A 70,827-nucleotide genomic window follows, 5' to 3' on the forward strand; every position below is an offset into this window, starting at 1 on the left:
AATCAAACAGAATGAAATGCTGCATTCCCTCAGCTGCAGGGGAGCAGGGTGATGCCTCTCTTCCCTTCAGGAGCATCCTGTTCCCAGCAGGAATTTGCTGGGCCAGCAGAGGAAGCAGGTTTGCTGGGCAGCGTGCCCAGAGCGAGGGCAGCTCCCCGGCTCAGTGGCACTTCGTGGCAGCTCTGCTGCAGCCTGGAAAACATTTGGAAGTGGTTTGGAGCACATTGTTGAAATGTTTTTGCCCTTCTGTCACTGGCAGAGGCCTTTGCCGGGAATAGGAGGCTCCAAGTGCAGGTTTTCCAGGCTTGCATCCCTGTTTGCTGCAGCCTGAATGAGCCCTGAGTGGGGTTCCCTCACCAAAACTCCCTCCCCATCCCAAAGGAGCTGGAGCCCCCCAGGAGTGCCCAACCTTCTGTGCCCCACCTTTCCTGGCAATCCTGGGAATATTTCTCATCCCACGACAGATCCATGGACAGAAATGTCCATTTTGTGCAACTCTTAGCTCATCTTTAGCCGAGTTTCCAACCCAAAAAAGCTCTGTCAGCACTTCCTCCCTTCCATTTCATGAGCACACCCTGCTTAAGTCACTCATTCCCAACTTCTGCCCATTTTTTCCTCCCAGCTGTTTTCCTTCTCCTCGTGTGGGGCTGTCCTGGCCAAGGGACCTGGCAACTGCTGTCCCTGACTGAGATGTCACCTGAATGTCCTGCAATCACATGTTAATGGCCATTAAGAACTATTTACACTTTAAAAAAAGGCATTTAGTACATTAATAAAAGGGCAAAGCCATCGATTATTGATCCAGTGGTGATGCTGCAGTGCAGGGACCCCATCCCTGTCCCCATTCCCTGCTCATCCCTCTCCTGGGAGGAAATCCACAGCTCGGGCCACATGAAGTGCTTGCTCAATACCCTGAAACCATTAAAAAAAGTCCCTCTGGAGCACAAAATGTTTATGTTTTATGAGTTCATCCTAAAGCTGAGGTGGTGAAGATACCGAAGGCATGAATAATCCAGGGTGGCTGCAAAAAACACCCCGGGCTGCAGGGAAAGGGAAGGGCAGAGGCTCTGAAAGGCATTTTCCTTCTCCACCTCTGGTTATTTCAAGAGAGGACTCAGGGCAGAGCGCTCAGATCATGTTCTGGGCTCAGGAAATTCAGTTGAAAATGAATTTCAGCTCAAAGATTGTCTGAAATCAGCTGGTGGCTCATGGAGCAGCACAGGGCAGACTCCCACAGTCCTGAAAGGTAGAAAATAAATCATTTTCTGCCCCCAAAAAGGGGATAGTGAGGAAGCAGCACACCCCTGGGGAGGAGTGCTGGGGACAGAGGGGGGCTGGAAATGTGGATCTGGGGATTCAGGAGCCGAATCACCCCAGCTGTGTCCCCCCAGTGGGCAGGAGAAGAGATTGTGATCCTGTCCAGGTGTCCCCAGCCAGGCAGTGCTCGGGCTCCTCTGCTCAGTGATAGAGGAAGGTGATGAGAGGGGAATGCTCCAGCTGCTCCAGGTTGGAAGCACCCACAGAAATATGGGTGTGCAGCGTTCCTCACAGCTGCTTTATCCCTAAAAACCTTGTCCTGGGAGGACCCAGGGTGACAGCAGAGACAGTCACCCACCCACAACTGTCCCCAGCCAAAATGGCTCTGTGTCTACCTTTACCAGGTCTTTTAAGGAAAAATTATCTAATTAAGAAATGACACTTAAATTATTTTTACTTTTAACTTAATAACTAATCACTTATGTCTTGTAATGTGGAATTTTTGGTCTAATTACAGAATAAAACCCAAACTTCTGAAGAAGAAGGACTAGCTACTGCCTTAAAACTTCTATTTTAGTTTTATATATATTATGATATTATGAAACTTTAAACTCTAAGTTTTCTACTATGTGATATTACACACTTCTATTCAAACTACACACTCACAATTTTGGTGTTATCAATCAATTTTGGAAGCTTTCTCTACGGCTTCAGGTTAAATGCAGTGCTCTCTTGAGGGGCTGTGTCTTTCAACACAGAAAATTCTTAGTTACTAAAATTCTTACTGATAAATAATACTTAAATAACACTAAAATTCTCAGTATCCAGGGTTCCAACACCCTCCCACCTTCCCTGCTCCCTCCGCCCAGTCTCAGCTCTGCTTTCAAGGATTTTCACGCCAGACTGGAATATTTTAATGCTTGGATAATTCTGTTTATAACCCATTGCACGGGCTGGTAACACTGAGCTCCCCGTGCTGTGCATCTCACCCAAACTGATTGAGTCCCCAGGCGGGGATGAAACCAAAAATTCTTCTGGGACGTGGCTCTGCAGACAAACACGGGGCTAAAAATATCCCAGCGCAGCTTTCCTCCTCCTCAGACACACTCAGCTACAACTCCTCGGGGCAACCAGACACATTTTTGAAATATCAGCACGCGGGGAGTGGTTCCCGAGCAGGAAAAACTGAATAAATATTGGTTTAGCACCGCTGAATTTGAATAGAAAGGTGAGGGGAACAAAAAGAGCAGCTTTTGGAAGCTGTGGGTGGGTGTGGACACGCGGGTTCTCCTCCATCCGTGGATTTTGGCAGCTCCTCCTCCGTGCCCTGGGCACGGGCAGCCCCAGGAGCTGCAGGTTTTCCTCCTCCCACGTTCTCCCCCGTGGATGTACACCAGAGCATGAGTGGGATCTGACTCTGACAGATAAAAGGGTTTTTTTTTTTCACTTTATTCCCTGAAATGTGCTGAGATTCTGGCTGGATTTTCCTTTTTTTCCTCTCGTTTGCACCCAGGCATGCTCCTGGGGAAAGCTGAGATGTGTGGGAGCCCGGAGCTCGGGCTGGCGTGGCCAGGGCTGAACAAATCCAACATTTTGTGTTTCCAGAGCCTTCCCCAGCCCTTGAGAGCAGCGATTTCCACCCAGCCGACAATCCCACGTGGTGGATATTCCTCTAAAAAAGTTATTTTGGGACAAGCTGTGGCCGTGTGGTTTCTCCAGAGCACTTGAGCTGCGTGCAGAGCAGAGGAAAGGCGATGTTTGCACACGCAGCCAGCTCCGAGTTTCTCATTTTTGCTGGAGTTTTGTGGTTTTTCCATGCAAACCTCCCGGCCCCGCGTTGCTCCTGGTGCATTACGAAACCTGGCCCGGAGCCTGCAGATTTCCGCTGGGGTGCTAATGAGCTGTTCCAAGGAAAAAAAAAGAGTTTCCTGACAAACTCCGGGAGAATTTCACACCGAGGAGATTTTCCCGATGGAAACTCCGAGGAAAATTTCCCGGCCGAGAACAGCCGGAGCTGCGCTGCCCCTAAGGGACATCTCGGTGTCCCCAAGCCCTCGGGGCTGGCCCGGCTGCCACCCAGGAGGAACAAACCTGGGAATTTTTCCCAGCCAGGAGAGAAAGAAAAGGTTCAGGATGTCCCCAAAAGCCCTGAAGCCTGAGGGATGCCGGGCTGGGAAGGTGTGAATGCTCTGGGTGGCTCCAGGGGCATTCCCAGCTCGCTGGTTTTTTGGGGAATGTCCCTGATTTTGGTGATTTATTGGAAGCACTTTCACAACAATTCACATCGGCTTTTAGTTGTGCAAATCACACGTGGAGTGTTTTACACTACGCTTTATAGCTCCTAATAAAGGGAGTTTTATTAGGAACTTCGCATATTTTATAAGTAGGATTGTTCACTCAGAACCTGATTAGTTCTTAACAACACCCTTCACACTACTGGTTAATTAGGATCAACTGTTTCTTTCTATAAATTATTTAATGATTCTAAAATATGATAATGATTATAATTATTGATTATGGGTTTTATTATCGAGCAGGATTATTCCCTCACCTCTGCAGGACAGACAGGCTGGGAATTGTGGTGAGGAACACCTCAGTCCCCAGATGGATCTGTGCAAGCACCAGCAGCGAGGATGTGAGTGACCCACCCCAGGATTCCTTATCCCCCCGGAGCATCCCTGTCCCTGCAGCCCCATCCATGGGGAACCCCCGAGAGCGAGCCAGGATGAAGCTGAGCTCTGCACGCAGGGGGAAGCAGCAATATTTCCCAGCTGGTAGGCGAGGATGGGATTCTTTCCAGGGGAAGAAAAAAAAAAAAAAACCCAAACAAACAGGAGGAAGGTGAGGCACGTGTTTGGGTCAGGTACTCAGTCACGAGCACTTCCTGCCTGGTGACATTCCTGCCACGGCTTCGGGAACTGCCGCTGGGAACTGGCTGGGCTTGAAAAAGAAAGAATAACACTCGAGTATCCCCCACCTTTCGTTTTCTCTTCCTGGCTCGTGTAACCATAGCAAAGGATCCTCGCTGGGAGATGGAGGATTCCTGCCATGCTCGCATTGAACCACTCCAGATTTGGAGCTTTTGGCTGGGCAAACATCAGGGTTCTGCTCCTGGGCAGAGAAGGGGCCACGCTTTGCTCTGGTTGGCTCTTGGAACGCTGGGTGCTGAGAATTTCTGACTTTCTGTGCTTTTTTCACTGACCCCCAGGAGAACACTGCCCTGACCTGAGGCCGTGGAGGAGCTTCCAAAATGGAATGATAACACTGAGATTACAGGTGTGTGGTTTGAATAGAACTGTGTAACATCATAGGGTGGAAAACTCAGGGTTTAAGGGTTTAGAATACAGTAATATCTATAAAGCAAGATGGAGGGTTTAAGGTGGAGGCTGGTCCTTCTTCTTCACCTTCTTCTCCATGGGTTTGGGTGGTTTTGTGTAATTAGATTAAAAAGTCCACATTTAGGAGCACAGGTAGTTAGTTATTAAGTTAAAAATAAAAATAATTGAAGTGTTATTTCTTAATTAAAGAGTTTATCCTTAAAAAGCCTCATAGAAAAAGAAATACGGCTCCATTTTTACCTTGTTAGTAAAGCACTACAGAACCCACAGCTTGCAAGACTATAATATAGATAAAAACTAATAAACATCTGAGTCTGAACAAAAAAATACACCATAAAAAAAATACACAATACATTTAATCCCCACCTTGACCAAAAAAAAAGCAAAAGAATCGACATCAGTGAATGATTCCTGCTCCTGGGTGCAGCTCATTGATGGGAGAGTGGGAATTGCAGCAGAGCCCACGCAGGCAGCTGGCAGAACTGGAGCTTACTATGAGAGCAGCATATGCTGAGCTGAGTTCCGAGACCTTCCAATCACTACGAGTGCTTAAAATATTCCAGGCTTTAATTACCACCCTGTCTGTGCTTTAAATGCATGAATGTGAAATGCAGGCTCGGGCTGTGACAAGGGAAACCTTCTTCGTGTGCAGGAAAAGGCTGGAAGGGAAAATCCTGACAGGACAGGGGATTGGGGTGTGTGGAGCCGCATTGGGAGCAGCCAGGATGTCACCAGGGGTGGTGACATTGGCTCTGCCCCGTGCCAGGGGCTGCTGAGCCAAATAGGGAATGGGGAGGCTGTGAATCATGGGATCCCAGACTGGTTTGGGTTGGGATCTCAAAGCCCATCCTGTTTTACCCCCTGAGTTGGCAGGACCATGTCCCACTTCCCCAGGGTGCTCCAAGCCCTGTCCAGCCTGGCCTGGGACACTGCCAGGGATCCAGGGACAGCCACAGTCTATCCCAAGGCCTCACCATCCTCACATGGATCAATTTTTTTCCTAATCATAATCCACTCTCTTCCAGTCCTAAGCCATTGCCCCTTGTCCTGTCACCCCACCCATATTCTTATATATCTAAATTACCAAAGAATTTGTGTTGAACCCATTAAAAAATGCATTTATTCCTGAAAAAACTTCCACGTACTGAACAAGTCACCCCTTTGCTCTGTCTCCTGTGGTGTTTGTGCCATAAGGGACAAGGGCTCATCCCTGACTAAAAGGGATTTAAATCTTCTCCCAAGTTGAAAGCCTGGGGTATTGTGCCTCCCAAAATGAAGATTCACTTAAAACAATGGGGTTATTAACTTAATGACAGGAAATGTAGGGATGGGAATTAAAGCCCTGGAAGGATCTACATGTCCTGGGTAAGGAAGGGCACTCGTTCCCCAGGGTTTCCTGGCAGGCATCCCACTGGGAATTAGCATTGCAGCTAATTGGGATATGAGATGGGGAACTTGCAGGGGAATCACTGGTTTATAGGAGATGATTATTATTCCTTTAATTAACATAGAGACATCAAACACATTCTGGGCATTTTCCAAGCAAAGAAACAACAGTTTGGTAAAAGGCTTTGATCCCCAAGCAGGGATGCAGGAGTGGGCTGGAAAATTGACCACCAGGAGCCAGAGCATCCTGTGGCAAAACATTCCCATCCACAGAATGAAGGTGGGAAAAGACCTCCAAGATCAAGTCCAGCACCTATGGAGAGGCCAGGGTGAGCCTGAGCAGGAGGCTGAGGGTTTTTAGGGTGCAGAATAAAGCATCATTCAGCATTCCCAGCACAGCTTCCCTGGCACAGACAGCTCCAGGCTGGAAATCATTTAGCTCCAAGTCATGAGGAGGTGACAGCCAGCCCAGAAACGAGGTGAGTGGTGTCACCAGCCCAGAAACCAGGTGAGCAGTGTCACCACGGGGACAGAGCCCACAGAGGTGCCAGGTAACCCCACAGTGACTCACTGCAGCTGCTCAGGATCTTCCTGCAGGGAAAGTTTTCCATGGAAAGCAGTGGCCACTACTGGGTTTGGGCTGTTTTAAGGCTGGAGAGAAGTCAGGGTTACAGCTGAGACAGCTCCTCAGGGTTTTTAGGCACTTCCAAAGCTCTCAGGGCACTCTGTGGTGTCAGGAAATTTTGGGAAGAGATGAGGGGAAATTGCAGGAGTGGGGCTGTGTCCCTCTTGGGTGTCACCTGAATGTGGAAGTCAAACTTGGTGGCACCGAGTGGCTAAGAAAACCCTGTGGGCAATCAGGTCCTTGAAGCAGACATGGGGCTGCAACAGGAATTTGGGGTTGAAAGGGGTATTTGGGGACTAAATGGGTATTTGGGGCTGAAACAGGAATTTGGGGCTGAAATAGGCATTTGGGGCTGTAACAGGGATTTGGGGCTGTAATGGGGATTTGGGGCTGTAACCGGGATTTGGGGTTGAAATAGCCATTTGGGGATGAAACCGAAATTTAGGGCTGAAACAGGCATTTGGGAATGAAACAGGAATTTTGGGATGAAACAGGGATTTGGGGCTGTACCCCCATGTCCTGCCCATGGTCATGATTCCATGATTCTGGCCAGAGGCTGGGCTCTGCTGCTGGATGTCAGCAGTGCTTCCAAAACACCAGGCCCTTCCTAAGGAGGAGGGACTCAGCCTGACTAACAACTGCTTTAATTAAATCCAGCAATATCATTAACCCGCTGGAGATCATCAAATTAGTGTTGCAAATGAAAACTGCATTGGCCTCATTTTCAGGAGGCTGTTCCAAGGGGGAAAACAGCAGTTTGCTCCCGAATAGGGTGTTTGGTTTGCTGATAAAACAAAACCTTTTCTTGCCCCCCTGGAGCTTTAGCTCCATTTAGTTCTCAACAAAATACTTGGTTTGGCCTTCCCATGGTTTTTTTGGGTGCCCAGAGTGAAGGTATTGACACCACAGGGAGAACGTGGAGACAGGGAGGAATGGAGGACTTTAAAAAGGACTTTGAGAGGAGGAGGAGGAGGTGTTGGGATCCTTCCTTGAGCACATAAATCATTTGTGGAGTTCAAAATAAGCCAGCATCTGTGCAGGCTGGAGGGCTGCCAGTCATTTCCTTATCTCTGCTTTGCTCAGGGTGACTCAGTACAAAGCTCCCGAGGTGCCCACGGGAGCCAAGGGAATGTGCCCATGCCAAGGGCTCCAGGGCTGGGAGGGGGATTCCCACCTGCTGGAGAGGAAGAAGAGGAGGGATTGGGATCCCCCCACCAGCACCCTGGCTCTCAGCCCAGGCCACTTTCCTGGCTGTGCTTGGGGGAGAGGCTCTTTAATAAATGCTTTTGGACACAAGGTCTGGTGTCCTGCTGGCACAGGGACAGGGGGATGTCCCTCTGCCCAGGCTTGTCACAGCTGACTGAAAGCTGGGATTTTCCTGGGCAAAAATCTCCTTTTATCCATGGCTCATCCCCAGGCCTTTGGGTTTATACCCCCTGTGAGCAGCGTGGATTGAAATCTTCCCCCAAGTTGAAAGCCTGGGGCATTGTGCCCCCAGACATGAAGCTGCAGGGATGTGGTGCATGGGGATCCTGAGGATTTCTGAGGATGAAATGCCTGGATTGTGTTATACCCACCAGGCTGAGAGGATGGGAGGTGTTCAGCTTGGGTGCCACATCCCTGTTAATCACCCCCCTCATCCCCTGTGGAAAATTCACAGTGGTTTTGCAAGGCTGAGTAAAATGAAGGACTAAAAACCCCTTCAGGTGGAAAGGTCTCCAAAGGAGATGCTCCTCCATTTTTGGGCATTGCACTAAAACCAGGACCTGAGCTTCTGCTATGAAGGGACTGAGCAGCCAACACTAACCTGGCTCCACCAGCAGCTCCTGGAGGGAATTCTGTGCCTTGGGAAGGGATCCCATGGATCCAGCCAGCCCCACATCGTTGGAACACAGAGGCCTTCACCCCAGAGATGGAGCAGCCTGGTGCCTTTGGGAACACTTGGAACAATTTCCAAGCTGATTTCTCCACTTCTGGCCCTGCTAAGCTCGAGTGGCCTCAGCTGCATCGTGGGGACAGCTCCACCATCTCCTGAGGGCCTTTATCACCTCATGTCCCCTCACATCTGCTGCAGGCACAGGGAGGGTTTAACTCCAGCAAAATCCTCCTGGTTTCCCAATTATTGAAGTGGTTTTGTCCATCAGGACCTGCTGCTGTGCTGCTCAAGGGCTCTGGATGTGGCACTGCCAACCCTGGGGGACATCTGGGTGTCAGTCAGGGAGCTGCCACCCCGGTAAGATGCAGCTCCTTGCTGTCCTCGGTGACCAGCTATTAAATCCCCAAAATCCCCACAGCTGGTAAATCCTCCATTGAGGAAACGGGGAATTCTCCAGGCTGGACTCAGGGCAGCTTTGGGAAGGTCAGGGATGTGAGCTGGCTTGTCTGGGGCAACCACGAGCTCCAGGTGTGGCTAAACTGGCACTGGGGCAGGGATGGCAGCGTGTGAATGGCATCACCCTCCTCGCCCAAGCCCAGGGGCTGCCTGTGCTCACTGCTCCCACCCCCCAGCAGGATCTCAGCCTTTCCCAGCGGGAAAAGCTCTGGAGAATGCCCCAGGCGTTCCTGGAGCTCTGTAGGTTGGCAGCACGACCCTCTGGCCCAGGATTTGCTTCCTGAATGTTCCATCTGGTGCTGGATCAGCTCACTTGGGTTTGGAGTCTCCTGGAGCTGGGAACACCCATGGAATGTGGCAGGCAGCAGGGATGGGATGGGACAGCACCATCTCCTGCCAGGAACACCCAAGGATCCATCAGCAGGAACATTTTCCAGCTGAATCCCAGGCTCCCAGGAGGAACCTTGGGAGGTGCTGGTGACGAATTCACCCTCCTGGTGCCCTTTGGAGCCTGGGAGTTACTGTGAACCTCAGATAAGGAAAGGCATGGAGACATGAACTGGCTTGTCCCACATCCCGCTGGAAAACTGGCAGGAGAACCAGGAACAGAGCAAGGTTCTCTTCTTCTTGCACCAGAAAATTCTAGAAAGCTGAAAATTTAACAATTTATTGTCTAAAATTAGCTTTTAGTTATTGTCAGCCCACTCTGTCATCCTCATTTCCACAGGGGAAAACTGTGGCAGGATCATCCTTCTCACTCCCAAGTGACATAATTCCAAAGCTGAATTCCCAATTCCTTTTATTGGAAAAGATTTCTCCTCCATCCCCTGCTGATTTTCACAAGGCTGGAAATGTGGAGCAGTGCTGTGACCTGAGCACCGTGCAGGGATGGTGGTCTACAGGGGCATCCCATTCCCAGCAGGAATAACCCCTCCAACCCCCTCAGGAGCACATTTGGCTGCTGGATAATCCTCTCTTCCCATCATTATTTATTAGCAGGAGGTCAGAAGAGATTCCTGTGCCAGATTTCCCCCCAGAACTGTGAAAACTCTGGACTACTCCAATTAATTTAGAAAATGCAGCGGGATAAAAGCCATGTAAGCACGGAGAGAGGCAGACCTGGCTTCTGCAGGTATCTCTCTTGATGAGAGGTAATTATATCCTTCTAATTAATTGTTGGCTCATGGCAGTCAAGGTCTGACTTGCAGGGACAAGTCAGAAAGAGGGAAGAAGGCCTGGGATGGGAAGAAGCGACGTGGGAGGACTCAGCATTCTTTTCCCACGTGGAGGAGCAGCAGGACGTGTTAATTCAGCTCTGGAATTTCGCTCCCAACCTTTTATGGTGAAAAAATGAGGCTCTCCTTGGACTTTGCAAATACATGTTCCAGCTGAAATCCAAGTTGTGCGTGAGCTCCCGGCCGGCAGCCGCTCACTGGGATGTGCTGAGCACGGGATATGCAAAAATTTGGGAAGTTCAGCTCGGGCTCCTGAAGGCTCCCAGACAGCCCTGGGTGAGCTGATGTCATGGTTTTATCTGAGGACAACTTCTCATGGCTCTGTCTTGTCTTTCCAACGAAATACCTGAGCAAAGGAATTAATTTTTAATGCATCCAACAAGAGTTTTGGAGAGATTTATTCTCACTCCTGCTGCCAGGTTGTTCCTGAGAGCCCAGAAATCCTGGATCTGGCTGATTTGTGGTGTTTGGAGGTGAAGGGATGGAGCAGCAACTTCCTTCAGGCTCCCTTCAGCCTTTCTTTGACAATGCACATCCCACCAAGCTGGGAATAAAGTGAAGACCTCGTTTTCTGCAGCCTTCCAATAATTCCTTAATTCAGGTGTAGGAAGAAGAGATTTCCAACCTTGAATCATTCCTGTGGAAACACCTGACAACAAGAGCAGAGCTAGAATGTGTTAGAAGACCAGTTGGGCTCTTCTGAGTCATTTAATTAGAGCGAGGAACTTTCCCTGCCTATGGAAATCTCAGGGTGGAAAGGGTGTGAAACCTGCTGCAACCAACACTCGCCTCATTAGCCTGGCTCAGCAGGGAGTCCAGGGCTGTGTGTGACCCAGGGATGTTCACACTTTTCCAGGGAAATCTGCTTTAGGAGCTGCTGAAGTGGGAGATGCTCTCCCCGTGGTGTGGAAGCCCCAAATGGCCACCACCACCACCACCATCCATCCGTCCATACTGGTGCTGTCTGAGCTCCAGCCCCTGGAATTGTCTCATTTTTCCACACTCCACAGCAGCAGCTCAAAGGATGCAGAGAAAAGGAGCAAAGCTCTGCAGTTCATCTTGCTGGCTGCAGGCAGAGCTGCTGAAAATCCAGGCCAGGGCCCTGGTGACCCAGAAATGTCCTGTTTGACCCGGGGCTTGGCTGAAATCTCATTTTTGTGCTGCCTCCCTCCGAGAGCTCTGGAGAGCAGCTCCTCCCGAAGCCAATCCCTTGCCAGGGCCGTGCAGGAGCTGCCTCCACAATTGGAGTTAATTAGAAATCTGGGAATCTGGGAGCGAGGACTTGCTGGAGCAGCTTTTGCTGTTGCAGCCATCGGGAGTTTCCTAAAGTGGAACATTTGCTGTTCTTGTTTCTTAGCTGCCCCATTCCCATGGATCTTCTATTCTCAAATCCCAGAAAAATTATTCTCCCAGAGGATTTCTCCTCTCTGTATTTGCTTTTCAGGCTCTGTCCAATCCTCACTTCTCTGGTCTCTGCTTGGTGCTTTCCCCTCATGGATGCCCATGGCCATCCTGCTTTTCCCCCCTGAAATTCCTGAGGTTTTTCTGCAGCTCAGAGCCTGATTAATCCCAGCCTGGCACCCCTCAAGCAAAAGCTCCCAGCCCAACAAATTTTGAAATGCAGCTCTGAACTCGTCCCCGCAACTTTATGGTGGGAAATGTTGTGCCTGAGGGACAGAAAACAATAAAAATCAACGCCCGAGCGCGTGAAGAGTTTCAAATGGCTCCCAAAAAATTCCTGCAATGTTTCCAAGGGTCTGTGCTGCTGTTACTCATTCACACGGGCAGGAATTACAAATATGTGTGTGCAGCCAGGAAAGCTTTGGATCACCGAATATTTGAGGTGGAATGAAGGGGGTTGGGGGAGGAGAAACGCTCTGAACTTCTTCGGGATAACGAATTCGCCTCGGTGGTGCCGCGGCCAAAAAATGACATTTCTCCTTCGCTGAGTTTTGTGCTCTTCAGCAACAATTCTGAGCTGCTTTGCCTTCAGGGAAGGGGGAGGAACTGGGAGGAATGGGTAAGGACATGCAGTACTGACCTAATCCGGTGCACTTTTCCCTGGAAGCTGCTCCCAGAGTCTGCCCGTGGCCCCCAGCACCCACTGGGATTGGCCAGAGCTGGGTGAGGAGTGGGGATTGCACAATTTCACTCGTTTTTTCCAGCCCCAAACGGGATGCAAGCAAAAGGATTTCAAAATTCCTTGTGAAATGAACTCCATCCTTTGACTAAAAATGTTCCAAGCTTACTCATTTCCTATCCATTGCAGAAACTACATTATAAATAAATCTTGGAATTTAATATCTCGTTATAAAAAGAGGTTAAACCTGAAAGTTGCAACCTTAGCAGAGATCAACTCAGCAAGTTCCTAATACCAAATTCCACTGAAATCCAAGAAGTTCAGCAAAACAAGCTGCCTTCAGCATATCAATATTTCTGATGGAAAACCATCCTGTCAGAAAATTTTTATGCTGCTCCAGGCTAGAATTCCCTAACAAACACTTTTCCTGTCTCCCCAGCAACTGGCACTGCTGATCCTGTGTAAGGAATTTCCATAATTAACCTGCAGGAACGGAGAAGGAAATCTTTTTGTCTGCAGGATATTCTCCAGCAGCATCTAGGAGCCATTTCACTCTGAGCTAAAGCACAAGAAATTCAATGGGATTTCTCCATAAATTTCTATGGATCTTCAGGCCTAGTTCACATCAGAGTTCAGAGCCAGCTCAGTCTAATGCAACTCTGGTGTTCCTTCAAATGCCAACAGGGCTTTGGGAAAAAAAGCCCTCAAAACAATTCTTCCTTGTTGCTGAAATCCAATCCTGTGCTATCATCCAGATGAGGACTCGCAGGCTTTGATCCCTGTGGATGCAAGTCCCTCCCAAGGTGTTTGTGCTGATTTTTTACAGCCAGGAATGCACAACAGCAGCAGGAACTCAGACAAAATCCCAGAGTTTGGTGTTCCTGCTCACTGGAGGCTGCTCCTGCCCCACCATCCCAAGGCAGGGAATGTCCTTGAGCTCCATGTGATTTCATGGATGGCAGAGCACCCCCGACGTGCAATTTGTTCTTCCTGCCAGCGCTAACAAATCATAAATATGGAACAGGAGAGCCGGATCTGCGCGGGATCACTGAGCTGTTTTCCTGCTCTGGATGCATTTCTCCAAAAGGAATCATCCTGCTGCAGGGGAGGTTTGATCTGAGGTGATGCCCCAGCCCCTGGGATAAGGTCAGACAGCCCTAAGGAACAGCGTGTCTGAACTTGACCCCTCACAAGAATCCACTTGTTCCATCCCTGGAATGTCCAAGGCCAGGTTGGGTGGAGCTTGGAACAGCCTGGGATAGTGGAAGGTGTCCCACCCCATGGCAGGGGTGGAATGGGATGAGGTGAGAGGCTCTTTCCAACCCAAACCCTTCCAGAATTCTCTAAGTGGCCCCAAAGCATTTCTCTGGCTCCTAAAAGATGTTTTCTATTCCCAAAACATGAAGCTTTTCCAGAGACAGAATTCAGATATATCTGAATAATCCACATGATTTTGGTGGCTTTTACAGAGCCTCCTTGGCTGAATGGTGTGATGGGGAAGGGAGTGATCACCTCCCACATGTCCTCACTTCACTGGTGCTGCTGTGGACTCCTGGAAAAATAATTTCTCCACAGTATCACCCCTCTGTAAAGGGGAGAGATCCTCACACCTGCCATCCCCCGCGGGGATAAATGCCTTGGGACAGCCTCTGGACACAGCCAGGGAGCTGCAAGCCCTGCAGGACAGATCCCAGGGCTGGCAGCAGAGATGGGATTCCATCCCGACTGTGAATAATGACACCACAGCCAGGTTGGATTTTAAACCACCTCAGCCTCTGTCTTAATGTCCTGCCTCCATTAAGGGCTTTTAAAAACATTTTGGCTTTGGTAAAGCTTTGCCCTCAGCTCCTGAAACTTGGAATAGCTGAGCTTTCATTCTCATCCAAGGCTTAACACCCAAGGACCTGTCAGTCAGGTGAGGGAGACTCACGGGTGTCTCGAGCTGATTTTATGGATTTATGCAGTTCTCTCCCAGCGCTGGAGTCACAGCCGGATTTCTAAATGCCAAAATAGAGATTATAAGAGTGTCAAGCTTCATTTTGTTTTCACTTCACAGCTAATTAGCATTGATTTTCATGCCGTTGCTCCTGCATAGTATTCCACCGACATCACGAAACGGGAGAGGCTCGTTCTCACCCTGCCACCATCAATTTTAAACCCTCCTTGGAACAGAAGGACTTTGGGGTTGGGGTTTGGCAGCCAAAGCTCCGTCCCTTGGCAGGGTCCGAGCCACGCGTGGCAGTCGAGCTCCTTGAAGCCGATTTTTCCCGAAGTGAGAATTCCCTGGGCAGCCAGTGCGGTTTGCCATTTGAAGTCCTAACGGGAAAGTAGCAGGAACTCCTTTTCCAACATCTGCAGAACGTTAAGGGCTGGGAATGATCCCTTAGCGGGAATTAGCGGGTACTTGTGACCTCTGAAACAGGCGGGCTCAGCTCGTGGCATCTCACAAGGCAGCAGGGAGAAATAATCTCTTTTCATCTGTTGGGAAGTCGAGTAGGACATTGATAAGATAACAAATGGGTCTGTGAGACCAGGAGAACAGCGGCCCTAAACGAGGTGGGGATTCCACCAGGCGCAGGGGCTGCTCCTTGGGGGGCCAAAATCACTCCTGGGCTCTGGAAGGAACAAAAAAACCCCACCAAAAATCAAAACCCAACCATCCAAACAACAACAAAACCAAAAAATTCCGATGTGATCATGGACTTCATGCCCATCCTCACGTACTCCCGAGGGAGCCCACGCTTCCCCCACGCAGGAAACACGCATTTCCTAATCCGCCAATGTCCGACCTTAAACCTCGATAATGTTCTTTTAATGTGCGTTTAGCTGCACACCAGCAGCGCGGAGAAGGGGTGGGATGTGTAAAATCCATGTTTTATGTATATTATTCAGTATTTTTCGTGGATGCTTTAGTGGTTGGAATTGCGGGGAGAGAGATCTGGAGAGCAATTTTAGATTTAAATCATCGAGCAGTTATTCTGAAACTAAAAGCACTTGTTCTCGGCTGGTTTATTGCAGTCATAGAAAGTGCTCAGGCAGATTATTTGTGAGGGGAGAAAAATGTATTTTGATATTCCCATGAAATCTTAGATGGGATCAGGAGTCATTACCACGCCAGCCCCAAATTGTGTGTGTGTTATTAATATACACATCATGATTTCTGGGATGGAAAGAGGAGAAACTGTGAAAGGCTCCGATCAGATCTGGAGAAAAATGGGGAATTTGAACGAAGCAAAGCACGAAACTGGGCCCTACAAATCAAAAATCCAGACTGCGTGTGAAAAATCCTGGTGGAAACATCAACCCCCGCTGCCTTATCCCCGTAGTTATCGGGTATGGGAAAAGGCATTCAACTTAAGGGCCTGACATGAATAATGGCTTTATGGGGATTAACGGATCTGGAGCAGCTTCCCCAAGGAATTCCAACAAGCTGGTGGCTTCCAAGGGTTGTCCCCAGTGCCCAAAGCACCCGAAATCCCTGGGGTGGGCTGGGCCATGCTGGCAGCAAACAAATCGGGTGAAGATGATATCACCAGGAGCTGCTGATGGAAGCTCTCTGCTCACGGTGAGTAAGGGTTCCTGTGAGTTAAAGTTTCCACATTCCAGGCATAGCTGGATGCAGGCAGATTTTCCACAGGAGCTCTGTGAGGGAGATGTTTCCTCCAGGACCCTGGAGGAGACTGATTCCTCCTCAGAGGAAGCCAAAGCACCAAGGAAAGGGCAGCACCAGCTCCGGCTTTGGTCCATCTTGTGTCCATCTGTGCGGAGGTGCCCGGTGGATTGATCGGGAGCAGATGTGCACACCCAGCTCCCACTCAGGATCAACAAAGAGCTCTTTCAACCCCGTCTTCTTCTCTCCTTAGATCCAAGATATTTCTTGGCTGGTGCATTGGACTCCCAAAGAACTGGAAGTGAAACTCCAGAGCTCAATCCCACCTTCCTCTGCCGGTGAGACTGCCCCTTTATTAGGTGCTCCAGTGTGGAGCAGAGGGAAAGGCAGAAAAACCAGGATTTTCTGCCCTTTGGAGAACACCTGAGAGCATTTACACAACTTTATTTTTCCAGATTTATCTCCTGTTCCAATGTTGAACAAAACTCAGCTTCCTGTGAGCATTAATTTACATCGCTGCTTATTCCTCCCATTCCACCATTTCTCTAAAGAGCTGGTGGACAGCAGGGGTGGATGGAGACTGCAAAGGAGCAGCTTTTAATTTAAAAACATAAAAAAGAAGTGGAAATCTGTCTGCTCCAGGGCCTTACAAGAAAGGCACACAGAGCAAATTTTAGTGTTTTACACATTGTTTCCAAACAGAAACTGATACTTTGGAAATGAGTAATTTGACCTGCGAAAGATGTGACACGTCACAAACCCCAAAAATATCAGCACTGAATTTTGAAATGTCATGTTTGGGATTCTCTCATGTGAGTCAGGGCAGCATCTCCCCATGGCCAAACAGGCACGAGCCAACAACATCCTTTTATCAGGATGTTGTTTTAAAACTTGATGAATTGCTCACGTTTCAGCCCAGAACTGACACGGGCTGGGTTCATGACCTGGATGACTCAAGAGAAAAGGCCAAGGCTGCACCTTCAGGGTGGCCACCCTGGGGTCTGGCTGAGCCAGGCAAAGCCAGAAATTGAGGTTGGAGGCAGGAGGGGAGGCAGGCTCTGCTCCAGCCCCTTTTCCAGGGATCCAGCTGCCACATGGAGCCATATGGGGAAAAGAGAGGAGCTCTTGAGGGAGATGAGTGCTACGAGCTGCTCACAAACCGTCCCTTGTTCAGGGCTCTCCTTTCAGACACGATGCTCAATCCTCTGCTGAACCCCAGCCAGCTTTGCTTGGGGTTGTGTCCAGGAAGAGAAGGAATAGGAGGATGTTGGTGGTTGGGAGGCACTGATCTCCGCTCCCTATGACAAGGACAGGACTGAGGAAATGGCTGGAGCTGTGTCCAGGCATGTTTAGGGTGGGTGTCAGGGAAAGGCTCTTCCCCAGAGGGTGCTGGCACTGCCCAGGCTCCCCAGAGAATGGCACATTCCCAAGAGCTCCAGGAGTGTTGGGACAGCGCTGCTGGGGATGCCCAGGGTGGGGTTTTGGGGTGTCTGTGCAGGGCCAAGAGCTGGATCCATGATCCTGTGGGTCCCTTCCCACTCGGGGTATTCCATGATTCTGTGTCTTTGTGATATCCCGACATATTCCTTGTGACCATGTTTTGAGGGGAAAGCCCCTTTGCCCACCATCACAAGCACCATCCCTTCTCAGCTCTCCTCATCCCTTCTCAGCTCTCCTCATCCTTCCCCAGGTATCTTCATCCTTTTTCAGCCCTTCCTTCTCATTCCTCCTCATTCCCCTCATTCCCCTCAGCCCCCTGCTCTCCTCAGCTCTCCCCACCATCCCTCATCCCAGCCCGAGGCACTGGGCACCACCTGAGGGACCCCGGACCACCTCTGGAGGCCGCGCAGCCCCAGATGCCGCCGTTCCCTTTCCCACCGCCGACATTTACAGATAAAATCCCTCGATAAACACCACAACCGCCTCCTTTACGGCCCCCATCGCTCTGAGGGCTCCGGGCCCCCCCTCACTGCCCCCCCCGCTCCCGCCGCCCCCCGGCTCCCCTAGGGGGCGCACTGCCCCGGCGGCGCGCGGCGGAGGGGCGTGGCCCGCGCGGCGGCGGGCGGTGATTGGCGGGCGCGAGGCTATAAATAGGGGCGGGCTGAGGGGGGACAAAGCAGTGAGCGCGGGACCGGCGGGCAGGCGGCGGCGCGTCCGCGGCTCTGCCTCCTTCACCGCAGCGGCTTTATTGTGCTTTTCGCATTTTTTTTTTTTTACTTTTTTTCTCGAGGAGCCCGGGTGTGGTTTGGTTTTGTGGCTGGTTTTTTTTTTTTTGTTTTTTTTTTTTTTTTTCCTCTCTTCTGTTGTGGCCGGCCGGAGGGACTTAGGGGAGATCAATGAAGGAAAGAAGAGCGAGCCAGAAGTTATCGAGCAAGGCGGTGATGGATCCCAACCAGAACGTGAAGTGCAAGATCGTGGTGGTGGGGGACAGCCAGTGCGGGAAGACGGCGCTGCTCCACGTCTTTGCCAAGGACTGCTTCCCCGAGGTGCGCGGGACGGGAGCGGGGCTGGGCTGGGCCGGCTCGGGGGTCGGGGCCGGGGCGGCGGCGATGGGCGCGGGCTGACCGTGCGCTGTCTCCCGGCAGAGCTACGTCCCCACCGTGTTCGAGAACTACACGGCCAGCTTCGAGATCGACACGCAGCGCATCGAGCTCAGCCTCTGGGACACCTCGGGTGAGCGCTCCCGTTCGCATCCCGGGAATTCGGGGGGGATCGGGAGCACCGGCGGTCCTGGCGGGGCTGCCGGGCTCCGCACGCGGCTGCTTCTGACGGCTTTTTGACAAAAATCTCAGCTATCCTTTCGGGATCTGCTTGGCTGAGGGTGTGGGCAAGGCTCCGGGAAGCGGTTTGTCGGCATTGCAGGGGGATGTGTTCTCACCTGCCTGGCTGGAAGGAGCTTTCTGGGGAGCTCCGGGGGTACCTGGGCTCCTCTGCTGCCTGCAAACCCCGCTTGGCCTCGCAGGAGAGGGAAAAGCTGTTGATGTGCTAATGGTGAATTATTTCAGCTCGCTTTGGAGCTCCTGGTGGCCTCCTTAATACCCCCTCGGTTTTTTACAAAACATAGCACTTTTCGGTGTCCTAGAGAGTCTCTGAGGCCAGGAACGGCTTTTAGGGCAAACCTCTAGAATGAATGTCTGATTCTCTGGGATGCGGAGGGAACCATCCTTTCCCCCACCAGGCTCTCCATTCTTCCAGTTTTACCTGGAAGGAACCGGCTCAGACGCCTCCCAAGGTTGAGGGGTTTGGTGTTTGGCTGGCTCTGCTCGCATGTTGAGACAGGAGCTCCTCTAGATCCGCCTGTCGTTGATAATTTGGATAATTGGGCTGCACTTACAGCCAGGAGGGTGAGGGAGCACCCCAGGATTGCTGCCTCAGTGCTGGAGAGGAGCGTGGGGAGCCGGTGTGGCTCTGCCTGTGGAGAGCTGAGGATGTCCAGGGGGGAATGACACCAAGGAACCATTACCAGAGGTGTGCATCAACATCATCTGCAGAGCTGATTGGCAAAAAAACCTGCAGGAACTTGGCAGAACACGCAGTCCCTCTCTTTCTCTGTGTAGATGGCTCGTTAATGCTGAATTTGGACCCGGCAGTTCCTCCTCAGTGCGACAGCAGTTCTTTTACCAGGAATGAAAATGTTAACCCCTGTTTAAAAGAGGAGTTTAGGCGGCGGGTTGGCTTCCCTCTTGCTGTTGAGGAAACGATTCCAAATTCTTGCAACACGATTACTGGGAAAAGGCAGCCTCTGCCCACAACCAGTATCAGCTTTGCTCTGAGCTGATTTTTTTTTTTTTTACTTCATCTTATGCCAAGTGAGACTTGCAGATTTCTGGAGTATGTCTGGTTGGAGCTTTCATGCTGATTACTAAGCTGCCTGGAACTATGGAGCAAGGGCTTATTAAAAATTATTAGTTATTTTGGAAAATATTATCTTTATTAACATACAACACACACGCAGGCTGGACGTGGGAAGGTTTGGAATCTGTTTGTCAAAGGCTGGAGACACCCATGGAAGGAAATATTCCCTAGCACTTCAAAAGACAAAATCAGTGGAAGAAAAAACACCTGCCAGCCTTTGTCCTCTGTCCTGGAACTCAGAGCAAATGTGGTTGAGTCAGAAGCTTGAGACCAAGTGGGTGATTTGTCTGACATCCCCAAGTGAAGAGGAAATGCTTGAAAGAGCCAGTGCTTGGTTTTACAGAGTGGTGCTGAGTTCATCCTCTGGCTGTGGGACTCTGGATGAGGAATTCTGGATGATCCGTGAACAGCAGTGCAAAAACCCAACTCTGCCCAAGCCCATTAACCCAGAGCAAAATCTCATCAGCAGATAACAGACAGCAGAAGATAAGGGAGTGCTTTAGCCTTATCTGAGAGTCTTGGTAATTTAATTTTTACAAGTCTTTGTCCTGCTCCTCTGCTGAGTTAGAAGAGATGTCTGAATGGCATTTTTAAAGCAGGACTAAATCTAATTAACTTCAAAAGATGGCTGATCATTGCAACACGGGGGAGGTGATGGCTGCAGGTTTTGTGGTGCTTGAGTATCTCTTGGGAGGGGGGAAAAGATGCTGTTTAATTGAGGTTTTTTTTGGAATATGCTGCAGATACTTCCAAGATGACTCAATCGGTCTTTTGTATTCATCTTCTTTTTTAACTGGGAGCATTTAACAGCCTTGCCAATTGGTCCCTTGAATTAAAGTTGATAATTAGGTTTTGCAGTGAGTCCTTTGGAAGGATGTCCTGCCACCTCCAACTCCTTTTTTGCTCACTGGGAAAATCAGAAGAGCTGTGGCCATTGGTTAAAATAGTTGTGTGAGGGTGAGAGCAGGCCCTGCTGCCACAGTTTTAGTTTGTAATTCTTTATATACCAACGATAACAATGTGTTTTTACCAGAGAACTCCTCGGTGTCGTGCAACTGATAGAAAATTTAAAATTCATTGGGGAGTTGTTGTTGCATCTTGGATTTGCCCATAGGAATATGGGACAAGTAAGAGTGGAATGGAACGGGAGGGTTCATTATTCAAATGTTTGCTGGTGCTGTCTAGTTCTGCAAGTCATTAGAAGGATTTAAATTAGCCACAGCATTAAGGGAAGCACTTGCCAAGTAGAATTTCAATGGGGTTTGGGACTACCAGCCCTCTCTCAAAGCAGGAATGTCTGGTTGCAATCTCACTACACCATAAATTACTCTGCTCTGTGGTAACATGTGGCAGTCTTGAGCTGCTTGGGAGCTCTGCTTCTTGAGTGAGGTGGAATATTAAAAGTTTCTCCAGGTTAAAGCTTCATCTTGTACTTTCAGGGCCACTGTGAAGGAAAAAAGATCTGTATTAGCTGCCTTTATCTACCACTTAATCTGCATTTATCAAGTGTTTTTGGCTCCTTTGATATTTGTATTTCTTGCATGGATAGCAGCAGCTGTGGCTTTAGAAATACCATTAATTAGGTGTACATACCTGTGTGTCCCTAAAATGTGTTTTAGGGGGTTTCTTTATTGCTTGAATCGTGGCTACTCCAGTAAAATAATTCTCAACAGGGCCAGAAATACTTACAACTGCTGGGGATTAGCAAGTAATTAAATCCAGAAGGGCCTTGGAGCTGAGAGTCGAGTTAGGTTTGCTGTGATTTTTGACTCTATACAATGTACTCAGTGTCCGTGTGCAAGCAGAAATTAATTGGAAAGTTTCGTGCTGAAACCTTTCAGGAGAAAGCTGAAACTTGGAGGAATTAAAGTTTCTAATTCCCCAAATTCCCTGGCAGTAGGAACTGCAAAGGAAAAGTCCAATTGCTGTCTTTGCCTCCCAGTTCTCTTGTTGAATTCTGTGATTTTCTGGTTTTAATTGCCCATCTTAGCAGGGTTTTCTTATTACTTTTACAAGGGAATTAATTAGAATTGGTACCTGGGAATGCCAAGTGCCCTCCTAAAGTTTTCCCTTGGAGATGTGATCCTACAAAAACCTGTGAATATTTTGATGTCTCTTTGCTTGGAGATAACCTGCACTGAAAATCCACCTCAGCCATCCCAGGTTTTTGGGGGTTTTTGTTTTAAGGAGGAAAACCATCAGCCCTGAATCAGCTCCTTGGAGCAGGCAGTGTTTGCTGTGTCTTCTGGGATAATTAGTGAGCCCAAGGGTTTGGGAGTGAGAATGCTGCTGTTCATCTGTTGTTCTTTCACTTGACTGGGCTCCAAAAGGCTCCAGAGCCTAATTCCTGGTGGCTGCTTGCTGGTGTGGAAATAGGAAAGTCTTGCCTGTTACTGAGCCCTCCTGGCCTCTGGATGTGCAGCTGAACCCTCCTGGTGCCTTTGCATCTTCCAGCCAAACACCTCTGCCTGATCCAGCACCTTCAAGTGGTGCTAAACCACCCCAAAATTCAATACTCCTCAGCTTTTAATGATGTAACTCTGTTCTTTATTAAGATAGCAATATTTAAAGCTCAGCTTGGCATCCCCTCTAGGCCAAACCCAACCATATTGCTGGGGAGGGGTTTTATTTCAGTCTAAAAGCTGAATTTTTGTTGGGCTCTGCATGAAACATAAGGTTTCAAAAGCAGACCATCCTTAATGTTGCAAGTATTTTTGGCTGAAATTATGGAAGCTGCCAAGCAAATTAAAAAAAAGGAGGATTGCAGCTGGAATAAATGTCCAGCACAAAGGAAAATGAACCACAGCCTTATCAGCAACTCCTTGATAAGACTGAAAAACCACCCATGTTGTCCTTGCCAAAAATGTTTTATTTTGCAGGAACAGAATCCCAAACACAAATAGGCTTTTTTTTTTTTTTTCCTCCTCTCTCTCCCCACAAATACCATGGCTCCAGTTCCACATTCTCCTTCTGTTTTCGAGGGTTGGCACGGCTTCAAATCTGCAGAGGAACATGAAAAAGAGGGAGCAGCCTGGCTGGGCTGTGCTGGAGTTGTCTGTTCAGACTTGAGCGAGCCTCATTCCTGACATTCCTGCCTTCTGAGGGTTTCTCTGGGCAAAGGCATGAAAATGCCAGCTTGAATAGGCCTGCACAGTGAGGGCTGCAGCCCCTCTTTATTTGCACAGGAATAAAGCTTTGCTTATAAATGAGAGCAGGAAATTTCCTTTGTGGATCCTGCAGCTCGAGGAGTTGAAATGGGCTCTGTTTGTTCTGCCACACACCAGCCTGGAGAAAAGCTGGGGAATATCCCTCCTAAGCTTGCTAAAAGTGCTTTTATTCCAGCTCAGCATCTGAAATAGGAGAAATTCAAAAGGGGGAGGAAAAAAAGAAAAAGCTTCCAAGCAAAGCAGGGGTGGGAAGAAGTCTTGGGGCTGGAGGTGGGGACTCTGAGCACAAATCCATCTCCTGGGCATAAATGGGATCCCTGGAGCTGCTGAGTGAGCCCAGAGGTATTTGTGTGAGGAATGAGTTTCTGGGTGAGGCTTTGCTGAGACTCCTTTCTAGCCAGCACCCATTAAGGATTCCCTCAATCCTACCCTTGCTTGCTGGAGCTCGGGGAGACGTGGCAGTGCTTTAATGTCACCCAGGTGGCTCTTAGTGGCACTTGGTGCTGCAGCTCCTCCGTGTCCAGGACAAAGAACCCAGCCTGGGGCTCCAGGGTGAATAACCCAGGCCTGGGGCTGCAGGACAGGGCTGTAATAGCAGTGCTGGAGATTCTGGGCTGTAATTAGCAGTGCACAATGCTCATTGATAGCTGCAGTGAGGAGTTAACTCCGGGTCACCTCGCTGAGATTTGTTCCCAACGTGTCATTTGTGCTGAATTCAGCTGAAGTGGGGTGTGAAGAGCCTTTTCTGACAGCTCTGTCAGATCGACATCATTTGCGGAGATGAGCATTCGAATTAAATCCTTCTCGTTCACCAAATTACCTTCTGCTACCTACTTTGGTAATGCTTCACTCCCCATGTGTTATTCCTCATTTCAAAAACAACATTCCTGGGATTCTTGCCTCCTTTCCCGTGCAGGAGAAGCCTTCCAAGTGAAGTCATCTGCGAGCCCTTCACACCATTCCTTGTGCAACAGCCTGAGCTGTCTGTCAGGGCAAAACCTGGGCAATTCCTCTAATCCAGTTAATAATCAGAGACCTTACAGCCAATTAGTTCTGGAGAGCTGGGAAATCCCTGGGATAATGAGCTGATAACCCCCCAAAATCCTGAGTTCTCGAGGCGGGTGTTCCATGCTATGCTATAGGGGCTGCTGCATTTTAGGATTTACAGAAGTAAGGGTGTATGATGGCTGAGAAAATGAATTTTAAGTTGCCCAAGCCCTTGCTCTGTTGGGCCACTGAACTGGTTTGAATGTCCTTTTAAATGCAATAAGAAATGAGTTTTCCTCGGGAAGTGAAGCTCAGCACAGTTAAGGCCAAACCTAATGGTGGTTGAGCAACTTCTTAGAAAAAAACAAAGTTTCTTTTTCTTTTCTTTCCCTCCCAAACCTGTTGCCAGATTCACCAGATTACTAAATTACAACTTTTAACTCTGGACAGATTTTAACTTTTCACATGATGATTGTTGTTAAGGAAAACAGACAATCCCTCCACAGGCCTGCAAGTAAAACAAGCACAAGGAGCAGCACTGTACCTACATCTGCTCCCCCAGATTACTGAATTAGCTTTGATCTTGTTGATAAAAATCTGGTTTATGGGCTAAACATAAACATTTATTGCGAGCTTTATTGGTTTACAGATTAATGAGGCTTTTTGTGACAAATAACTTGAGTGCCTGCCTACAAGATTGGGATTTTTCCCTGCTGGAAATCTGTTTCCTGCAACAAGTTCTTCAATTTGAAGCAAGAGTTTCTTCTAAACATTGCCAATGTGACAGCTAAAGATGCTTTTTGCACTTGGAGCTATTTGTTTTAAATTAACTGTGGTTAGTTTAAATAACTGGGGTTGGAGGATTTGTTCTGCCCAGGCCTTAAACTCGAGCTGAGTGCATTTCCCTCTCCTTGGGAGCATCCCGAGCCTTTGGTGGGTGATGGATCACTGGGGGGCTGTCTCTGGAAGCCTCTCCAGGCTGTCTGAAGGACTGCAGGAAGAGGAAAGCAGCAATTCATGGAGCTGTTGTTTGTTTGTTTTCCCTGCAGGCTCTCCGTACTACGACAACGTCCGCCCGCTCTCCTACCCCGACTCCGACGCTGTCCTGATCTGCTTTGACATCAGTCGGCCAGAAACCCTGGACAGTGTCCTAAAAAAGGCAAGTGTTTGAGCCAGCCCTGAGCACAGAGCTCTGCTGGACAAGCTCATCTTGAAATCCCTGCGGTGGTGCTCTGGAAACTTCCACTTTGTTTCTTTAAATGGAGCGATGACAGGAGGGTGCTTTAATTTGAGGTCATTTGTTTGAAAGGGGTGGATGTTAATTGAGAACAAAAACTCGCTAATGGACACTTGGAGCTGAAGGAAATTCTCATTCCTCAGCCCTGAGACAGCAAGGAATTGTTGAGAGTGGTGTGAGGTGCTGTAAGAAATTGTATCTCACACGTTCCTGTAACAGGATTGGGAAACTTTGCTGGGTAAAAGTTATCTGCCAAGTGTTTGGACTTCTGCCACGGCCTTACATAATTTGTGAGCCTGACGTGTGAGGGAGCAGTGACAAATGCCTCTGGAAGGCACCAGCAGAGCTTGCAGTGGCACAGAAATGCAGCCCTGCCCCAAGCCCTTCATGAGATCACTGATCCCAGCTGGTGTCATGCTTCCCACGAGCTCAAACACAGAATTTTCGTAGTCAAGCTCTGTGTTTGCAGGGTGGTCCTGGTCCTGTCCTTGGCTGCTGAGCATGACTCAACTTCACAGTGGTGGGTTTGGGGCTCAGTGACCTGAGGTTCCTTTTTTCCTAGGCTGGGGCCAGTGGTTCTTGGCTCACTGGGATAAAGTGCCTTACAATGCTCTGAATAGCCTACAAAAACCACTTCAGAACGACTCTGTCTGTATCAAACAGCGTCCAGAGCTGTGGTTTTTCTGTCCCTCCTAATGCTGGTTACTTAATTCTGCAAGAGATTTTTCTTAAAATGCTTTTAAACCCAAATTACAGCCTTAAATTTTAGGGAGTATCATCAGTTTGGGTTATGATGTGAAGGTTTTGGCTTTGAGTTCTCAACATGACCTTGCAGAAGGGTGAAACCCAATGAATTTATCCCAAGTTCTGCCTGAGGGGCTCCTTGCTGGTTCACCTGGAAGAGATTTGTGTAGTTTAGGGGGTGACAATGCAGCAATAAACCCACATTTAGCCCTGCTGCTGTTGTACAGCTGGAGGTGGGGACACCATTTCTGCACTGGCTGGGGCTGGCTGTGAGAAACAACAGCTCTGCAAACCTTTGCTCATGTGGCTACATAATCTCAACTCATTCCCTCCTGATTAGTAAGCCAGTGGAATTCATGACTGTGTGAGATAGGAAGATTTCATCCTTGACCAAGTTCTGCTGGAGCTGATGCCTTCAACAAATTACCTTGAAGGCAAATCCAGACATTACATAAAAATATTTCAGCCTGGGACGTCAGGACTGATTAAAGTTGTTACCCATTGCTTCTTTGGATTTAAACATTAACTGTTGAGTTTCATCTTTTTATTTTGTTAGGGTCAGGATTAAATGCGTGAGATGGTATTTTTTGTTTGGACTTGAATGTTTACTAGTTTTTATTTATATTACAGTTTTACAAACTGTGAGTTCGTAGAGTATTTTACTTAAACTAGAAATGGAGTTCTGTTTCTTTTTTTACAAGGTTTTTTAAAGGATAAACTAATTAAGAAATTACACTTAAATTATTTTTATTTTTAACTTAATAACTAACTACTCATGGCTTGTAATGTGGATTTTTTATCTAATTACACAATACCACCCAAACTCATGAAGAAGGACTAGCTTTTGTCTTAAAACTTTTATCTTGTTTTATATATATTACTGTAGTCTAAAACTTTAAACTCTAAGTTTTCTACTGTGTGATATTACACACTTCTAATCGAGCTACACACCTGTAATTTTACTTCAATTTCGGGAGCTTTCTTCACAGCCTCAGGCCAAATGCAGTGTTCTCTTGGGGGGTTTAGTGTCTTGACAACACAGAAAGTCTCAAATCCTCAGCAGCCAGGGTTCTAACAATTAACAAAACCTGCAATTTTCCAGTGGAAAGGGGAGATCCAGGAGTTCTGCCCCAACACCAAGATGCTGCTGGTGGGCTGCAAGTCGGACCTGCGCACCGATGTCAGCACGCTGGTGGAGCTCTCCAACCACAGGCAGACCCCCGTGTCCTACGACCAGGTAGGGGCCACCTCCTTTGCTGTCCTTCAGGAGGGAAGAAAAATCCCTTTTGTGTCCCTGGAGCCCTCACTGTGACCAGCTTCTCCCTCGTGATGACACCAAGGCAGCCTTAAAGGCAGATTTGCCTTGGTTTGAAAACTGCTGAGGACTAAAGGAAATCCTGCAGCCCCACAGCACATGATGAAATCGTCCCTTTAAACATCATAAATTGTTGTCTTTTTGGTTGCAAATTGCTTTTTAGGTGAGTTGTTAAAAACTTCCTGCTTCTCTGTGCCTGCACACACCAAAAATGTAGCTAAAAGGTGACACATCCTGTTTATTCACTGACAAATGGGGAAAATTGCTGTCTGCAGACTTCAGATTTGAATGTTGTTTGACTTTGGAATCATGACATTATATTGGAATATAGTCTGTCCCCAATTCCTTAGAAAACCCTTTGTCCCTCCTGCTGAAGGTGCAGCAGCACCAGAAGGCATCTTAATTTTTGATGAGATCTTTGCTCTTGGGGAAGGGAGAAGTCTGGAGGCAGGCATTAGAGGAGAGAAAAGGGAAAGGAATCAGGTCATGGGAGAGAGCAGGATGTAGGGAACGGGGAAACTGCTCTGAGGTGAGCTTCCCTTTATTACTCACATGTGTGTGATCATTCATGGCAGCTGAATCACCCTGTGGGAGGCACAGTGGCACCTCCACGAGTCACCTCAGTGTCTTTAGCAGCCAGTTTGGGATGGTTTCTCCCTCATGTTTTCCAAAGCAGCAGCTCCTGATGTGGGGTTACTAAGGATGCAGCATGTTTACGCTGGAAAATGGCAGGACTTGAGTAAAATCAAGTCTTTCCATGAGAGGGATCAAAACTCTGCTGGCAGGTGGATTTTTTCCCCTGGATTCACAGCTCAGCCTGTACCCCTGAGGAGCAGCAGTCAGCTGAACACAGAGGACACAGCTGCTTCTAAAATTCCCTAGCCTGGAATGCAGTCAGAGCTTTCCCATTCCCCTGACCTCCAGCACTGGGAGGGCAAGGACAGGCTGGTGACACCCTGCTCCAGCCTCCCAGTTCAGCAGCTCCACCTGAGCAAACATTTCTGAGGCTCAGCTGAGCAGGAGCTGAGATGTTTGACTGTGGGGAGGGCTGCTCCCACAAGCTCCTGCTGCCTTATCAAGCCTCTCCCCTCTGCCATTGATAAGGGGCTGCATCACTGCAGGGCAAACAGGAGGCTGGATGCCCAGGGATTGGTGTCATCAGGCTGGCACTGAGCAGCCAGGAGGGGCTGGAGGCAGGCACGGGGGTGGCACCTCAAGGATGTGGTTGGATTTCATAACTCAGTAAAGATTCATCCCTCAGAAATCAAATTTCCCTTGGAACAACTCCCGTTTTTTCACATAATGCTGTATTGTGTTCAGTAGCAAACTCAAGGATGAGGTTGGTTTTTGTAACTTAGTAAAGATTCACCCCTCAGAAATCAAATTCCCTTGGAACAACTCCTGGTTTTTCACATAATGCTGTATTGTGTTCCAGCAGCAAAATCCACCATGGGATCCTGGCTGTTGTCATTTGTCATGTGTTGGGTTGTTTGCCTTGTACTGCTGGAACAAATATCCCTGCTTTGACTTCTTAAAATCACTAAAGAAGAAAGGGCTCCAGTAACCCCTCATGTTCTTTCCCCCTTCTTTTCCCTGTTCCATATCAGGAGGTTGACAGAACTCTCCCAGAACACGTTTCCCCAAGAACTTTTTGCCCTTTTCCTGGAGCTGGAACAGGGGCTCTGCTCCAGCTCAGGGCAGCTGCTTATTCCTTAAGGCACAGAGTTCCTCTTTGGAGATTTCAGCTCAGGAAATTCCCAGATTCAGGTTAAGGTGAAACTGCTGAAAAGGCCTCACTCAGTTGTTTGCAGTCACTGAGCTCCTTTTCTTTCCCAGTTTGTGTTTATCAGCACAGCAGATAATGCCTGGACACTTGTTCAACTCCTCCTGCAGACAAATCTCTGTCTGTTTTCCCGAGTTAGCTTTGGCTTTTCCAGGCAAACAGCGCAGAGCTGGAATTGTGAGGATTGCTCAGGATTTTGCACAATTTGGTATTGATCACATGTTTCTTTTTTCCCCTCAGGGTGCAAATATGGCCAAACAGATTGGAGCAGCCACATACATCGAATGCTCAGCCTTACAGTCAGAAAACAGTGTCAGAGACATTTTTCACGTCGCCACCCTGGCGTGTGTGAACAAAACAAACAAAAATGTGAAACGAAACAAATCTCAGAGGGCCACAAAGCGAATTTCACACATGCCTGGCAGGCCAGAACTGTCCACAGTGGCCACGGACTTGAGAAAGGACAAAGCCAAGAGTTGCACGGTGATGTGAAGGAGCTGGGATTTCCTGGAGGAGGAGGAGGAGGAGGAAGATCCAGGAGGGGTTGGAGCTCAATGAAGTCACAGCCACAGGGTGTTTAATGAGGGCTTTGCCAGTGCTTTCATGGAGGCTTCTCCTGCTGTGTGAGACTGTACTTAAGGACTGAGCAGCAGGAAGAAAAGGCTCTGAGAGAGGTGGCATCAGGAATTTCTGTTGAAGACAATGCCAAAAAAATAATAATAAAAGGGAAAACGTTTGAATGTGCTGAGAGAAGAGAGAATGATTGGGAAAATAACCCTGCAAAGGAGAGATGTCATGGACAGTGCTTGTTTCTTTTAGTAACGCTCTGCTCCTGGATGCTACCACTTTGATTTCATTCAAATAATACTTTAATGGGATATTTTTTTTTAATGAAGACGTTATTAATATGCCCTTCTCATTAAGGAACTATCCCCGTGACCTTAGAGTTGGTTTTCCAAAGGATTTGATCTCGTTTTTTTTAGTAGCTGATTGTGAAAATGGAGAGGAGACCGAGGCCGTGTGTGTCACCTGGAGGAAAATTTTGGAGAGGTCTGGAGTTTTGCCTTGCTGCTCCACGGTGGGGATGAAGACAACTGTTTGAGGATTCCCAGAATTTCCGTGGAAATGAGATGGATCCAGTTGGGGGGGGAGGGGAGTGGGGGCAAAGCAGCCCTGCAGGGCTCTGACTCGGCTGTTCCTCTTTGTGGTTGTGATGTGGAGTGGAGTTGGTGCCCAGTGCTGGTGTTCTGTGTGGCCTCGTTGCTGTAGGTTCAAGTGGGAGGTGCTGAGAGCTGTGATGGCAAATGATTCGTGGTTTTCCAGCCCTGATTGTTCCTTAAGCCTTACTGCCCACCTGGGGAAGCCCCAAAAACCCCCCATGGCTTCTCCCAGGAGCTGGAGAGCCCGTGGATCCCGCAGGAAGCTGCAGACAAATGCTCTTCTGGGATGTGGTTCACTGCAAAATAAAAACAAAAAAAACAAAAATACCCCTCAAAAACCTGCAAATGAGCCAGCAGAGCCTTTTGTGGTGCTCCTCATTTTGGGGAGGAAAAGGGGTCTGAAGAACTGTGAGGCCTTAAGGGGTCCCCAGTGGGAACTGGATACTGCCCTTAGTTTTAGGATTAACACAAAAGTATCCAGCCCCCAGTCCTGAAATGGGGTGAACTGGTTCAGTCCAATCCCTTGTTGCTGTTGTTACACTGAATTAAATCAGCCTTTTCTAATGGTTTGCAACTCTTCCTGACTCACCAAACTTCTCCCAAAGGAAGGAGACAAAGCTCTGAGCAGGCTGGTTTTTGCTTGTGCAGGACAAGCATTTCATCCCCAATGGTGATGCTTCATTTTTGAAGTGTTTAAAAGCTCTGTTCACTCTTGCAAAGGTAAAGATGAACTCATGATTAAATCTCAGTTCTGTGTGTTCCCAGCACTTTGTTTCATCTGAGAAAAGAAGACAAATCTCACTCCCATTCTGGTTATTTCCCACAAAAAAAAAAAAAAAAAAGACATTTTTGACCACCTTAATAAGCTTTTAACTGATGCAACAGTGCTCTTAGGGCAGTATTACAAAATAGCTGGTAAGTGCTTCTTTCTGTATTTAAATATTGTGGAAAAATAAGTTATAAATGTTATAAAGCAGGACATTCATTACTTTTTTTTTTTTAATTGTTGAAGTCACTTTGTATGTTTGGTTAATGTTTCTGCAGTATTTATTAAAATACCATTTTTTTCTTTGAATTAAAAAACAAAAAAACAAATTTTCTTGTAGTGGAAACGGCCTTTGTGTGGTAGTTCATTAATAATTGTGTGTTTTGGTGCATAATTGTGTTGGGGTTTGAATAGGAATCTTTCTCTTGCAACAGCCTTTTGGGCATTAAATTTTCCACTTTGCTGTGGGTTCCTTCCCAGAGTTGTTTCCCAAAAATGCCAGAGGCAGAGGAGCAAAGCAAACATGTGGGGGTTGCTTTGCTTTGCCTCTCAGGCTGAATTTTCACATTTTCAAATTCAGCTTGCAGGTTGTTCTTTGCCAGAAAAACTCATTCCCAGCTGAGGGTTGTTCCTGGTGCTGGCACTGCTGGGAGATCCTTGGAATTCTGAGTTGTCCTGGAATTCCTGTGTCCTGTTGGGACACAGAACCTGCAGCTCATCCTCCCCTCCCAAGGGCTTCTCCTGGTGTCAGTCCAGGCAGAAAAGCTTGGAATTGTCTCCCTGTGGTGCTCTCATCTCAGAATTCCAACTCAGAATTCCCAGCAGTTCATCTCCTGTTCTTTGGGGCTGCCCTGGTGTTCCTGATGACCCAACAGCTCTGTAGGTGCTGTAATTAATGAGTGAGGGGTTAATTAATTGCCCAGACTCTCCTGTCCTTGCCATCTGAAGGTGTCTCTGGTGCTTCCATCTGTTCCTGTTGCTGTCACCACTGGGAGATCCTTGGAATTCTATGCTATCCTGGAATTCCTGTGTCCTCTTGGGACACAGAACCTGCAGCTCATCCTCCCCTCCCAAGGGCTTCTCCTGGTGTCAGTCCAGGCAGAAAAGCTTGGAATTGTCTCCCTGTGGTGCTCTCAGAATTCCCAGCAGTTCATCTCCTGTTCCTTGCAACTGCCCTGGTGTTCCTGATGACCCAGCAGCTCTGTAGGTGCTGTAATTAATGAGTGAGGGGTTAATTAATTACCCAGACTCTCCTGTCCTTGCCATCTGAAGGTGTCTGTGGTGCTTCCATCTGTGCCAGGTTGAGGAGCCCTTGAGTGCTGGATTTGAGCACAGCTCAAATTTTGTGTCACTGACCCAAAATTGAGCCAGCAGGAAAAGCTCCATTCCTGCTTCCTTGGAACCTCTTTCCATAAAGGATTTTCCCCAATTAATTGTTCCTCTTGGAGGGTTTGTGGTGTCTTCATCAGAGCTGCAAACTCTGGAGGAGCAGTTGGGACACTTTTTGGCTTCTCCCCAACCCTTGAGGTCCCACACCAGGCTCCTGCTGCTTTTCCTGGGATTTCACCAGAGCTTGGCAGGGAATTCTGCGTGAGCTGCAGGCTGGGCTTTGTGGCTCCTCTGCTCCCTCTGAGCTGCTCCTCCCTGGCTCCAGGTGGAGAAGAGAAATGTCTCTTCCTGGTGCCTCCAGTTTGGAGGTTGCCCAAATTTTGTAGGAATTTTGGATGTTTCATGGTGCTCCTGGGTCACTCCCCAGTGTGGCGTGGTCACAACCCAAACGGAGTGGATTAGGAAGGTGCTGTTAAAGGACTCTCAAACCATCTCCAGAAAGGAAATAAACCCAGATTTAACATGCTGAAGTTGGGCTGTTTGATGATTATTTAGGGGTTTTTTTTCACCCAGATTGGTGGCTTAAAGCTCCAAGGGTATTTTGGGACTCTCTTGGTGGATTTGGGGTCAGGTGCTGGCATTTCTTTGCCTCATCCTCATGTAGCCTCTCCTAAGAGAGGGATTATTTGCTGAAAATCAAGTAATTATTAATTCTCAGCTCGTTTAGCTTCTTCCTTCCAAACTCCTTTCTTAAAAGATTTATGAACCAATTTTTCCAGGGATTCTCCATCTCATCCTGCTCTTGTGCCAGCCTTCCTGAAAAAGCCATGGAGAGGCTGGAGTTGCAACAGTGCCTGCTGCCAATTTAAAAGCTCAAACAGAATATTGTTCATTTTTTAATTTTTTTTTTTTCCCTGCAGCTCCTTCATCTTCCTAGCAGGTCCTAAAGTGTCCAAAATGACCTTGGATCCTGATCCTCAGGATCTGGCACAAGGAATGTTCTGCCAAGTGTTTTTTGTTTATCCTCCCTAAATGATCTTGGAGGGTGAGGGTTGAGAAATAATCTGAGGAGGAGAGAAAAGATCTCACACAGATTTCCAAAGGATCTGTGAAGAAGGAATTCCAAGTGGGGAAATGGGTTTTTAGCCCTCCACCCACCTCATGGCACAAATTCTGGGATGTGATTCTAAATCTCCTTCCTTTGCAATTTGCTGTGGAGCTTGGCAAGGAATTCCCAGTTTTTCACTCATGGGAAGGGGATGGATCCTTTCAGGAAGGTTCCTGCTCTGCCATGGTCACCTGTCCTGCTCCAGAGGTGGCACCAGCACTGGGATCATTCCCATGGGAATGAGGAAGGGATGAGTCTGTAAACCAGACTTTAATCCCACAGCAAACAGAGACGTTCCCTGGTTAAACCACATTCCTGGGCTCCTTCTCCTGGAACAGCCCCCTTGGAGCCAGTCCAGGTGCCATTTTGGGATAAAAATTACCATTTTACTCATTTTACAGCAAAATATAAAATAAGGGGGCGGGGAGGTAACAGTAACCCCCTGCAGTGTGCATTTCTGAAATAAAGGGGAATTCCAGTGTGTTTGCAATGAAATAATGGTGCTAATATTGAATATTATGAAATATTTACAGATGGGTGGTGAAGTTATGTCCTGTGGACCTGGGCATGCAGCCTCAGCCAGGGCCACCTGGATATTTGAGGGAAAAACCCAAGGAAAAGCTTCACCCCCAGCAGGAGGAGGCTCGACTTGAGCAAACACCCAAACTGAAGGAGCAGAAGGATAAATAAACACAAGGGCTGCAATTCCAGGGCTGGAATCCATGGCAGCCACTGGGACTGCGGGGAGCGCCTTGGGGTGTCCCTGTGGTGGGGGGCAGAGGGTGCTGAGTCAAGCGCTCAGCCACGAGAATGAAAAATCAGCAGTGACACCCTGGTACACCTGCAGGGAGCTGTGGCAGTGCCTGGAGCAGGAAGGGAGAGAGGAGCAGGGAGGTCCTGGGCGCCATTTCGCGGTGGAAGGCGAAACTGGGCTCCGTCCGGCCTAAGATGGCGGCTCCCCTCACGGCTCCCCTCACGGGCCTGCCGCCATCTTGGCTGATTGGGCTGGATGGGGAATTGGGTAAGAGGGCGTAGGAAGGAGGGTTAGCTTAGGGCTCAGGATGGTGTGACCTCGGAGCTGAGGACAAGGTGATAGCAACCCCTGAGGGACTGGGAAAAGGGGATGGAGCCACATGAGATCCTCACCCTTTTTCCAACAACTCTGCACCTCATGGCCTGATCCAGAGCGCTGGGAATGCGGTCCCTTTCCTCAGGAATGTATGCCTGCCTCTTAAATGTGTCTATTTTCCTTGGGAATGTGTCCCTGCCTCGGGAATGTGTCACTCCCTTGGGAATGTGTCCCTTTTCCACGGAAATGTGTCCATTTTCCTCGGGGATGTGTCCCCTTTCATTGGGAACATGTCCCTGCCTCGGGAATGTGTTTCCCCTCCTCGGGAATGTGCTGATGGCATCGGGCTGCCTCATTTTGCAGAGAACAAAAGCAGATCCTGGGGCTGCAGGGCATTTTCTGCCCCCAAAATCCAAAATCGGGACCTCCCAAGTCGGGGGGTTGGAGGTGGCTGTGCCGAGTTTCAGGTTACTCGGAGCAGAGCCATTAACCTCATCCTGGCTGGAGCAGCTGCAGATTGGATGCAGGACTTGCCTTGAAGCAGACGTGAGTCATTTCTTGTCTGGTGTGTAGGGAAATCTGCCAGTGCTGATGGGAGCAGCACATCCGTGACGTGGGAAGGGGCACTGCCCTCTGCCCGGCCCTGTCACCCGCTCCTGCCTGGCACAGCAGCACGGGTTTGCTGAGCTTTGTCTGCTCAGGAGGTGTTTGGTGCCCTCTGTCCTGCTCAGGAGGTGTTTGGTGCCCTCTGTCCTGCTCAGGAGGTGTTTGGTGCCCTCTGTCCTGCTCAGGAGGTGTTTGGCACCTTCTCTCCTGCTCAGGATGAGTTTTGGTGCTCTCTGTCCCACTGAGGAGGTGTTTGGTGTTTTCTGTCCTGCTCAGGAGGTGCTTGATGCCCTCTGTCCTTCTCAGGATGAGTTTTGGTGCTCTCTGCCCTGCTCAGGAGGTGTTTGATGCTCTCTGTCCTGCTCAGGAGGTGTTTTGGTGCTCTCTGTCCTTCTCAGGTGGTGTTTGATGCTCTCTGTCCTGCTCAGGAGGTGTTTGATGCTCTCTGTCCTGCTCAGGAGGTGCTTGATGCCCTCTGTCCTGCTCAGGAGGTGTTTTGGTGCTCTCTGTCCTTCTCAGGTGGTGTTTTGGTGCTCCTTGTCCTGCTCAGGAGGTGTTTGGTACCCTCTGTCCTGCTCAGGATGAATTTTGGTGCTCTCTGTCCTTCTCAGGATGTGTTTGATGGTCTTTGTCCTGCCCGTTTTCCGTGGTCCACAACAAGGGATGGACGGATGGACGGACGGATGGACAGCTCTGCCTCAGGGCTATGAAAACCCCTTCTCCTGCCCAGAGATGCTGTGGCTGGCCCTGGATCCTGGAAGTGTCCCAGGCCAGCTTGGACAGGGCTTGGAGCAGCCTGGGATAGTGGAAGGTGTCCCTGGACGTAGCAAAGGGATGGAATGGGATGAGCTTTAATATTCCATCCCACGGTACCAAAATTCCCTTTCTCCACCCCCATTTTTGCAGTTCTGCCCTTCCCTGAGCAAACAGGAATGTGCTCCTAGGGCTGCACCTGGGCTGGCACTGCCGCTCTGCCCCTCCCCTGTGTGCTCCCAGCCCCAGCTGTGGCACACCCAGCTCCAGGACCCTTCTCTCGGGAGCTGCCAGAGGCAATTCCAGCCCAAACACCACCCCCAGGTGCTGCTGTGCTGTCACAGACATCTTTTCTGAAAAATCCTTTTGCTAGGACCTTTCTCCTGAGAAGCTGAGAAGCTTCAGCTTCTCCATGTTCTGCTACTTTGGAATGGGATTTGGAGAATTGTTTACCCAGCATGTGAAATTGTTTTTACTTGATGACCAATGACAGCCACCTCTGTCGAGGCTGTGAGCAGTCACAAGATTTTATTATCATTCCTTTCCTTTGCTGGCCTTCTGATGTCTCCTTTCTCTCTTCTTTTAGTATAGTCTTAGTATATAATTTTCTTTTAATATTATATATCATAAAATGATAAATCAGAGTGAAAATTCTCATCTCTTCCCTCGTGCTGGGACCCCTGCAAACACCACCACATTTGGTGACCCCAAGTGAGGAACATTCCCACAATGTGCCACTGCCGGGACTCGCCCGTGGCCTTTGTCACCTCGCTCCCTTTGTCACAGAATCACAGAGTGATGAGGTTGGAAGAGACCTCTAAGACCATCGAGTCCAACCTGTGCCCTAACACCTCAACCAGACTGTAGCACCAAGTGCCATGTCCAGTCTAATTTTAAGCACATCCAGAGATGGGGATTCCACCACCTCCCTGGGAAGAGCATTCCAGTACTTTGTTATTCTTTCAGTGAAAAATTTCTTCCTAATTTGCCTGTCCCTTCCCAGTGGTAGCTGGAGCCTGTGCCCTCTGGTTCTGTCAGTGCTGCCCGGTGGAAGAGACCGACCCCACCTGTCTGCAAGCTCCCTTCAGGAAGGTGTAGAGAGCTATAAGGTCCCTCCCATTGTGACCCCAACATCCCCCAGCGGGCTGCTCCGCTCCTCTCCTTCCTGACACGGGCACGGCTTGGCCAAACATCCACCGCAGAGGACATCAGAGGGATATTTTAAATTTTTGGGATGCGTCCGGTGGCTTTTTGGGTGCCTTGCTGGGACGGGGAGGGCAGAGATGAGTTTGTCGTGTGTGACTGGAGTGTCCCTGCGGGGAGGGGGTGCCGGGGGCGCTGCCAGGGCAGCCCAGAAGGCTCAGCTGGTGTCGGCAGCATTCATGTGCAAAGCAGGGAGCGGAGCTGGAACCGCTCTCGCAGGCGAGCCCAGACTTCTCGGGGATGCTGCACGCTCCGAGCTCGGTTATTAGTTCCAAACGCTGCGGCAGCATCTGCTCTCAACTAGCCCGAAATCGTGTTTAATAACAAGAAAAATCTACTGCGGCCAAATCCCTGTTGGGAGGGCTTTAGCCCGAACAAAAGGCCCCGCTAGCCCTGATTTCCATAACAGATGCAGCATGCGATGCATGACAGCCCAGCGCCGGGGAGCGCCTTTATTCCCGCATCTCCATCTGCAAGCCCCGGCCCTTTCATTGCATTAATTACTCTGCCCGGCCTTTGTGTGGCTCGGGAGGAAGGGTTTGTGTTTCATGCTACAATGCCCGTGCTAATGGCTTGGGATGGGGGCGCTTTTTTTTTCCCTTTTTTTTTTGCCTTTTCTCATTTTCGTAGTAAAAGGGTGTTCTCCCTCCTCTCCTCCGTTTGCCCGCATATGGCACGGTCGGGGAAACACCAGCGGCTCCCTGCGGTGCCGAACTTCTCCTCCCGGGCAGGGCTGGCACCGGGCACCCCCAGGAGCCACCAGGAATCTGCTCCCTGCCAGCCCAGGGATGATGCTCAGCCAAGCACCCTCGGGATGCTTCGTCTGGTCCATCCTCAAAATCCCCCCAGCTCCCAGAGCTCTCAGCCAGGAAAAAAGTCTGTCCTTGGAGCAACCTGGGATGGTGGGAGGTGTCCCTGCCCCTGGAACTGGATGAGCTTTAAGGGCCCTTCCAACCCAAACTTCAAATCCCTTCCCTTTTCCTTTCCTTTCCTTTCCTTTCCTTTCCTTTCCTTTCTTTCCTTTCCTTTCCTTTCCTTTCCTTTCCTTTCCTTTCCTTTCCTTTCTTTCCTTTCCTTTCCTTTCCTTTCCTTTCCTTTCCTTTCCTTTCCTTTCCTTTCCTTTCCTTTCCTTTCCTTTCCTTTCCTTTCCTTTCCTTCCTTTCCGGCCGCCCTCAACCACCTTTTCCCATCTTTTCCTGTTTTTTTTCTCAATATATTTTGTTTTCTCACCATGACTACAGCTCCAAGCCATCACTTTTTGAAACCCTCACTGGAGGTTTGAGCGTGAGATTTTTGTGCTCCAGGACTGGATCCTTTCCAGCCTTTCCAAGGCATTTCCAACATGTTCACATTTCCAGCACTCAGGGATAATAAAATTAATTTCTTTTTTAAAAAATTTAATGGCAGAAATAGAAGAGGAAAATAACTGCAGGATCATTTGTGCCGTTTATACCTGCAGCAGATTAATCAGAACTCTGGTTTTATCTCTCACAGCACGACTGCAGTGGGAGCTCCTACTCCTTGATGTCCAACAGGAGAATTCCCAGCTGGTTTGGGTGCTGGAGCTTGTCCAGAGGACAACAGACCTTGGGGAAGCTCTGGAGCAAAGGAAAGCCTGAGGAAATAAATGACGTGTTAGTTTTTAAAAGGGATGTTCTGTCTATATGTGATATAATCCATATTCATTATATCCATCCCAGGAAAGTGCAGCATCCCAAAAAAGTGACAGTCCTGGGATTTACACCCCTAACAACAGCTAGGACAAGAAATTCCCCCGCTCCTGCACCCCCAAAGGAGCAGGACAGAAATCCCAGGAATTCCCAGTTTCCCACTTTATTTCCCTGCTGAGGTCTCCCAGCACCACAAAGGCCACGAGGATTTCACTGGGATAAAACTCAGCTCTGTCCAAGTGTTCCCCTGATTTTTTTTCCAGGATGGGAAATCCATGGATTGCCGGGACCACCCAGCGCAGGGAGCAGTGCCCATCCCTCTCCTGATCACCCCAGCAGCTCCAGAGCACTTGAGAAGGGATTTTCAAAGGCAGGGAATTGGTTCATTCTCCTGAAATGTCGGGAGTGAGGAGATGAAAGGCATCCCTGACTGCTGGGGCACTGACGGGAAGAGCTGCAGGATGCTTGGGAAGCTTTTCATGGATTTAAGTCCTCTCCAACTCATTGTGCTCCCCCAGGCGGGGGTGGAGAGTGGTCAAGGAGCCTCCAGCAGAATTCCTAAGGGGAAGGGGCAGGAGCTGACTCTGGACACAAAGTTCTGGAAGGAATTAGACCACAGAAATTCCTGGTTTTCCACTGAGACAGAGCAAAAAAGAAAGAAAAAAAAAAAAAAAAAAAGAAGGAATGAAGCCCTCCAAAAGATCAGCATTAGAAACCTCAAGTTGATTATTTTCCTAGACATTTTCTCCTCTAAGCAGAGGCTCTGAATTTCCAGTAGCAGCTTGCAGAGGGAATTTTTTGCTCCCAGATTTTGTCTTGCCCAGGAGAGCTGCTGCCTCCCACCTTGCCAGAGGCATCTCCTTCCAGACTTCTCCCAGCAGCCTGGGCTGTGGGAGGTGTCCCTGCCCAGGGCAGGGGCTGGAATTCCATTTAAGATCCCTCCCAACCCAAGCAGTCTGTGATCCTGAAGGGGTTCTGGTGCCATTGGTTGGAAAGCAGCTTTTCCAGTTGCATTTTTCACTGGAGAACTGACAACTCACAGGCTGGATGGATCTAAGGGCTGCAATTCCAGCCTGGAATCCAGGCTCAGGGATGAGATGGGAACAGGCCTGTCTGAAATGGCATCCCTGAGGAAAAGCAGATGAAAATATTTGCCTTTATCCTGAATTCTCTGGCTGTTGTTACCTTGGGAGCATCTCCAGAGCCAGCTCCAAATGGATATAAGGAATGAGGGAGCCTTTGGAATAAATTCAGCCCTTCAGGCTACCCTGCACGTGTGCTGGGAATTTTAACAGCCTGTGCAAAAGCAGCTAATTCCCCTCTCCCAAGCTCCTTGTGGCACCCTGGCAGCACCAGGAAAAACAGGGATTTCTTTTCTGAGCGTTTTGCAGAGGTCCTTCTGATTTCTCCAGGATTTATTGACAGCTCTGGGTGTTTTCCCCATGGATTTGTAGCATCACAGGGAAGTCAGCAATGCCTGTGGGATAAAGAAGGGAAGGGCAGGTTGGGCAGGTCCCTGCTAGGAGAGGTGGGAGAGCTGGAGTGGTGGTTTGGGATTTGGGATGGGCTGAGTGAGCACAGAGATAAATCAGAGCCAGTTCCCCCACTCCCTCTGTAATCTGGTTTAGGAGCTGCTGAGATGGGGCTTTTGCTCAGTCCCTGATCCCAGCAGAAAGATAATTTCAGAATAATCAGAAAGAAAAGCTGATTCCCTGCAATGGCTGCTCCCCAATCCAGCATTTGGGATTTTCCAGCAGCTCTTTCCCATTTTTATATTTCTGCTGAGGGAGCAGAAAGGAAAAGCGAGGCCTGGCTTTAACCATAAAACAGAGCTTGGGGTGAGTGAGCAAATCCTCCTCCTGACCCACTGGCCAGCCAGGAATTCCGCCAGGAATGGGGGTGATGCCTTGTGCAGGCTGCCCCAGAGCAGGGGCTGGGCAGAGTCCCAGAATAAAGCAGGGATTGATTCCAGGATCTCCTCCATGGATCCACCTGGGGCAGCACCAGAGCCCAGCCAGGGCTGCCCCCAGGATGACCCAAAATGGCCCCAAAATGCACGAGCGCTCCCGGGGTCTCTCCCTGGGATCAGCTCTGCTCCATTTGCACCTTGCAGTTCATTGTCCCAGCCCAGCTTTAGCCCAGGCACTCCCACCCTGCTCGTTTTTCTCTCTCCAGCCCACGGGGTTTGTGCTCCTGGCCTGAGATTTGGCTCATTTGTCCTTGGTGCCCAGCTGGAGCAGGAATTGTTTTGTCTCCCTGCTCTGTGCACAGAGCTCAGCAGCGCTGAGTGTGAAGCTCAGAGCTGCACACTGAAGCAGCACAGAGCCTGAAACATAGAAAAGCTGAACCTGAGACAGCAGGGGAGGCTCAGTCCAGGCTGGGATGGAGGGATGTGGCAGCAGCAGCCGGAGCGCAGGTGCCAGCGGCTCCCAGGGCACCTCTTGGCTCACTTCTCCAGACTCCTGGGGCTTTAATCCCCATCAAATTCCCCGGGATTGTTTGAGCCCGGGGTTATTGCCATGACAACCCCTCCATCAGAGCTGGAGTGGCTTTGGGGACAAAACCTGGGGCAGCGCCTTGGGTGGGGGAGCCCCGGCCCGGCTTGGCCTCGGTCCCTGTGTCCCTTTCCCAGCAAAATGAGGGAAGCAGCACGTTTCCCTGCGGCCAGATGGTCGCTTTCTTCCAGCCCTTGTTTAAAAAGGCTCTGTTTAACATTCCCGGCAGATGAGGCCGGCGTTTCCCCGTGAGTCAGCTCCCAGAGATTAAACAGGGATGGGTGGGACTGGGAGCAGATGCGGGAGAAGTCCCAGGGCAGGGATGGATCCTGGAAAAAGCAGCATCGGGGTGGCTGCTTGTCCTGGATGCAGCAGGAGCTCCGGGGGAAGCCTCTCTGGAAGGCTGGAGGTGGAGGGAATTCATTGGAATAGGAGGAGGCCTTGAAACAGGAGAGGGATTTGAAGCAGGAGAATGCATTAAATGGGAAAAATGGAAATAGCTGGATGTGTTCTTGAGGGAAAATGCATTAACATGGAAAAATGCATCGTTGTTGAATAGGAAATAAATGAATGGCTCTGCACCTGAGGGGGTTTGGGTCCTGCTGGTTTATGGAGGGTGTCCCTGCCCATCAGTGGGATGGGTTTTAAATCCCTTCCATCCCAAACCACCCTGGGATTCTATTCTAACAGCACCAAAACTTTTTTTTTCCTGTGATGCAGAAGATAAGGAGGATTTATAAAGGTGTTTCAGCCTCAGAGGTGTGAAACTCTGGCTACTTTTCCTGAGCTGGATCTGTTCCCAGTCTGAGCTGGATCCCAGGGATCAAAGGGCAGTTTCCCATCAGGCAGGATCAGGAATAAACCCCAGCACAGCCAGGGTTTGTGTTCGATGGTAAAACAAACACATCTTGCTGCGTTCATAATCCTAAAACTCCAGAGAAATGGATCTCCAGGAACTCACTGCCCAGGTCTCCTAAAACAAGGATGTGGTGGCCAAAGCAGCACATCCCAGGCTGGGATTTTCTCTGGAAAGCAGCTCCAAGCCAGGCTCAGCCCCTGGACCAGCACCCCCTCACTCCACATTCCCTTAGGAATTTTCCCCAATTCATCAGAGGAATCTCTGAGGATTTTGAGTTTATTTTGGAGTTGTGCATCCTCATGAATTAACCATGGGACTGGAACTGTTTGGATGCTGCTAAGTCAGTTGTTAAATGAGAGCTGGAAATTAGAGCTGAGCTGTGTAATTACATTTACAGATCTGCATCTCTGCACAACTTTAATGGGCAGATGTCAGGCACGGGCATGGCCAGGATGCATCTGGCTCTGGAAGATCCAAAAGGAATTAATCTTGAATTATTTTAGCTCCAGAGCAGGGAAAAGCCACGTTCCTGCTGCAAGAAGTGGTGTCCACATCCCTGGCCTAACAGGGGTCCCAATTTATATTCCTGGGAGGGTGAGGAGTGCCACACCATTGGGTTCAGTCAATGGACTAATAAATGAACTAATGAGCAGCTGAAATTAAAAGCTGATTGATGCTGCTCTGCCTGGCAGGGTGGATTTTCCTTTCCCATTTTTCTGCTCCTTTTCCCCAGCACAGGTAGGAAGGAGCTGCTCCAGCTGGATTTCCTGGTGGGCTGCATTTCCCAGGGATGTGTAGATCATTTTTATCTCTGTGTTTACTCACAGTTCATACAAGAATCAACATTTCTGGGGCAGCCTGGGCGCCTCCATCCCCTCCCAGGCCTGGCTTTGCTGTGTGTGGCCGTATTCCTACAGCCACTGAGTGCATTTGGGAAAACCAGACCTACCCCATCCATGCTTTTCCTTAAACCCCCCCTTTCCAGGCACAATCTGCTTGTAAATCAGCTCAGGAGCTGGGGCTCTGCTTCCAGCAGCCTCCCAGAGTCATTCCAGACCTTCAGGGACAGGAGGGGATGATGCAGTGAGGGGGAAAATCCCTTCCAGACTTAATTTGCTTCCAACTTCTCCATTTGCAATGCTGGAGGAGCCTTTTCCCTGCCTGCTCCCACCTGGCACAGCCCACAGGAGCATCCCTGCTGCTGTGGAAAACCAGGATAAATCCATCTCCTGGTGTGACAGGACAATAAAATCAATGCCACCAGCCCTGTGGGGCAGCCTTGCAGCCAGACACATCTCCAGGAGGGAATGCAGGTTTTCCCCTGTGTTATCCTTTATTCCAAGATAATGCTGAGTGCCTGGATTAGCAAGGCTGAGCTGTGGGGGATTAGCTGGGCCTGGGTTGGAGCCTGGCTTGGCTCTGCAGCTTAAAATCAAGCCAAGAACCTGGATTTGGGGGAAATTCACGAGAAGGTTTCCTGTGGCTCTGGGAAGGGGCCAAGCAGTGACTTTGGATCTCCCTTCCTGCTGAGATCCAGCTTTAATCCCTTCATGGAGGATCAGAGGATGGTTTGGGGTGGAAGGGACCTTTCAAGGTCATTCAGTGCCACAGGCAGGGACATTTCCACCAGCCCAGGCTGCTCCAAGCCCCATCCAAGCTGGAATGACAACAGGGAGCCACATCCATCATCCTCATTCATTCCACAGAAACCCTGCCACTGATGGATGGGCAGCAGCTGGCCTGGGACAGGGAGAAAACAGGGAAAAAAGAAGTTTTCTAAAAAAAAAAAGAATACTTTTGATGTCCTGCTGCTGTTGGAGTGCAAGGAGTCCTCCAGGTACCTTCCAAACTCCATGGATACACTCTGGGCAGGGAAGACATGGATGTTCACTTGGATATTCACAAATGGATGTTGACACATGGATGTTGACCTGGATGTTGATGTGCACTAGTGGGTCAGGAAATACCCAAGTGGTTTTCAAAGGATTTCTTTGGAAATGACTTTTTCTTGGTGATTCCCACCCTGCCTGAGCTCCTGGAGAGGACTGAAATTGACTCCTCAATATTCATCCCTGTGGAACACAAATATTTACATCTCCCTCTCATTCTGTGGCTCCCAAAAATGCCAGAATCCTTAAGGCTGGAAAAACTCTCTTGGATGATCAAGTGTGACCATTCCTCAGCACTGCCCAGGCCACCACTGCCCCGTGTCCCCAAGTGCCACATCCACATGGATTTTAAATCCCTCCAGGGATGGGGTGTCCACCACTGCCCTGGGCAGCTCTACCTTTTCCAGGAAGAAATTCCTGCCATTATCCCACCTAAACCTCCCCTGGAGCAACTCAAGGCCATTCTCTCCTTCCACATTTTCATTTTTATAGACACACAGAGCATCTATAAATTCACCACACATCCTCTGAAAGACTGAATCATCAATATTCATCTCTGGTAAACACAAATATTCCCATCCCTCTCTCTGTCTGCATCCCAAATCCCAGTTTAGCACCAGGAAATGAGCTCCTTGCTGGAGCTGATTGTGTGGGTGCCTAAAAGGGGAAGGTGCTGATCCTCTGCCTTCATCTTTGGGAGCTGAAGGTCGTTATCAAAGGTCGTTATCAATCGCTGATTAATTAATCAGCCGAGTCATGCACGCAGGCAAAGGTTAGCTGAGCACGGCCCCAGACAATTCTGCTCTGATTGCACTTAACACCTGCTTTAAACCCAGCCTGATTAAGCCAGGCCTAATGAAAGGGGAATCGTCGAGCAAGGACAGAGTCAAAGACTCTTCCCTCCTTGCACTTTCCCGCCAGGCAAAGCCATTCCAGGAGGAAATGCCTGGGAATAATTAATAATTGCCTGGGATATTTTAATTGGATTTTCAAAGCAAGCAAACAAACAAACAAACAGATTGTGATTGCCTGGGAGGGGGCTGATCCATTTGGGGGATGTGCTGTGTGAAAAAACTCTCAGGTTTCTCCTGAGAATTCCTCTGGCTACAACCCCAGGAATTCCAGCACGTGGAGCAGCCCCAGGAGGGTGCCAGGAGCCCGTTCCCCCTTGTCTCACAGGTATCCATCATTCCATCCAACAGAACACAGCAGGAGAAGTAGAATGAGAATAAAACTGACACTTAGAATCAATAACCTTTGGATTTTCCATGGGGTCTGTTTTCCATTGGGGTGGGAAGAGACTGTGAGGGACACCTCCCACTATCCCAAACTGCTCCAAGCCTTGGATATTCCAGCTTCTCTGGGAATCCCATCCCTGCCCCTCCCCACCTTCCCAGGGAAGAATTCCTTCCTAATCTCCCACCTAGATTTCTCCTCTTCCAGCTCCAAAACCTTCCCCCTCTGTCCACAACCCCCCTGTGATTCCCAGCACCTCCAAATCCCACGGGATGGCTCCGCTCGGAGCCAGCAGAGCCTGGTGGGCTGCTCTTTTCCTTTCAGTGGGGATTGTTTGTCTTCCCTCTTTATTCCCCTCCTGCCTCAATGGAATAATCCCTGCCAGAGCCGGGGATTAAAGCCGGGCTGGCAGCGAGGAATCCACAGGAATCAGGGCGGGGAGTGAGCCATGCCAGAGCTCCAGCAAATCCTCCCCACTTGAGACTGGGCAAACCAGACCAGGCAAACCCTTCATGGCAATGTCACAGGCAAAAATCCTGCCCTTTCCCAGGGAAAGGCACTTCTGGTGACCCCCAAGGGCTGGAGGTTCACTGCTCAGAGGAAAAACCTCATTTTCTCCTCTGGTTTTTTTTTTTTTTTTTTTGCCTTCTAGGAAAAAAAATGTGAGAGTTTTGCATAAAAAGCCAATAAAGTCCAAGATTTCATCATTGCTGGGGAAAGCTCAAGGGATTTTCACATTCCCAGTCTGGTTGTCCGTGGGCAAAGCCTTGCTCCTGCATGGCCAGGGAGGAACTGCCTGACTCAGCCCTGAACTTTGGCTGTTTGCAGGGAAAAATCAACCCCAGCCTGGGCTGAATCATCCCATTCCCATCCCAATCCCAATCCCGGGATGTGCCCTGCTGGAAGCACAGGAGCAAACCCAGCCTTGAACCTGCAGGAATCTTCTGGGGACGTTGGAAATGATCCAAACCCACAGATTTTCCTCTGTGTGAGGAAAAACCCCTAACCCTCAGTGTTCAAATATTGGAAAAGGAGATTAAATCGAGGAAAATCCATTTTCTTTTCCAGCTTGGTGGTGTCACCATGCACATCCTCGTGCTCCTGCTGCTGGATCCTTTGGGCCATCCTATAACCACACCAAAACCCCACAGAGGTGGGTAAGAGATTATTGGGATTGTATTCCTGCTCTCCTCCATTTCCCAGCTCCAATTTAGAACTGTTCATATTTAAAAATAACCTTTAAATTAGAGAAACTCCAACAGGTACAGCAAAGGATTGAATCCCAAATTGGGAGCGGTGCTGGCTGGAAACACCTGGGAATTTTGGCGTTCTGCTTTGGGAAAATTTGGGGATTATTTTCTTCCCCAGACCGCCAGAATTCCCTTTTAAAAGTGTTCAAGGATCTTTCCCAGGATAACTCAATTCTCGATTTGGAGAACTGCAGGAAGTGGAATTAGGAATGCCACCAGGAATTGAATCCATAATTCATATGTTTATAATGATCATTGAAAATCAACCTGAACTCTGCTGTGGTCACATTGCACCGGCTCTGCTGACAACAAGTGTTTAAATACACCTCAGGTCAGGTTTAGCAGCAATTAAACCAGAGAGGGAGGTGTTTAATTAGAATTTCAGGGATGGAAAAGAGCTGGAAACACAAAATCCTGCCTGGAAAAGGCTCCTAAGCCCATCCCATGCCCCTGAATCCTGTGGGATGGTCCAGCTCTTTTAAACCTCCCAAAAATGGGATGCTGAGATTCTCCCTGCCAGGCTGGAGCTGCTCTTTGCAAAGCCCCAGCAGAGGCTTTGCCAAGCCGGGCTCAGCTGCACCGAGCCCAGCCTGGGGAGCTGATCAGACACATCCCAGCAATCAAAGCCATCCCTGGAGCAGCCAGGCGGGAATTCCAGCGGGGTGGGAGCTCCTGATCAGCAATGGATGGACCTGGAGAAATTCCTCTCTTTTTTGGCAGCAGCTTTTCCAGATTTAACCTCTGGCTCAGCCATCAGCAGCTGGGACTTCCAGTGAAATTCAGTGTAAGGATATGATAGAAAAAGAAAATTTTACATATATATATATATATATATATATAAAATATATAAATTATAGAATATATATTTCTATTAAAATATAAAAATATATTATATATTGTAGATTTTAGAAATAGATATATTTATATATGTATAAATAAATATGTAATAAATAGAATATATATTTATATATTTTAAAATATATTTATATTTGGATTTTTATAAAAATCCAAAGTTTTTAGCCCCAAGCCCATCACTTTTCCATCGAGAGCACCACAGGAAAACCACCACGAGAGATAAATTCAGTTTTCCTCAGCAGAGATTTCTCCCTGTGTAGAATTGCAGGGCCCTGCACGCTGTTATCAGGGCACATTATCCCTGTGGGAAGGCTGGAATTATTTTGGTCAGGTTGTTCCAACCTGTTCATTACCTGGGAGAGAATTTGGGGGAATGTTTCTGCTGCTGCTGAGAAGAACTCTGGATTTATGGATGCAAGAAGAGCATCCAAACAAAAGGAATTGTCAGCTAACATTGCTTTGGTTAAGCAGAGTTGATTTATTTTTGTGAAAAGCTTTTATTCCTTTTTTGCCTTCAAGTGGAAATGTTTGTTTTCTATTTCCTGGTATTTTTCCTCCATCATTTTATCCCATTCAGATATTTAAATACACATTTGCAGCTCTGCTGTGATTTCCACCTCGAATGAGCTTTTCCTTGGCCTCCCCCTCTCAAGTGCTGTTCAATCAGCACAAATTGGAGCCTTGCTCAGGAGAGAGATGAAATCCTTCATCCCAAAGCCTTCCTGAGGAGAGGGAACATTTCCATTTTTTAGCAGAGAATTGGTTTCCACCTGCCCTGGAGCTGCAGCAGAGACCTCCAGAGATGTTTTGTTTTTAGAGAGAGGGAGGGTGAAGGATGCAGAAATATTCAGCAGCAAGCAGGAGGGATTGATCCCGCCGAGCAGGAGGTGCCGATGCTGCCAGAGTGAAGAGCTTTGTTTTCCCTCCTCTCCATGCCTGTGATCCCAACTCCTCTCCTCAAGGACAAATCCTTTAATTGTGAGCAGGGAACTGGCGTCATCTCCTCGTTAGAAACCAAAGCAGCTGAAAACACGCCGGGGAAAAAAGGGAAAAAAACGACCAAAGAACAAACCCCAAGGATTTGAAGGCTGCAGTTTAAAATGGGAGCGAGTTCTCCACAGGTGCTGATAGAGACATCTCCCCTTATCAGCATTCCGTGAATGGATCAATCTCCCCGAGCAAACAGGGCTGGGAGCTCCAGGAAGGAACATTTCCTTGGATTGATTCCTTGGAGCTCCCTGAACTGCGCTGCTGAAGGAGTCTCCAGCAGATCCCGGTGATTTGGGAGTCTGGAAGCTCAGCAGGGCTGGGAATTCCTGGGAGCAGTCACACGTTTATCTCTGTTTGCTGAGGGTTTGGGAGTGCCAGACACCTTTATTCCCAAAAACCAAAATCCAAACAGAGCTGGGCACCCTGGAGAAGGCTCTGCCTGCTCTGGGAGGTGACCAGCTCAAGATCTGCGTGCAGAGGGTCCTTAAGAACACCTGATCCAGGAGAAGCCAGGATTTCCCCTGGGGAATTCTCACTTCCAGCCTGATCCTGGTCTGTTCCTCCTGCAGGAAGAGTCAGCAGAGGCGTTTCCCCTGGAGCTGGGGTGGTTATTCCAGCTGGGAATTCCGTCGGTGAGGAGATGTTTGGTGGGAAGCAGCCCGAGGCGTGCAGGGGAAGAGCTGCTGGAGTTCCTGGGGCTCAGCTCCCATCCCAGAAATGGGAAAGGGATTTTGGGGAGCCATTCCCATCCTCCAAGGCAGAACACCCAGGGTGGTGCCATTCCTCTTGCTCACCCTCCATTCCAATGCTCCCTCCCGCAGGGATTTAAAGTTTCCCTTGAAATTTTATAATACTTGTTTCACCTGCCTAAATGTTTTTCCTGTTTTTTTTTCCATGAGGACAAGCTGGGAATGTTCCCCTGGAGAAGGGAAGGCTCCAGGCAGAGCTCAGAGCCCCTGGCAGGGCCCGAAGGGGCTCCAGGAGAGCTGGAGAGGGACTGGGGACAAGGATGGAGGGACAGGACCCAGGGAATGGCTCCCAGTGCCAGAGGACAGGGATGGGTGGGAGATTGGGAATTCCTGGCTGGGCTGGGATTGCCAGAGCAGCCCTGGAAGTGTCCAAGGCCAGGCTGGAGCAGCCTGGGACAGCGGGAGGTGTCCCCAGCCCATGGCAGGGCAGGATTGGGATGAGCTTTAAGGTCCTTTCCAACCCAAACCATTCCATGATTCCATGAATGGTTTGGCTCTCCTGGCTGCGTGGGCTACAGGGGGATATTTAATACCATTGGATAAAAATCCTTTTATTGGAACAAAACAAAAATAGAAATCAGGATAGAAACATGGAAACAGTGGCGTTATTTTGGATGGCTTTTGGTGCACACCAAAACAGCATTATTATTATTATTATTATTATTATTATTATTATTATTATTATTATTATTATTATTATTATTATTATTTCTTTTATTATTTTTATTATTATTTCTTCTTGGCAATCCCAGAGGTGTTTGGGGCTGAGCAATTGCGGATATTCCTCGTTGCCATTAAACAGTGTCCATCCCAAAACTCCCAAAAATTATTCAGAAAATCAGTCTCAAGCCAAGGAGAATAATTTGAATGTGGAATTATTTCATTATCACCCACATTTAATATAAAGGCAGCAGAGCTGAGTGGGTTTGCTCCACTTGGGGCTGTGTAAATGATTTTTTATCCCTCTAGGCCCAGCTTGGATGGTTTATTTCAAGGGAAAATGTGATTTTAGCAAAGTTTTGGCTCGGGCTGTGACACCCCTTTTCCTCACACTCCCATTTCCAGTCACCAGGAGCAGGCAGCAATTTTTCTGAGGAAGTTCAGCTCTGTTCCCACATCCTTCCCCACTCCTCCTGCTCCAATTAATTAAGGATTGATTAGCTGTGATGTCTTTGCCTGTCCCTTGTCCCGGAAACCGTGGCTGGACATGGAGCAACTGCCACCATGGGAGGTCCCACCATGGGGTGGCCTTTTCCATCAGGACCCCCCAGGCTTCCCCTGCCATTTGGAATATTTTGGGAGGTCTGTGAACCTCAGCCAGAGCAGCCCTGAGCTCCTTCATCCTTTAGCCACGGGATAAAATGTGGGAAAGTGAGAGAAATAAAAGGGTTTTTTGGGATTTGTGGGTCAGGGGAGCCTCATCTTCCCAGGAAAACCACAAAATCTGTTTGCCAGTGGGTTTTCCAGAGGTGGAAGGGATGGACATTATGGTTCTCTCACCCAGGTGGAGAGCAGGAAAGGTTGTCTGGTAAATTCAGCTGAAATTTGGGCTAAAAACCTCTGGTTTAGAGCAAATCCCAGGCCAACATCACAGGAGAGCTGAGGCAGGGCCTCAGGACTGAGGGAAAATGCCAGCAGGACGTGCCCAGATCCCAAATGCAGCCATCAGATTTTGCCATTCCTGCTCCCAGCCCTCCTCAGCAGGAGGAGTCCATCCCCCCCAAATCCCAGAGCCCCCTCCCAGCAGAGGATTTCCTTGGGAATGGGCGGCCAAGAAACGAAATCCCTAAAAATCCCAGGCTTTAGGATGTGCTGGGAGGGAGCTGCTGACCTTTCCTGGCAGCCCAGGCTCAAGCAGGATTTGGGGAAGTTTCAAAGCAAAGCTCCAGCTCCGGGATGGATCATTTTTAATCCACTGGGGTCGTCAGGAGACAAATGGAAAAGAGAGATGGGAAAAGAGGGATCAAAGCCCTGTTGGTCAGGGGCAGAGGGGTTTGTCAGCCCTTCCCAGCTGAGCCAGGCTTAGATTAAAAATGATCTGAGGGAGCAGGGAGCCCCTTCCAGGCTCATTGCAAAGAGCATTTCCACCAGGGAGCAGCTGCAAAGGCTTTACCTGAATGAAGGAAGGAAACTGAAATATAATAAATATTTATTAATTTTAGTAAATTTACTATTTTCTCTCTATATATTATGTATATAATATATATATAGTAAATAATATATACTTATATATACTATATATTTATATAGTATAGGTATGTAATATATTTTAGTAATATATTCAATAATTTAGCATTAAATAAAATATCAAATATATTCCTAAATATTCATACTAAATAATATTTAATAACTTATTCAATGATTTATAGTCAATGCTTTTCTATTTATTACATTATATTTTCTAAATTTAAATTTAAATATAAATATTTAAATATAAAATATATAGATACATAAATATAAAAAATAAATATATAAATATATAAAAATGATATATAATTTTCTTAAATATAAGTTTATAAATACAATAATTTATATTTTAAAATTAATATATTTATTAATTTAGTAATGTATTACTAAATATATGTTATATATATTTAATCATTTAGTTATAGATATATACCAAATATAATAAACATTTACTAAAATAGTTATTAAGGAAGGAAACTATAAAAAGGAAATTGCACCTAATTTCCCTAATCCCACATTTCCCTAGCAGGACACAATTTCCGTGGCACCTCGGAGCTTTTCCAGCCTCACTGGCCACTGCAGCCTTTTCCAACATTGTTTTCTTATATTTTCATTCCCAAGAAAAATCAGGAATTTGGGCTCGAGCCCTTTTTTGGCTCAGGTTTTTTAAGAGCAGAGCACCCCCAGCTCTGTGCATTCCCTGCATTTGGAGCTGTCCAAAAGAACACCAAAACCTGAGGGCTCCAATTAACAATAAATCCATGGATTGCCCTCTCAAACCCCAAAGATTTTGCCAGCCCAAGACAACCAACGAAGAGAAAGATGTCAAAATGCAGTGAAAATAAAACTGCAAGAGAGGAGGAGCCTACACTCCTTTTATCCCATGTATTCTGGGAATTTTTGGAGTCCACTGGCTCTAATCCCAGTTTTTCCAAGGGATTGTAGGTTGGGATCTGCTGGTTTATAAATCTGGGTTTTGTTGCACTCACCCTGGGACCCTAATAATAATAATAATAATAATAATAATAATAATAATAATAATAATAATAATAATAATAATAATAATAATAAATAGGGACCCTATTAATGCCTGCTCCGGGGGCTGCAGCCCTGCCCTGCTCCTTCAGCATTCCAGGAGGAAAAGCTGCCCTTTCCAACATTATTTGCTTTTATTTTTGCAGGAGGCATCCCTAATAAAAACCAGAAATTGGGAATTTGGCACTTTTTTCCTCAGTTTTTAAGAGATCCTTCACCTTCCTTCGCCCCACAGCACAAAAGGATCAGGTTTGGGGCACCCTGGGATTGTGGAAGGTGTCCCTGCCCATGGAATGGGATGAGTTTAGGGTCCCTTCCACCCCAAACCAGTCTGGGATTCTGGGAAGGTGGGATGGCAGAGGAGCCGTGAGGAATATGGGATTTATAGCATTTCATCCCACAAATTCTGCCTCCAAGCCTGGGCTGTGATGGGGTTTGGGACATCAGGAAAATCCTTTAGGCTCACTCAGGCTTCTCCTCCTTCATGATCCACCAGGATTTGCATTCCTTTGGGAAAACTCAGCAAAGCTTCTGCTCCACAGCTCCAATTCCCCACAAAATCAGGGCCCCATGGAAGGCAGAAATCCCTGGAAAGCCCCAACTCAGCTGCTGTGGGACACTTCCCCAGTGGGGCAGGAGCTGCTTTTCCCAGGGGACAGCCACAAGAATGGCTCATTTCCCTCAACCTCATGGAAAAAACCCAGGGTTTGTTCCCATGGAAAACAACAAACGTGGCTGTGGGATGGGGCTGTGGGATCCCATCACACCGTTCAGGACTAAAACCCAGCCAGGCCTGGGATCTGCTGCTCCCTCTCCAAGAGGAAACTCGCTTGGCTTTGTGAAAGAGCAGGAAAAGTGGCCAAAAAGTGGAATATTTGTGCAGCCTTGTTCCCATCTCCTCTGCTGAAAGCAGCCCGGGCCTGAAGGGATTTTCTTGGCAGGCTCTGGATTGCACCAGGCAGGATTTATTGGCTCGGGGTGAAGAAATTCTGGGATATCAGAGCCTGCCCAGGATCTGCAAGCAAAGATTGGATTGTCTGTGTTTATCTGGGATGATTTATAAAGCAGCTCTTCGCTGGGAGTGCAGGAAGAAAAACATTTGGGTTTTTGATCTGGGATCTTCCCTCTCTTTTTTGTGAGGGAAAAACATGTCACAGGGCTGGAGCTGGTTGGGAAGGCAGGATCTGAGCCCCTGCCAGGGACACAGGAGGGGGAGTCCTCAACCTGCTGGGATAACGAGGAGATTTTAGGGGAAAATCCTTCCCTGTGAAGGTGGGGAGGAATGGGAATGGAATTCCTAGAGAAGCCGTGGCTGTCCCATCCCTGGAAGTGTCCAAGGCCGGGTTGGGTGGGGTTTGGAGCACCCTGGGACAGTGAAAGGTGTCCCTGCCCAGAGGGGTGGGACAGGATAATCCTTAATGTCCTTCCCAACCCAAAGCATTTGGGATTCTGGAGTTCTGTGAGATTTCCCAGTGACCTCAGTCCTGGTGCCACCAGCACATCCAGTGGGCAGGAGGATGGGATTGTGCACAGGGGTCATCTGAGTGCTTGGCAAAATGGGAATGTTCTCCTTTTCCTCCCAGGAATGAGAAATTGGATGTCCCAGTGGCAGGCCAGATGTGGCTTTGGAGTCCCAGCCCTGGCAGCTGCCCCACAACACTCCTGGGAACAGGAATTGATTTTTTGGGATATCCTGTGCAGTCCCACGAGTGGGATTGGATGATCCTTGTGGATCCCTTCCAACTCCAAGTATTCAGTGACCCCAGTGTGGATTTGGAGGTCTCTGCACACCTGGGGGGCTCTGGCAAACAATAGAACGTGGCCCAAAAGCTGGAAAACCTCACAGGAAAGGAAATGACAGCATTCCCACCACGGAGGGCTAAAATAACTCCTGGCAGCAAACATCCTGGAGGGCCTGCACAGGGAAGAACATTGTCCTCAGGGGGGATTGTTCCCACCTGGAAGAACTCTGTCCTCAGGGGGGATTGTTCCCACCTGGAAGAACTCTGTCCTCAGGGGGGATTGTTCCCACCTGGAAGAACTCTGTCCTCAGGGGGAATTCCCGTTGGATGAATGGAGCTGGTGCCTGAATGGGATCACCTGGCTCATGGAGGAAAGAAATCCCTGAGGGATTGCCAAGAGCTGGAGGTAAATTATGAGCCCACAGCCCGTAATATTCCCTCCCAGCTGGCAGGAATTGTTGTTTATTTTCCCTGAGTGCAGGCTGGGGGGAATATTTATTGCTTTAGTTTATTTATTTATTGGTGTTTTTATTACTGGCACACAAATCCTGGTCCTGGAGGGATCTGATGGCCCCACAGCTCTTCCTATTCCTATTCCTATTCCTATTCCTATTCCTATTCCTATTCCTATTCCTATTCCTATTCCTATTCCTATTCCTATTCCTATTCCTATTCCTATTCCTATTCCTATTCCTATTCCTATTCCTACTCACCTTCCACCTGTTTACACCTGAAAAAGCAGAGGGCAGAGGTTAATTAGGGCATTAATTAGGGAATGGGTTATTAGTGCTGAGGAGCTGTTGAGGAATGGGGATGGAAACACTTCCAGCAATCCCAGGGTTTTGCATCCAGCCAGGAATTCAGGGGAGACCTGGAGATTTGCCCATGGAAAAGTGGTGGCAGCCCCAGTGATGCTTCCAGGCAGCCCCTGCTGCTTTCCCTGCCTTCCTTGGGATTTATTCCCACCTGGAGAGGGCCTTTCCCATCTTTCCATGTGCTGGTGGGAATTAATCAGTGCTGGGAATTAATCTAAAGCAGTCTTCAAATTAATTAGCTGAGTTCCTTAATCCTGCTTGAATCCCTGGGCTCTGCTGGAATTCCAGGGATGTGCCTCTGGCTGCAGCACAGGTGAAATCTGGGGAGGGGGCGATGGATGAAGGAGCAGCTCCTGTGGGGTCTCTGCTTCCCAAATTCCCATCAAACAAGTTCTGAATCCCTGTGCCAGCCTTCAGAGCTCACCTGGTTCCTTTGGAATTCCAGGAATGTCCCTCTGGCTGCTCAACCCTGGCTGCAGCACAGGTGAAATCCAGGAAGAGAGGCAGGAGTCACATCCCTGGGATCTGTGCTGGTGGCAGTCCCTGCTCCCCAAATTCCCATAAAACAGGTTTTGAATCCCTGTGCCAGCCTTCAGAGCCCACCTGGCTGGGTTTTCCATAGGTTTTGCTGATCCTAGGAAGGCAGAATGATGAGGATTCTGCTCCTCCACCAGCGTGGTCACTTTAAATAGAGTGACCTCTGACTCCATAGAAGAGAAAAAATACATGGAAAAGCTCCTTTTCCTGGGATTTCTGTTTTAGAGCTCCTGGTTTATAGAGCTGTATTTTACCTCCACTTTTCCTCCCCTTTTATTTGCCCAGCCATTGTGTTGGTTTATTGTGGGATTATTTTCCATGTGAATTCAGCTCTGCCCGGAGGCTTTTCCTCATCCAGGTATTTCTGTGGCTCTGCCCTGAGGGAAAACTCCCTGCACAAACAAGGATTGATTTATTTAACAATATTTGCTGTGCTGCAAATGTGAGGCTAAAAGATCCTGGAGCTGCCCAGTGCTCCTGATGGGGGAAAATCCTGGAATTTCTGCACAGTGCTCCAAGGTGAGGTGAGCCAGGACCTGATGGGAGTGGGATGCTTGAATAGGACAAGGGGAAAATATGAGAGGATTGAGGGATGGATGGGATGTTGGGAAGGAATTCCTGGCTGGGCTGGAATTCCCAGAGAAGCTGTGGCTGCCCCTGGATACCTGGGAGTGTCCAAGGCCAGGCTGGAGCAGGCTGGGATGGGGGAAGGTATCCCATGGATGGGATGGGATGGGATTTAAGGTCCAGGGGATGACTGGGAACTTAATTCTCACAGAATCCACATCCTTATTCCAAGAACTCCTGGAGAACTGCTCAGCATCTCCCAGCTGTGTTTTACTGAGCTCTGTCCTTACTGAGCCCTGCTTAAACCTGGCTTAACCAGGGGTGACAGCCCAACATTTGCAGTGCATCAATGATGCCACCGAGTCTCAGGCCCTAAACTGAGGCTGAGGGGGATGGAATGAGATTTTCCCCATTTTTTTATCCAGTATTTGCTTAGCTGGGAAGCTGAGCCCTCTGGGGCGGGTAAAGCCTCACTCAAAATGCAGCAATTCCAATTTATTTATGGCCAAAAGCCATCTCCACAAGCTCCTTGTGTCCACAAATCCAAATTAAAGCTGAGAGTGTTGCCCAGCTCCTCCTGCCTCCCTCAGCACCTGGAGAAATCCCCACAGCTGGCTGAAACCCTGGGTTTTCTGCCCACATGCTGGGTTTTTAAAAATCCAATTACTAGTGCACTTCTCAGAATTTAATGGGATGATGCTGAGCCCTGGGAAATCCAGCCCGGGAATGTTCCTCTGCTCCAGGGAATCTCTGCTCCCACCTGTACCTGCCACAGCTTTTCCCCTCAAAACACCTTCCCACAAATGGCTCAGCTGTTGAAAACCCAATAAATTCCCAGATCTTTCCCATATGCTCAGGGTCGTTGGTATCACCATTCCCATTTCATCTCCAGCAGGGATTTATTAACTCTCCTGCTTAATTACTCCTCGGTGGGGGTGGTTTTCCCAGCTCTCCAGGGGCAGGCAGAGCATTGGGAATGGCCAGCAGCTCTTCCCAGCTGTGCTCCCTGCCTGCTTCCAGATGTGCAAATAAAAGAAATGCTGATGGCAAGGTGCTGTCCTGGCCCAGAGGAAATGAAATAAAATAAAATGAAATTAAATTAAATTAAAAGCACGTCCTGTTTCCCAAACTTCACCCGGGCCCTTCCATCAGCCAGCACCAAAATCAATATTGGCATTTTAAACCTGGCTTAATTTGAAAGATTCCAGGCTGGATAAAAGATGGGAACGTTTGTGGTGCCATTTGAAGCTGATTTATTTTAATGAGATGCCTACAAGTGCTCCTTGCATCTCCTGAGGATAGCCAAGTGTCAGGATAATGATGCTGCGTGCACACGGAGAGAATTCCTCAGATTTACCACCCTGTGGAAGTGTGGGAAGAGGAGAAAACCCCCAGGAATTCATAGGGCAGGAAAATCCACCCTGCACCAGGCCTGGGTCCCAAATCCCACTCCTGCAGCAGGAACTGGAAGTGGGAGCAGAAAAGCTGGCATGGAAGCAGATAAAAACATCAGAGCTGTCCTGGGAGAGTCAGGAACAGCAGCCAGAGGAGGGGGAGGCAGGGAATGGGGCAGGAGCAGCCCCAAAAATGGGGATTTGCCACCAGAGCACCCCAAAACGGCACCTGGAGCTGCTTCAGGACTCCCAACAAACCCCACAGACTGGCACCCTCTAAAATCCCAGTTTTCCCTCCTCATCTGCCTGGAAACCTCAGTGCTGGGGGAAAAAAGCTGCTGTACTTCTGTCCCGTGATTATTTCAAACTCTCCCAATAAATTATTTATTATATTTTTTATTATAAATATCCTATTATAACATATAATATTATATTTATTATTTAATACATAATATGAATTTAATGCATCAATGTAAATTGTAAATGTGAATATAAATATGAAAAATGTAACTGTAAAAGATATTTAAATAGACTTTAAAATGAAGTGGGTTTTTTTGTTTTTGATTTGGATATAGGCAGTTTTTTTTAAAAATAATATAACTATTATAAGAATGTACATTTAAATATAGAAATGCATAATAAATATATAAAGATATTATATAAATATATAAAATATATATACTATATATACTTTATATTACATATATATAATATATATGTAATATAAAAATATACATTCTATATTTTTATAACACATATATATTATAATATAGGACTATATATAATTTAGCTATAGCTCTATATAATATATATCTATATTATACCTATTATATTATATATAATATATGTATAATATATATTATTGTATATTTATATTGATAGTATATAATATATCTATATTATATATAGATTTCTATGTGATATTTACATAGCTATATATCTATTTGTAATATAGATAGATATATCTATATTATATTGATATATCTATATATAGATAAAACTATATTATATAGATATATCTCTTTTTATATATTACATATATTTTTATATATTCTATAATATATTTTATCTATTATATTTATAATATATTTTATCTATTATATTTTATATATTATACATAGATATCTATTTTATATATTATATTACATCTTTTAATATATAATGTTTAATATCAAATACCTATATTTTATGTAGATATTTTTATAGATACATATAAATATATAAATTATAAATATATTATATTGCGAATCACACCCTGCATGGATTTTTGTCTTCTGGAAGTTCCTGGTGGTGAATTCCAAGCCTGAGGAAGAGGAATCCCAGTCCTTCCCAGGCCATCAGTGGATGCAGCCCTGCTGGAGGTCACAGTGCACTAAACCAGGATATTCCTGCAGGAAAAAGGATGGAAAAAAAGGGCTGGAAAATTATGGAATTTCTGCATCCAAGGGGAAAAGGCAGCTCAGTGGCTCCAGCCCCAGCCCAGCACCGAGCCATCCTCCGTTTCCATGGATATCCCCCCAAAATCCCGGCCAAACAAGGCAATTAGACCCCCACAATACCTCTAATTGCCTGGATTTTTTCCAGCTCGCTCTTCCCGCTTTTCCAGAGGGGATTTCCCAGCCGTTTCCCAGCATCCTGCCCCTTCCCAGCCCCTGGCAGCTCCCTCCCCAGCGGGAGCCCCCGGGATAAATCGCCGAGCTCCAGGTGACAGATGCTGCAATCAACCTGCTCCTAATTAGCCGGGAGCAGGACGCGCTCATTCAGAAAATGCGGATGTTCCCAGCAGGACCAACGCGTGCTGCCTTTAATCCCGGGATTAAATTTGGGGCTCGGAGCCAGGCTCTAATTGCAGCAGCCCGGGATGACACCGGAGGCTGGAGCGGGATCGTTCCCGGCGCACCTGAGGATGCTCAGGTGGCTCCACACGGCTCCTCTGGAAGCTCCTGGAGAAAAGTGGGATGACACCAAAATCCCGATCCCTCCGTGGCCTCTGGAATGCCAAAATCAGGGATGGAGGCAGCCCATTCCCACCTCCCAAGGGTTTGTGCTCGAGGTTAAAACCTGCTGGAAAAAATTCCCCGTTTTTAGCTCGGTTAACCCAGCCTGGGGAAGGGGTTGGAAGTGGGGCGAGGGGAGGATGGGAAAAAATGGGAATTTCCACTCTCTGCCATGGTGCTGGGGAGAAAAGGACCTCTTTTCCTAAAGCCTGGCTTTATTGGGATTTTAATGAGCATTTCAGGCCCATTCTCTGCCTGCCTTTGAGGCTGTACAGTTGTCAGGGCATCAAACATTCCAGGCAGCTCATTTGAGCGGAATTTCGGGATTCTTTTACATATTTTTCCAAAGGAGGCTTTCATGATCAGAGTTGAGCATCCCTTTCAAAGAGCTGGGGCTTTGGTGACTCCTGGCTGCTCTTCCTGCCAGCACAATTCCTCTGGATTTTAGGCTGGAACATCAAAAACGCTCGTGGCACCATGGAAAATACAATTTATTATTAGAGAAGGCAGCAATTCAGGGTGTAAATTTATTAAAAATGAAATTATCCTGGAGTGTTCACCATTCCAATTCCAAATCCATTGCAAAAGCTCTGTGAAATTCCCTTCCCTGCCACATCTCCCTCCTGGATAAGGTGGGGGCAGCCAGGGAAGAGTGACCTTGGGAGGTGCTGGGGGTTTTTGGGGGGAGTTTTTCTGCAGCGTGTTTGGGAATGGTTTTGAGGATTTTTTCCCCACCATGGGATTTGGGATGCACTGCCTGCCTAACTCGGATTCCCTGCCCTTTCCTTGTAGCTCCAAAGCTGGAGTGCACGGACAAGGAGCATCCCAAATCCATCTGGTGCTAAAAAATCAAATTAAATTTATCATTTAGGGCTTATTCTTGGGTGAAAAATGAGGTTTTGAGGGAAGTCTTCACCTGGGAAATCCCCCAGGAACTGGGGAGCAGGGATGGAGGCAGGGATGTGCTGAGGGGAGCAGGAAAATCAGGAGCTGTGGAACAATTCCTGGGTGCCCAGGGCAAACAGGGCATCCTGGCACAGCTGGGAATCCCTGGGCAAGGAGAAGGAATTTGGGACAGGAGAGAAAGGGTGGGCTCCAAATCCCTGTGGCCAATTCCACCTGGGGCCTTGCAAGCCTGAATTTGGGGGATTGCAAAAGGAATTGTTGGGAACAGAAATCACCTCCATGGGACACTATCCCAGCTTGCTCCAAACCTGGCCTTGGACACTTCCAAGGATCTCCTTTTTTTGGGATGAAGCCACAGTGGGTGCTCACCTGCCCTTCAGCTTGAGTGCAATTAGAGGGAATGGGGAAAGGATCTGCTTTCCCAAATGGAAATTCCTAATGAGGGGTATCCATGCACCCTGGAACACGGAATTCCCAGCGCCCTTCCCGGTGTTTATTGATGAACCATTATTATGGGGAAACACGAGCTCCCCTCCAGAAATCTTTTGACAGCAGCTGTCCATCAGAAATAATGATCCTTTTAACAGTCATGAATAAATAATAATGCAAATCCAGCATCCAGCCCAGCCTCTGGAATGAGATGCACTTATTTAAAATAATGACTCTGCAACGCTTCCATAATGAGCTGCTCCCTGTGTAATCCTCCCAGATTTTCCTTTCTTCCCTGGCCTCGGGATTCTTCCCTTTTCACATGGAAACATTCCATTCCTTCAGATCCTTGGGATCTGGCCTTGGGATTCTTCCCTTTTCACATGGAAACATCCCATTCCTTAGATCCTTCTGTCCCAAACCCCTCTGACAGTTTTTTCCAGTGAATTTTCCATGGATTCGTGGCATGATGGGCATTAATGTTGAGTTTCATTCCGGTTCTCTTTGGGTTTTTGGGGATCAGTTTGCTTGGGAACCCCAGGAAAGAGGGATGAGATCCCCTGATCCTCCTGTTCTCCAGGCTGGGCTGGAGAATTCTGGGGAAACTCCCGACTTTTCCTTTTTTCTGGCCTTGGGATTCTTCTCTTTTCACATGAAAACCTCCTGTTCCTTCAGATCCTTGGGATCTGGCCTTGGGATTCTTCCTCTTTCACATGAAAACGTTCCATTCCTTCAGATCCTTCTGTCTCAAACCCCTCTGACAGTTTTTTCCGGTGGGTAAAGGAGACAAGGGGTGAATTTTCCATGGATTTGTGGCAAGATGGGCATTAATGCTGAGTTTCATTCCTGTTCTCCTTGGGTTTTTGGGGATCAGTTTGCTTGGGAACCCCAGGAAAGAGGGATGAGATCCCCCTGATCCTCTTTTTCTCCAGGCTGGGCTGGAGAGTTCTGGGGAAACTCCCGACTTTTCCTTTTTTCCGTGGTCTTGGGATTCTTCCCTTTTCACATGAAAACCTCCTGTTCCTTCAGATCTTTCTGTCCCAAACCCCTCTGACAGTTTTTTCCAGTGGGTAAAGGAGACAAGGGGTGAATTTTCCATGGATTTGTGGCAAGATGGGCATTAATGTTGAGTTTCATTTCTGTTCTCCTTGGGTTTTTGGGGATCAGTTTGCTTGGGAACCCCAGGAAAGAGGGATGAGATCCCCTGATCCTCCTGTTCTCCAGGCTGGGCTGGAGAATTCTGGGGAAACTCCAGACTTTTCCTTTTTTTTTCTGGCCTTGAGATTCTTCCCTTTTCACATGAAAATGTCCCATTCCTTCAGATCCTTGGGATCTGGCCTTGGGATTCTTCCTCTTTCACATGAAAACGTTCCATTCCTTCAGATCCTTCTGTCCCAAACCCCTCTGACAGTTTTTTCCAGTGGAATAAGGAGATGAGGGGTGAATTTTCCATGGATTCGCAGCAAGATGGGCATTAATGTTGAGTTTCATTCATGTTCTCCTTGGGTTTTGGGGATCAGTTTGCTTGGGAACCCCAGGAAAGAGAGATGAGATCCCCTGATCCTCCTGTTCTCCAGGCTGAGCCCTGCCAGCTCCTTCCAGCCCTTTGGTGAGCAGGAAAAGGGATCCAAGGAACCAAGGGAGAGGCAGGGAAAGTGGCTTCAATAAATAGGGGCTCCATTTGTATTTTCCTCATCTTTCCAGTGGGGGGTAGAAACTGGGAATGGGCTCCTCCCGCAGCTCTGATATTAAAGAAAATATCCTCGGATTTCTCTTTCAGCCGAGTAATTTGGGATAATTTGAAATATCTTTTTGGAGATGGCTGTTAACAGCTGCAATTCTCCTCCTGGCTTTCAAGTGAGCAGTGAGTGTTCCCAATGTCAGCCAAGGAAATCACATCCCGAGCAGCATTGGGAAAATAGCTCGGGAGAACAATTTGTGTCAATGATTTCTTGCCATTTTTCCTTTTTTTTTTCCCCCCAATTTTTCAATTGGAGCCTTTTCCACAATGTTATTACACGGAATTCAAACACCACGAGGAATTCACCCCAGAGGAGTTGCAGGGAGGCTGCAATCAAGGAATTTGCTGTATTTTGGAGTGAGAATATTTTTTTTCCTGGTTTTTATTTGATATTTGCAGAGGTATTGGTGGCTGGGTGATCAGGGAGTACCAGCTCTTCCCCCTCACTGCATGTCCCAATTGTCTCCTGCTGAAATCCCAGTTCCCACCTCCAAATACACAAATTACTCCATTGAAATACGTAAAAAGATGGAAGGAGAGATGGAATTGTTTGAAGGTTCAGGACTTTCAAAGGTTCAGGACTGGAGAGATTTGCAATTTAAAAAAGGACCAAAAAAAAGAGAGGAAAAGCAACCAGAGCCATTCCATGACCAGGCTGGGGCTGACTTTTCCAATCCCTGCTCCTTATGGAGCACTCCCTATGCAGGGATGAGTCCAAGCTTTGTTCCCAAGTCCCTCTTCCCAAAATAACAACAACCCCACTTCCCTTCCATGTGAGGACACAAATCCCTGGAGGAGGAAATCTAAGGCAGGTCCCCAGCAAGGGCTGGGTGTGTGGCAGTCCCTGGGACAGCCTGGATCTCACTCATGCCAATTCCCAGGTGGATGCATCCAGAGGGGGAATTCAGCTCCTCCAAGGGCTGGGGAGAGATCTGGGAATTGTGTTGGGGGAGGAGGAAGGAGACCCCTCACTGCCCAGACACCTCTGGGAGTTCCTTTCTCCTTCTCCTTCTCCTTCTCCTTCTCCTTCTCCTTCTCCTTCTCCTTCTCCTTCTCCTTCTCCTTCTCCTTCTCCTTCTCCTTCTCCTTCTCCTTCTCCTTCTCCTTCTCCTCCTCCTCCTCCTCCTCCTTCTCCTTCTCTTCCTCCTTCTCCCTTTCCTCATTCTCAACTTCCTCCTCTTCCTCTTCTTTCTCCTCTTCTTCCCCCTCCTTCTCTTTCTCCTTCCCCCTCTGGAGCATCCTTTCCAAGCCCACCTCCAAGTCCATGAGGTTTTGCAGCCCTGATCCTCCAGTTTCCAGCCAAAACCCACCGGGAAGAAAGGACCCTCTGTAAGCAGGAAAAAAGGAGCCAAACCACGGCATTAACTTCTGGGAGATGGAAATCAGGATCCAGGGAGAGGAAAAAACATCCAGGACATCCCCAGCAGAGTTCCCTCCTTGTTCTTTTAATCAAGGCTTTATCCAAGCCAGGTTTCTTTCCTGAGGTCTCCTCATTGCTGTTGCTCCCACAGATCCCAAAATTCCAGGACTTTGGGATTGTCCTGATTCCACACTGTCCTGCTCCAGGCATCTCCTGCCTGCTCCCAGCTCTGCACAGGATCCTGAGAGAGGTGAGGAGACAGGAATCCATCCAACATCCAAATTTTGAGAGCATTCCTTGGATTTGGGTCACTCTGTCCTGCTGGGATTTCTGAGCCTGGTGTTGGTGGGGGTTTCTGGGACCATCTGTGCAGCAAAGGGAGCAACACCGAGCCTGAATTCCCACAGAAATCCATGCTGGATGCAGAAAGCAGAACTGAACAGCTCTGCTGGGAAAACAGGAGGTGCTGGCAGCAATTTTCCAGCTGGGATGATCCCAAGGATTGGTCCCACAGCAGAGCTGGAGTGGGAGTGGGGAGCCAGCAGGGTTCTCCCAAGTGAAGGCTTTCCAGGAGAGACATCCCACTGCACATTCCCAGTCCATGGAACATTGGCTTGGGGGGAAATGGGGAGCTGGATGTTTTCCTCCAGCAGCATCCAGAGGGATGGGAAAACAGGAGGTGCTGGCAGCAATTTTCCAGCTGGGATGATCCCACAGCAGAGCTGGAGTGGGAGTGGGGAGCCAGCAGGGTTTTCCCAAGAGGAAGGTTGGCACAGGGCTGTCCCACTGCTCATTCCCATTCCAGAGGGAAATGAGGAGCTGGATGTTTTCCTCCAGCAGCATCCAGAGGGGCGGGAAGGAGCTGGAGTGTCCTGGTACCACCCCACAAAAATTCCCTTTCCCAGAGCCCGAGCCCCATGCCCGGCACTCCCCAGGAGCTTCCCACCCTTCCCAGGCCACCCAAAGGATGCCAAAATCCTCCAAGCTGCCTTTTCCAAGAGCATTCCTCTCCTTATTGCTTCCACATGGGTCCTGCGGGAGCTTCCTCCCAGCCTGGGGAATGAGGCTTTTCCAGCAAATCCCAAAACTCCTGCTTTTATAACCACAATATGAAGTCCTCCATCAGCATTGGGAATCATTTCAGGAGTCTGGCAGGGCTCACCCACTTCAGCTGCCTCACAGCAGGCCAAGGAAAATAAATCACTTTTTATGGCAAAGGAAATTTCCCTAAAAGCCATAACCCGGGAAGCGACCATGGGGGATGTTTTGGGAATTTCTTAATCCCACTGCCCCCAAAAGAGCAGGGAATTACAAAGGGCTCTTCTGATCCATGGGGAGGCATAAATGGGAGCTGACAGTAATCTCCTCCTGCCTGGAGTGTTATAATGGGACACTTTACAAGCAGGGGAAAATTCCGGCTAAAAACGATTTTCTGGGGAGAAAGAGGAATAAAAATCCACCAAATTTAGGCTGAAAGAGCGTGAATCTGCTTTTTGAGGATCAAAGAGAATTCATGAGACATGACTCCAGCTTTCTGAGGTCTTTGATTCAGGACCAGGAGCCTGGATGGCCGTGGGATGGTGGGGATGAGGCAGCAAAGGGCTCTGCATGGGATACGGAGCAATTCCCACTCTGTGACTCATTCCTTACAGGAATAAATGGATCTCTGTGCTCTCCAAATTGCTCTTTTTCTCTTTTTCCACCCAGGGAAATGAGCCTTGTGCCTGGAAATCCCTGCAGAGAGGGTCAGAGCATCCCTTGCTCTGTCCAGAGTGAGCCGGGAGCATCCAGCAGGGATCCAGGAAAATCCAGAGCTGCCCCATGGATGGGACCCCTGGGATCCCTCACAATCCCTGGGATGCAGCTCCCAGCAGGGAAAGCCCCTCCCTGTGCCCCCAGTCCACCCCTTGTGCTTCTCCTGGGTGCCTTGGAATGAAGGAGCTCTTGGAGCTTCCAGAAAATTGAGATTTTCATTCCACCAATGGAATGGGGAAACGATCCAGGTGGACCAGGGGACTTGGGGAGAATCCCTCAAATAAATCACACTTATACATCTGGCAAATGCTCACCTTGCAGAGGTGCAGGATGAATCCCAGACATTGCTACGGAGAAATCCTGGGAGTTTCACTTCTCATGGATCATCCTGGGCTTGCAAATCAGCCTGCAGAGCCTGCGGTGATTCCTGAGAGAATTCCATGGGCTGCTGCTAATGGAAGTCAGTTCAGTTCAGCTGCTGAGGTTTCCTTCGGGTGCTCCAGGCTCTGACCTCCTTTCCAGACATTCCTTGGGATGGGAAGCAGCCAACACCAACTGTCCTGGACCACAGGTGGCTCTGGGCACGGCCTTCCTGAGGCCTCCCAGAGGTTTTCCAGGGAAATTGAAGCAGGAACATGGTTTTAGGGCTTTATCCATCTCTTCCAGGTTGTTTAGGAGGGAAATCCTGATGAAGTGGGGTGCCAAGAGCAAAGCCCTCCACGAGGGATGATATGGATAAAAGGACTGGGATCATTTATGGGTGGGGGAAGGGAAGTGGTTTACAGCCCAGATCCTGCTCCCAGAAAATCCATTGTCACAGGATGTGCCTGCAGTGGGTCCTGCCCAGGTCACGGGGCTGGAGGCAGGGATCTGTCCCACCAGGAATGCTGAGGTTTATCCCTAAGGCTTTGAATCAGTCCTTATAAACATTACAGGAGGTGCTGAAAGTTGGCTGTTTACCCATGGAAATGCTCCAGGAATGTGGCTGGTCCAGGAGCTGGAGCCAGGGCTTGGGGCAGTGAAGTGCCCGAAAATCCCAGCTCCAGGTTTTACAAGGGATAAGGGATGGAGCTGGAGCTTTAGGAGAGCAGGAGGAGTATTTTCCCAAATCCCAAGGACAAATTATCCCATGTGCACTGGTGGGACCTCCATCAGCACCATTCCAAGGTCTCAGGGATGCCCAGGAACCCTTTGGTCCAACTTAATCCAACATCTGCTGGGTGATCCTTAAGGTCCAACCCAAATCATTCCATGATTTCTTTCCCATGGAGGTGACTCTGGGACTTGGGCAGCTCTACCAGCCCACCAGCTCCATGTTAATGTTCCCCAAAACCATCCTGATCCAAGGAATGAGCTGATTTTTTAATCATGGTGAACATCCGAGATGAATAAACAGCCCCATAATCATTTCAGGCTCCATTAGGAATAATGGATAAACCTCAGGGCTTGCCAAGTGGAAAATAACAATCTTGATAAGGGGAAAAAGAATTAAAATTCATTTTCGACAGCACAAAGTGAATTTGGCAGCAGAAAAAGCCACGCAGAGTTTAAAGAAATTCCAGAGGAAGGACTTGTGTTAATAAATTACCTCACATGGGGTTATCCAGCTCTTTTCCTCCAGGCTGTTTGCTGTCATGTCTAAAAGCACGGATTTAGGAATCAGGATATTCTATCCCACTTCCCAAAAGTGCCAAATCCCACAGGTCAATGCTTGGACTGGGAAAATGAGGGGGGGTCCCAGCAGCTTCTCCCTCTGATTTACGAGCAGCCACTTCCCTGGCTTCCCTAATTCCAAATGCCCTCGGAGTAAGGGTGTTCCGGGGGGGGTTATTATAATTAAACTCTCTGCTTGTGGCCAAGGGCTCTGGGAGAATTAGTCCTGATAAAACAGGAGCAAATCTGCCCAGCTTGTGGTAAAAAACCAACTCCACACCGAGGGGCTCCACTGAAGTCTGGAGATGTGTGGGCAGGTCCCATTTAATTCCACATCCCAGCTTTTTTCCCAATTACCTTGGACTGAGCTGTAATTGAGATCTGGAATTAAAATCAAACAGGATGGAGGAGATTTAGTTGGGAAAGCCAATCAGGAATTCATTAAGAACTTCCCATCCCACACAGGATCCTGCCCGTCCCACACAGGATCCTGCCCATCCCACACGGATCCATCCCTCTGGCTACTGCCCTGAAGTGACAACTGTCATTCCCTCATCAATGCAGCTCTGCCCAGGTATTCCAGGAGAAAAGCAAGCACTGTTGCAAGACTTCTTCCCATTTTCCAAGGATCAGAGTTCTGCTGGAGATGCTGCTCCTCCCCACACGCCCAGATCCGTATTCCAGGAGGGTTCCTGGAGCTCCAGGTCAGTGGGAATGGGAATAACTCGATTTTCCTGCTGCACCTCCTATTTAATCAGTATCTAAACTCTGACCACCCTGGTTGCATATTAAAAACACCATTCCAGTGAATTTCCACTGGGATGGGATTCCTGGGAATTGCATCCTGCCCTACAGAGCGGGACTGGTTCCACACGGAGTGAGGGCTGCCCAGGCTCGTTAGGCCAGGCTCATTAGGCCAGGCCCAGCATGGCACGGGCAGAGCTGAGCCAGCTCATCTCCAGCTTGGATCCAGGATCAATCCAGGCGCTTTGGGATGGCAGGGAGCCCATGCTAATGACCCCCCTTGGACGAGTGCAGCATCCTCACCGTTTTCCCTGCTCCACTGAGGAGCCACAATTCCAAATTGGATGGGCAGTGAGGGCTTCCTGCACCTGTGCCTTGGAGCTAAATCCACAAAATTCGGTTGAACAAAAGGGGCTGGGTGTGAGGAGAAGGAAAAAATGACCCCCAGTGTCCCCACCCGCAGTGAAGCCACCTCCAGTGACACTCACGCTGTCCCCAGCTGGAGAGCACTTGGCTTGGTCTGAATTCCAAAGAAATAAATTGGATGTGAGGGGAAAAACAGCTTTTCACCCCTCGTGGGAAAGCAGAAATTCTGGAGTAATGGATGACCTGCTAAAAATATTCCGTGGCAGCAAATTGTGCCTCGCCTGTGTTTGTGTCCCAGCTGCAGGAACGAGGCCTGGAGGCAAATGCTCCCGTTGGGATGGAACGAAGCGATGGTAATTAGGAATTATAATTAGATATATTCTATATTTTTAATGTATATAAAATTATATGTAATTATGAGCCTTTTCCCCAGTTGTGCGTGAAATTGTTGGGCATTAAAACCTTGGGATGTGGGCTGTGGCTGCAGGAGGATCCCGTGGTGGTGCCAAACCACCGGCACCCGCCGGAACAGCCGGGAAGAATCCCTGCCTTTCCTCCCCCAGCCCTCCCTGTCACCTCTCAGCCCAGGGATGGGATTTTGGACGGGATTTTTTGGGAGCTAAACGCCTCATTTCTACCTACGGATCCAGGGGCTCATTCCAGGAAGTTGGTTGGATATTCCTGCTGGAAACGCTCGCCCAACAGCACATTTGATAATCACCCACGGGCCCCTAGCTCGGTACACCCCTGCCCATCTGCCGGCGTGGCAGCGTGCCCGCTCTCCAGATGGTCCTCGTGATTCACAGGGGCAGAGGTGCCAGAAAAAAAGATGGATTTAGATGACACCGTTAGTGCCACCTCTCCCGCCTCCCCTCGGCGGTGACAGCTCCGACAAATCAGCACCGCGGCGACAAAGAGTCCCTCTCCATAAAACACGGGAATTAGGGCTGCAAAGACCTATTAGGTCACTTACTGCAGCTCCCTGCCAGCGCCTGATCAGCACATTCATCTCCCCAAATGCGGATTTCACCGTGGAAGGGGGAAAGCTGGGCTGCTCCCAGATATTCCGAGTTGCCAACGACGCGAGCGGGATTTCGGCTGGTGCCGCGGAGAGCCGCGAGGGCCATATGGGGTGTCAGAATCTATTACACAAAAGTTCAGCCTCCAGGCAATCTCCGGGAGAGCAGGCCCGTGACAGACATGGAAAACGCTCCCGCTGAGGGGAGGGTCCAAGGGAAACGCGGGAGCGGGAACACGGGATGGGCAGCCAGGGTGGTTCGGAATCAGTTGGGATAAAAGAGCACAAGAATATCTGGGGACATGAAAAATGGCTTGGAAAGGGCAGTCAGCTCCATTTTCCCTCTTTTTTTGGCCCTCATCCCCTATGAGCTCAGCTGGTTGGAGATAAAATGGCCGAAGTTGTGGGATCCATCCCCATCCCAGAGTTGGACTTGATGGCCTTTGTGGGTCCCTTCCAACTTGGAATACCCTGTGATTATTATATTATTAAATATATCAGGGCTCTAACATCTGCTGTGGCAAATATGAATCCACCCAATGTCCTGCTTCCCAAAATGTCCTTTCTTTCCCCTTGGATTGGGATAACTTTGACAGTGTCCATTTTAAAGCAAAAAAATTCCATAAATTTTTTCATAACTTTGCAAACTCCACCCAACCCCGATTTCAAGTCTCTTATGAGTGCAAGGGGAGTTGAAAATTGAAGTGCAGCCCAACTGCAAGGTGAATATCCAAAATTCTGCCAAAAATTTACTAAAAAAGGGGGGGAAATGGCAGAATAAAAGGGGTTTTCCCTAAATGTCACCTTCAACCTGGGATAAAGGTATTCAACAACTCCTTGTATGGCAAAAGTAAAGGAAGGGCCCTCAACTAAACTCTTGGCTCTTCCGTGAGCTGGCTGGTTTTTATCCCATTTTCCCCTTTTTCCTTGATTCCCTTATCAATCCCCCAAGTCATGTAAATAACACAGAGAAAAGGCAGCCATTCCATGGGTTTTCCATGATTTTTCCATCTTTCCTTCCCAGTTTGCAGAAACTGTAATCACTCAATTCACCTAATGAGGTGGATCTTCAAGATTTCCTGAAATCCCTTGAATTCCTCCATCATTTACGTCCATATTGTACCTGAGATGGGAATGATGCCCCTGATTCCTGGTAGATGAGGAAATAGAAATCTGATGATTTTCCACTCAACTTTTCGGTAATAGTCCACAGCAGCATTGAAAAAGTGAGGCTCTCCTGCTGTTTTACTTTTTTTGCTAAAATTTATTCCAGGCAGAGGGTTAAAAACCCACTGATTTAATTTTTTTTTAGGCAATTCTTTGGGAAAGGCTGTGGGAAGACTTTGGAAAAGGGCAGTGAGAAGCAGGGACACATTTCGAGGTGAATATTTTGAGTGCTGCCAAATATTTCGCTAAAAAAAAAAAGAAAAAAATGGCAGATTGAAAGGAATTCTGCCTAAATGCTGAGATAAAGGGAGTTAATGAATTTAGGGAAGGACGCAGAAACACTTTGGAAAGGGACTTTTGGCTTCTCTTTCACGCTGTAATTGGCCAAAAACTCCTGCATACAAATATCCATGAATTTAGGAATAAACTGTGGTTATGGGGTTGCTGGTTTTTTCCTCTTCACTCAAGGGAAGAGG

The 70,827-nt window shown here is 48.4% G+C and overlaps 1 protein-coding gene across 1 annotated transcript; it reads left to right on the forward strand.

Annotated features, from left to right (window-relative positions):
* The first annotated feature begins 17,979 nt into the window (after nt 1–17,979).
* RND3 (Rho family GTPase 3) lies at nt 17,980–31,206 on the forward strand. Its single transcript, XM_059852500.1, has 5 exons — nt 17,980–18,349; nt 18,449–18,536; nt 24,922–25,031; nt 26,956–27,090; nt 29,192–31,206. The coding sequence occupies exons 1-5, from the start codon at nt 18,200–18,202 to the stop codon at nt 29,441–29,443; spliced, it is 735 nt and encodes a 244-aa protein (XP_059708483.1). The 5' UTR covers nt 17,980–18,199; the 3' UTR covers nt 29,444–31,206.
* Nucleotides 31,207–70,827: the final 39,621 nt, after the last annotated feature.

This window comes from Haemorhous mexicanus, chromosome 8 (assembly GCF_027477595.1).
Source record: "Haemorhous mexicanus isolate bHaeMex1 chromosome 8, bHaeMex1.pri, whole genome shotgun sequence".
Taxonomy (NCBI): Eukaryota; Metazoa; Chordata; class Aves; order Passeriformes; family Fringillidae; genus Haemorhous; species Haemorhous mexicanus.

Excerpts from the sequence above, each read along its gene's own strand:
- RND3 (XM_059852500.1), top strand. The coding sequence starts at position 18,200 with ATGAAGGAAAGAAGAGCGAGCCAGAAGTTATCGAGCAAGGCGGTGATG. Across the intron at positions 18,537-24,921 it reads CAGCCTCTGGGACACCTCGG|GCTCTCCGTACTACGACAAC; the intron begins GTGAGCGCTCCC and ends TTTTCCCTGCAG. Across the intron at positions 27,091-29,191 it reads CCCCCGTGTCCTACGACCAG|GGTGCAAATATGGCCAAACA; the intron begins GTAGGGGCCACC and ends TTTTCCCCTCAG.